At 36.8% G+C, this 72,089-nt stretch overlaps 1 protein-coding gene across 4 annotated transcripts; it reads right to left on the bottom strand.

The window, feature by feature from the left end:
• Nucleotides 1-26,590: 26,590 nt before the first annotated feature.
• On the bottom strand, nucleotides 26,591-71,865 carry gak (cyclin G associated kinase). 4 transcript variants are annotated; one of them, XM_089130575.1, is made up of 28 exons: nucleotides 71,508-71,865; nucleotides 66,708-66,769; nucleotides 65,913-65,972; nucleotides 65,003-65,117; nucleotides 63,487-63,629; nucleotides 62,629-62,754; nucleotides 61,314-61,403; nucleotides 59,477-59,612; nucleotides 59,259-59,371; nucleotides 57,284-57,359; nucleotides 52,254-52,374; nucleotides 48,518-48,567; nucleotides 48,281-48,429; nucleotides 47,144-47,266; nucleotides 46,120-46,253; nucleotides 44,492-44,686; nucleotides 44,295-44,412; nucleotides 43,079-43,158; nucleotides 42,798-42,991; nucleotides 40,839-41,003; nucleotides 37,976-38,389; nucleotides 37,115-37,249; nucleotides 36,358-36,498; nucleotides 33,513-33,599; nucleotides 33,152-33,382; nucleotides 31,888-32,036; nucleotides 31,078-31,254; nucleotides 26,591-28,458 (listed from the first exon to the last, which is right to left on the bottom strand). In XM_089130575.1, exons 1-28 carry the CDS (start codon nucleotides 71,650-71,652, stop codon nucleotides 28,357-28,359), a joined length of 3,831 nt encoding a protein of 1,276 aa, XP_088986701.1. In that variant the 5' UTR covers nucleotides 71,653-71,865; the 3' UTR covers nucleotides 26,591-28,356. The 4 variants fall into 4 exon arrangements, with proteins under 4 accessions (XP_088986701.1, XP_039515534.2, XP_088986702.1 ...); XM_039659600.2 differs by having other exon boundaries at nucleotides 33,152-33,412; nucleotides 71,508-71,864; XM_089130576.1 differs by lacking the exon at nucleotides 36,358-36,498 and having other exon boundaries at nucleotides 33,152-33,412.
• Between the last annotated feature and the right edge of the window lie 224 nt (nucleotides 71,866-72,089).

Here is a 72,089-nt window from a genome sequence, read left to right as displayed (position 1 = left end):
CTCAGCTCTGGGAGGGTCTAGAGCCTCCATTTTTGCGCTCAGGTCAAAGTCTCGTGGCCCTCTATCATAATCCAGAGTTTTGAGAAGATTGGAGAAACTTAATTTTTCGCCCAAAAACAAAAAAAAAACAAAAAGGGGTAACACTGTCGTTTTTTTTCGGGTCGAAAGTTTGAATTTCGATATCTCAGCTCTGGAAGGGTCTAGAGCCTCCATTTTTGCACTCAGGTCAAAGTCTCACAGCCCTCTATCATAATCCAGAGTTTTGAGAAGATTGGAGAAACTTAATTTTTCGCCCAAAAATGAAAAAAAAACGAAAGGGGTAACACTGTCGTTTTTTTTTCGGGTCGAAATTTTGAATTTCGATATCTCAGCTCTGGAAGGGTCTAGAGCCCCCATTTTTGCACTCAGGTCAAAGTCTCACAGCCCTCTATCATAATCCAGAGTTTTGAGAAGATTGGAGAAACTTAATTTTTCGCCCAAAAATGAAAAAAAAACGAAAGGGGTAACACTGTCGTTTTTTTTTCGGGTCGAAATTTTGAATTTCGATATCTCAGCTCTGGAAGGGTCTAGAGCCTCCATTTTTGCACTCAAGTCAAAGTCTCACAGCCCTCTATCATAATCCAGAGTTTTGAGAAGATTTGAGAAACTTAATTTTTCGCCCAAAAATGAAAAAAAACGAAAGGGGTAACACTGTCGTTTTTTTATCGGGTCGAAATTTTGAATTTCGATATCTCAGCTCTGGAAGGGTCTAGATCATCCATTTTTGCACTCAGGTCAAAGTCTCACAGCCCTCTATCATAATCCAGAGTTTTGAGAAGATTGGAGAAACTTAATTTTTCGCCCAAAAATGAAAAAAAAAACGAAAGGGGTAACACTGTCGTTTTTTTTTTCGGGTCGAAATTTAGAATTTCGATATCTCAGCTCTGGAAGGGTCTAGAGCCTCCATTTTTGCACTCAGGTCAAAGTCTCGCGGCCCTCTATCATAATCCAGAGTTTTGAGAAGATTGGAGAAATTTGATTTTTCGCCGGAAAAAAAAAACGTAAGGGGTAACACTGTCGTTTTTTTTTCGGGTCGAAATTTTGAGTTTCGATATCTCAGCTCTGGGAGGGTCTAGAGCCTCCATTTTTGCGCTCAGGTCAAAGTCTCGTGGCCCTCTATCATAATCCAGAGATTTGAGAAGTTTGGAGAAACTTGATTTTTCGCCCGAAAACGAAAAAAAAACGAAAGGGGTAACACTGTCGTTTTTTTTTCGGGTCGAAATTTTGAGTTTCGATACTTCAGCTCTGGGAGGGTCTAGAGCCTCCATTTTTGCGCTTAGGTCAAAGTCTCGCGGCCCTCTATCATAATCCAGAGTTTTGAGAATATTGGAGAAACTTGATTTTTCGCCCGAAAACGAAAAAAAACGTAAGGGGTAACACTGTCGTTTTTTTTTCGGGTCGAAATTTTGAGTTTCGATATCTCAGCTCTGGAAGGATCTAGAGCCTCCATTTTTGCGCTCAGGTCAAAGTCTCGCGGCCCTCTATCATAATCCAGAGTTTTGAGAAGATTGGAGAAACTTGATTTTTCGCCCGAAAACGAAAAAAAACGTAAGGGGTAACACTGTCGTTTTTTTTTTCGGGTCGAAATTTTGAGTTTCGATATCTCAGCTCTGGGAGGGTCTAGAGCCTCCATTTTTGCGCTCAGGTCAAAGTCTCGCTGCCCTCTATCATAATCCAGAGTTTTGAGAAGATTGGAGAAACTTGATTTTTCGCCCGAAAACGAAAAAAAAACGTAAGGGGTAACACTGTCGTTTTTTTTCGGGTCGAAATTTTGAGTTTCGATATCTCAGCTCTGGAAGGGTCTAGAGCCTCCATTTTTGCGCTCAGGTCAAAGTCTCGTGGCCCTCTTTCATAATCCAGAGTTTTGAGAAGATTGGAGAAACTTGATTTTTTGCCCGAAAACGAAAAAAAACGAAAGGGGTAACACTGTCGTTTTTTTTTCGGGTCGAAATTTTGAATTTTGATATCTCAGCTCTGGAAGGGTCTAGAGCCTCCATTTTTGCACTCAGGTCAAAGTCTCACAGCCCTCTATCATAATCCAGAGTTTTGAGAAGATTGGAGAAACTTAATTTTTCGCCCAAAAATGAAAAAAAAACGAAAGGGGTAACACTGTCGTTTTTTTTTGGGGTCGAAATTTTGAATTTCGATATCTCAGCTCTGGAAGGGTCTAGAGCCTCCATTTTTGCACTCAGGTCAAAGTCTCACAGCCCTCTATCATAATCCAGAGTTTTGAGAAGATTTGAGAAACTTAATTTTTCGCCCAAAAATGAAAAAAAAAACGAAAGGGGTAACACTGTCGTGTTTTTTTTTCGGGTCGAAATTTTGAATTTCGATATCTCAGCTCTGGAAGGGTCTAGAGCCTCCATTTTTGCACTCAGGTCAAAGTCTCACAGCCCTCTATCATAATCCAGAGTTTTGAGAAGATTGGAGAAACTTAATTTTTCGCCCAAAAATGAAAAAAAAACGAAAGGGGTAACACTGTCGTTTTTTTTTCGGGTCGAAATTTTGAATTTCGATATCTCAGCTCTGGAAGGGTCTAGAGCCTCCATTTTGCACTCAGGTCAAAGTCTCACAGCCCTCTATCATAATCCAGAGTTTTGAGAAGATTGGAGAAACTTGATTTTTCGCCCGAAAACGAAAAAAAACGTAAGGGGTAACACTATCGTTTTTTTTTTCGGGTCGAAATTTTGAATTTCGATATCTCAGCTCTGGGAGGGTCTAGAGCCTCCATTTTTGCGCTCAGGTCAAAGTCTCGTGGCCCTCTATCATAATCCAGAGTTTTGAGAAGATTGGAGAAACTTAATTTTTCGCCCAAAAACAAAAAAAAAAACAAAAAGGGGTAACACTGTCGTTTTTTTTCGGGTCGAAAGTTTGAATTTCGATATCTCAGCTCTGGAAGGGTCTAGAGCCTCCATTTTTGCACTCAGATCAAAGTCTCACAGCCCTCTATCATAATCCAGAGTTTTGAGAAGATTGGAGAAACTTAATTTTTCGCCCAAAAATGAAAAAAAAACGAAAGGGGTAACACTGTCATTTTTTTTCGGGTCGAAATTTTGAATTTCGATATCTCAGCTCTGGAAGGGTCTAGAGCCTCCATTTTTGCACTCAGGTCAAAGTCTCACAGCCCTCTATCATAATCCAGAGTTTTGAGAAGATTGGAGAAACTTAATTTTTCGCCCAAAAATGAAAAAAAAACAAAAAGGGGTAACACTGTCGTTTTTTTTTGGGTCGAAAGTTTGAATTTCGATATCTCAGCTCTGGAAGGGTCTAGAGCCTCCATTTTTGCACTCAGGTCAAAGTCTCGTGGCCCTCTATCATAATCCAGAGTTTTGAGAAGATTGGAGAAACTTAATTTTTCGCCCAAAAACAAAAAAAAAACAAAAAGGGGTAACACTGTCGTTTTTTTTCGGGTCGAAAGTTTGAATTTCGATATCTCAGCTCTGGAAGGGTCTAGAGCCTCCATTTTTGCACTCAGGTCAAAGTCTCACAGCCCTCTATCATAATCCAGAGTTTTGAGAAGATTGGAGAAACTTAATTTTTCGCCCAAAAATGAAAAAAAAACGAAAGGGGTAACACTGTCGTTTTTTTTTCGGGTCGAAATTTTGAATTTCGATATCTCAGCTCTGGAAGGGTCTAGAGCCTCCATTTTTGCACTCAAGTCAAAGTCTCACAGCCCTCTATCATAATCCAGAGTTTTGAGAAGATTGGAGAAACTTAATTTTTCGCCCAAAAATGAAAAAAAACGAAAGGGGTAACACTGTCGTTTTTTTATCGGGTCGAAATTTTGAATTTCGATATCTCAGCTCTGGAAGGGTCTAGATCATCCATTTTTGCACTCAGGTCAAAGTCTCACAGCCCTCTATCATAATCCAGAGTTTTGAGAAGATTGGAGAAACTTAATTTTTCGCCCAAAAATGAAAAAAAAAACGAAAGGGGTAACACTGTCTTTTTTTTTTTCGGGTCGAAATTTAGAATTTCGATATCTCAGCTCTGGAAGGGTCTAGAGCCTCCATTTTTGCACTCAGGTCAAAGTCTCGCGGCCCTCTATCATAATCCAGAGTTTTGAGAAGATTGGAGAAATTTGATTTTTCGCCGGAAAAAAAAAACGTAAGGGGTAACACTGTCGTTTTTTTTTCGGGTCGAAATTTTGAGTTTCGATATCTCAGCTCTGGGAGGGTCTAGAGCCTCCATTTTTGCGCTCAGGTCAAAGTCTCGTGGCCCTCTATCATAATCCAGAGATTTGAGAAGTTTGGAGAAACTTGATTTTTCGCCCGAAAACGAAAAAAAAACGAAAGGGGTAACACTGTCGTTTTTTTTTCGGGTCGAAATTTTGAGTTTCGATACCTCAGCTCTGGGAGGGTCTAGAGCCTCCATTTTTGCGCTTAGGTCAAAGTCTCGCGGCCCTCTATCATAATCCAGAGTTTTGAGAATATTGGAGAAACTTGATTTTTCGCCCGAAAACGAAAAAAAACGTAAGGGGTAACACTGTCGTTTTTTTTTCGGGTCGAAAGTTTGAATTTCGATATCTCAGCTCTGGAAGGGTCTAGAGCCTCCATTTTTGCACTCAGGTCAAAGTCTCACAGCCCTCTATCATAATCCAGAGTTTTGAGAAGATTGGAGAAACTTAATTTTTCGCCCAAAAATGAAAAAAAAAACGAAAGGGGTAACACTGTCGTTTTTTTTTCGGGTCGAAATTTTGAATTTCGATATCTCAGCTCTGGAAGGGTCTAGAGCCTCCATTTTGCACTCAGGTCAAAGTCTCACAGCCCTCTATCATAATCCAGAGTTTTGAGAAGATTGGAGAAACTTGATTTTTCGCCCGAAAACGAAAAAAAACGTAAGGGGTAACACTGTCGTTTTTTTTTTCGGGTCGAAATTTTGAATTTCGATATCTCAGCTCTGGGAGGGTCTAGAGCCTCCATTTTTGCGCTCAGGTCAAAGTCTCGTGGCCCTCTATCATAATCCAGAGTTTTGAGAAGATTGGAGAAACTTAATTTTTCGCCCAAGACAAAAAAAAAACAAAAAGGGGTAACACTGTCGTTTTTTTTCGGTTCGAAAGTTTGAATTTCGATATCTCAGCTCTGGAAGGGTCTAGAGCCTCCATTTTTGCACTCAGGTCAAAGTCTCACAGCCCTCTATCATAATCCAGAGTTTTGAGAAGATTGGAGAAACTTAATTTTTCGCCCAAAAATGAAAAAAAACGAAAGGGGTAACACTGTCGTTTTTTTTTCGGGTCGAAATTTTGAATTTCGATATCTCAGCTCTGGAAGGGTCTAGAGCCCCCATTTTTGCACTCAGGTCAAAGTCTCACAGCCCTCTATCATAATCCAGAGTTTTGAGAAGATTGGAGAAACTTAATTTTTCGCCCAAAAATGAAAAAAAAACGAAAGGGGTAACACTGTCGTTTTTTTTTCGGGTCGAAATTTTGAATTTCGATATCTCAGCTCTGGAAGGGTCTAGAGCCTCCATTTTTGCACTCAAGTCAAAGTCTCACAGCCCTCTATCATAATCCAGAGTTTTGAGAAGATTTGAGAAACTTAATTTTTCGCCCAAAAATGAAAAAAAACGAAAGGGGTAACACTGTCGTTTTTTTATCGGGTCGAAATTTTGAATTTCGATATCTCAGCTCTGGAAGGGTCTAGATCATCCATTTTTGCACTCAGGTCAAAGTCTCACAGCCCTCTATCATAATCCAGAGTTTTGAGAAGATTGGAGAAACTTAATTTTTCGCCCAAAAATGAAAAAAAAAACGAAAGGGGTAACACTGTCGTTTTTTTTTTCGGGTCGAAATTTAGAATTTCGATATCTCAGCTCTGGAAGGGTCTAGAGCCTCCATTTTTGCACTCAGGTCAAAGTCTCGCGGCCCTCTATCATAATCCAGAGTTTTGAGAAGATTGGAGAAATTTGATTTTTCGCCGGAAAAAAAAAACGTAAGGGGTAACACTGTCGTTTTTTTTTCGGGTCGAAATTTTGAGTTTCGATATCTCAGCTCTGGGAGGGTCTAGAGCCTCCATTTTTGCGCTCAGGTCAAAGTCTCGTGGCCCTCTATCATAATCCAGAGATTTGAGAAGTTTGGAGAAACTTGATTTTTCGCCCGAAAACGAAAAAAAAACGAAAGGGGTAACACTGTCGTTTTTTTTTCGGGTCGAAATTTTGAGTTTCGATACCTCAGCTCTGGGAGGGTCTAGAGCCTCCATTTTTGCGCTTAGGTCAAAGTCTCGCGGCCCTCTATCATAATCCAGAGTTTTGAGAATATTGGAGAAACTTGATTTTTCGCCCGAAAACGAAAAAAAACGTAAGGGGTAACACTGTCGTTTTTTTTTCGGGTCGAAATTTTGAGTTTCGATATCTCAGCTCTGGAAGGATCTAGAGCCTCCATTTTTGCGCTCAGGTCAAAGTCTCGCGGCCCTCTATCATAATCCAGAGTTTTGAGAAGATTGGAGAAACTTGATTTTTCGCCCGAAAACGAAAAAAAACGTAAGGGGTAACACTGTCGTTTTTTTTTTCGGGTCGAAATTTTGAGTTTCGATATCTCAGCTCTGGGAGGGTCTAGAGCCTCCATTTTTGCGCTCAGGTCAAAGTCTCACTGCCCTCTATCATAATCCAGAGTTTTGAGAAGATTGGAGAAACTTGATTTTTCGCCCGAAAACGAAAAAAAAACGTAAGGGGTAACACTGTCGTTTTTTTTCGGGTCGAAATTTTGAGTTTCGATATCTCAGCTCTGGAAGGGTCTAGAGCCTCCATTTTTGCGCTCAGGTCAAAGTCTCGTGGCCCTCTTTCATAATCCAGAGTTTTGAGAAGATTGGAGAAACTTGATTTTTTGCCCGAAAACGAAAAAAAACGAAAGGGGTAACACTGTCGTTTTTTTTTCGGGTCGAAATTTTGAATTTTGATATCTCAGCTCTGGAAGGGTCTAGAGCCTCCATTTTTGCACTCAGGTCAAAGTCTCACAGCCCTCTATCATAATCCAGAGTTTTGAGAAGATTGGAGAAACTTAATTTTTCGCCCAAAAATGAAAAAAAAACGAAAGGGGTAACACTGTCGTTTTTTTTTGGGGTCGAAATTTTGAATTTCGATATCTCAGCTCTGGAAGGGTCTAGAGCCTCCATTTTTGCACTCAGGTCAAAGTCTCACAGCCCTCTATCATAATCCAGAGTTTTGAGAAGATTTGAGAAACTTAATTTTTCGCCCAAAAATGAAAAAAAAAACGAAAGGGGTAACACTGTCGTGTTTTTTTTTCGGGTCGAAATTTTGAATTTCGATATCTCAGCTCTGGAAGGGTCTAGAGCCTCCATTTTTGCACTCAGGTCAAAGTCTCACAGCCCTCTATCATAATCCAGAGTTTTGAGAAGATTGGAGAAACTTAATTTTTCGCCCAAAAATGAAAAAAAAACGAAAGGGGTAACACTGTCGTTTTTTTTTCGGGTCGAAATTTTGAATTTCGATATCTCAGCTCTGGAAGGGTCTAGAGCCTCCATTTTGCACTCAGGTCAAAGTCTCACAGCCCTCTATCATAATCCAGAGTTTTGAGAAGATTGGAGAAACTTGATTTTTCGCCCGAAAACGAAAAAAAACGTAAGGGGTAACACTATCGTTTTTTTTTTCGGGTCGAAATTTTGAATTTCGATATCTCAGCTCTGGGAGGGTCTAGAGCCTCCATTTTTGCGCTCAGGTCAAAGTCTCGTGGCCCTCTATCATAATCCAGAGTTTTGAGAAGATTGGAGAAACTTAATTTTTCGCCCAAAAACAAAAAAAAAAACAAAAAGGGGTAACACTGTCGTTTTTTTTCGGGTCGAAAGTTTGAATTTCGATATCTCAGCTCTGGAAGGGTCTAGAGCCTCCATTTTTGCACTCAGATCAAAGTCTCACAGCCCTCTATCATAATCCAGAGTTTTGAGAAGATTGGAGAAACTTAATTTTTCGCCCAAAAATGAAAAAAAAAACGAAAGGGGTAACACTGTCATTTTTTTTCGGGTCGAAATTTTGAATTTCGATATCTCAGCTCTGGAAGGGTCTAGAGCCTCCATTTTTGCACTCAGGTCAAAGTCTCACAGCCCTCTATCATAATCCAGAGTTTTGAGAAGATTGGAGAAACTTAATTTTTCGCCCAAAAATGAAAAAAAAACAAAAAGGGGTAACACTGTCGTTTTTTTTTGGGTCGAAAGTTTGAATTTCGATATCTCAGCTCTGGAAGGGTCTAGAGCCTCCATTTTTGCACTCAGGTCAAAGTCTCACAGCCCTCTATCATAATCCAGAGTTTTGAGAAGATTGGAGAAACTTAATTTTTCGCCCAAAAATGAAAAAAAAACGAAAGGGGTAACACTGTCGTTTTTTTTTCGGGTCGAAATTTTGAATTTCGATATCTCAGCTCTGGAAGGGTCTAGAGCCTCCATTTTGCACTCAGGTCAAAGTCTCACAGCCCTCTATCATAATCCAGAGTTTTGAGAAGATTGGAGAAACTTGATTTTTCGCCCGAAAACGAAAAAAAACGTAAGGGGTAACACTGTCGTTTTTTTTTTCGGGTCGAAATTTTGAATTTCGATATCTCAGCTCTGGGAGGGTCTAGAGCCTCCATTTTTGCGCTCAGGTCAAAGTCTCGTGGCCCTCTATCATAATCCAGAGTTTTGAGAAGATTGGAGAAACTTAATTTTTCGCCCAAAAACAAAAAAAAAACAAAAAGGGGTAACACTGTCGTTTTTTTTCGGGTCGAAAGTTTGAATTTCGATATCTCAGCTCTGGAAGGGTCTAGAGCCTCCATTTTTGCACTCAGGTCAAAGTCTCACAGCCCTCTATCATAATCCAGAGTTTTGAGAAGATTGGAGAAACTTAATTTTTCGCCCAAAAATGAAAAAAAACGAAAGGGGTAACACTGTCGTTTTTTTTTCGGGTCGAAATTTAGAATTTCGATATCTCAGCTCTGGAAGGGTCTAGAGCCTCCATTTTTGCACTCAGGTCAAAGTCTCGCGGCCCTCTATCATAATCCAGAGTTTTGAGAAGATTGGAGAAATTTGATTTTTCGCCGGAAAAAAAAAACGTAAGGGGTAACACTGTCGTTTTTTTTTCGGGTCGAAATTTTGAGTTTCGATATCTCAGCTCTGGGAGGGTCTAGAGCCTCCATTTTTGCGCTCAGGTCAAAGTCTCGTGGCCCTCTATCATAATCCAGAGATTTGAGAAGTTTGGAGAAACTTGATTTTTCGCCCGAAAACGAAAAAAAAAACGAAAGGGGTAACACTGTCGTTTTTTTTTCGGGTCGAAATTTTGAGTTTCGATACCTCAGCTCTGGGAGGGTCTAGAGCCTCCATTTTTGCGCTTAGGTCAAAGTCTCGCGGCCCTCTATCATAATCCAGAGTTTTGAGAATATTGGAGAAACTTGATTTTTCGCCCGAAAACGAAAAAAAACGTAAGGGGTAACACTGTCGTTTTTTTTTCGGGTCGAAAGTTTGAATTTCGATATCTCAGCTCTGGAAGGGTCTAGAGCCTCCATTTTTGCACTCAGGTCAAAGTCTCACAGCCCTCTATCATAATCCAGAGTTTTGAGAAGATTGGAGAAACTTAATTTTTCGCCCAAAAATGAAAAAAAAAACGAAAGGGGTAACACTGTCGTTTTTTTTTCGGGTCGAAATTTTGAATTTCGATATCTCAGCTCTGGAAGGGTCTAGAGCCTCCATTTTGCACTCAGGTCAAAGTCTCACAGCCCTCTATCATAATCCAGAGTTTTGAGAAGATTGGAGAAACTTGATTTTTCGCCCGAAAACGAAAATAAACGTAAGGGGTAACACTGTCGTTTTTTTTTTCGGGTCGAAATTTTGAATTTCGATATCTCAGCTCTGGGAGGGTCTAGAGCCTCCATTTTTGCGCTCAGGTCAAAGTCTCGTGGCCCTCTATCATAATCCAGAGTTTTGAGAAGATTGGAGAAACTTAATTTTTCGCCCAAAAACAAAAAAAAAACAAAAAGGGGTAACACTGTCGTTTTTTTTCGGGTCGAAAGTTTGAATTTCGATATCTCAGCTCTGGAAGGGTCTAGAGCCTCCATTTTTGCACTCAGGTCAAAGTCTCACAGCCCTCTATCATAATCCAGAGTTTTGAGAAGATTGGAGAAACTTAATTTTTCGCCCAAAAATGAAAAAAAACGAAAGGGGTAACACTGTCGTTTTTTTTTCGGGTCGAAATTTTGAATTTCGATATCTCAGCTCTGGAAGGGTCTAGAGCCCCCATTTTTGCACTCAGGTCAAAGTCTCACAGCCCTCTATCATAATCCAGAGTTTTGAGAAGATTGGAGAAACTTAATTTTTCGCCCAAAAATGAAAAAAAAACGAAAGGGGTAACACTGTCGTTTTTTTTTCGGGTCGAAATTTTGAATTTCGATATCTCAGCTCTGGAAGGGTCTAGAGCCTCCATTTTTGCACTCAAGTCAAAGTCTCACAGCCCTCTATCATAATCCAGAGTTTTGAGAAGATTTGAGAAACTTAATTTTTCGCCCAAAAATGAAAAAAAACGAAAGGGGTAACACTGTCGTTTTTTTATCGGGTCGAAATTTTGAATTTCGATATCTCAGCTCTGGAAGGGTCTAGATCATCCATTTTTGCACTCAGGTCAAAGTCTCACAGCCCTCTATCATAATCCAGAGTTTTGAGAAGATTGGAGAAACTTAATTTTTCGCCCAAAAATGAAAAAAAAAAAACGAAAGGGGTAACACTGTCGTTTTTTTTTTCGGGTCGAAATTTAGAATTTCGATATCTCAGCTCTGGAAGGGTCTAGAGCCTCCATTTTTGCACTCAGGTCAAAGTCTCGCGGCCCTCTATCATAATCCAGAGTTTTGAGAAGATTGGAGAAATTTGATTTTTCGCCGGAAAAAAAAAACGTAAGGGGTAACACTGTCGTTTTTTTTTCGGGTCGAAATTTTGAGTTTCGATATCTCAGCTCTGGGAGGGTCTAGAGCCTCCATTTTTGCGCTCAGGTCAAAGTCTCGTGGCCCTCTATCATAATCCAGAGATTTGAGAAGTTTGGAGAAACTTGATTTTTCGCCCGAAAACGAAAAAAAAACGAAAGGGGTAACACTGTCGTTTTTTTTTCGGGTCGAAATTTTGAGTTTCGATACCTCAGCTCTGGGAGGGTCTAGAGCCTCCATTTTTGCGCTTAGGTCAAAGTCTCGCGGCCCTCTATCATAATCCAGAGTTTTGAGAATATTGGAGAAACTTGATTTTTCGCCCGAAAACGAAAAAAAACGTAAGGGGTAACACTGTCGTTTTTTTTCCGGGTCGAAATTTTGAGTTTCGATATCTCAGCTCTGGAAGGATCTAGAGCCTCCATTTTTGCGCTCAGGTCAAAGTCTCGCGGCCCTCTATCATAATCCAGAGTTTTGAGAAGATTGGAGAAACTTGATTTTTCGCCCGAAAACGAAAAAAAACGTAAGGGGTAACACTGTCGTTTTTTTTTTCGGGTCGAAATTTTGAGTTTCGATATCTCAGCTCTGGGAGGGTCTAGAGCCTCCATTTTTGCGCTCAGGTCAAAGTCTCGCTGCCCTCTATCATAATCCAGAGTTTTGAGAAGATTGGAGAAACTTGATTTTTCGCCCGAAAACGAAAAAAAAAACGTAAGGGGTAACACTGTCGTTTTTTTTCGGGTCGAAATTTTGAGTTTCGATATCTCAGCTCTGGAAGGGTCTAGAGCCTCCATTTTTGCGCTCAGGTCAAAGTCTCGTGGCCCTCTTTCATAATCCAGAGTTTTGAGAAGATTGGAGAAACTTGATTTTTTGCCCGAAAACGAAAAAAAACGAAAGGGGTAACACTGTCGTTTTTTTTTCGGGTCGAAATTTTGAATTTTGATATCTCAGCTCTGGAAGGGTCTAGAGCCTCCATTTTTGCACTCAGGTCAAAGTCTCACAGCCCTCTATCATAATCCAGAGTTTTGAGAAGATTGGAGAAACTTAATTTTTCGCCCAAAAATGAAAAAAAAAAACGAAAGGGGTAACACTGTCGTTTTTTTTTGGGGTCGAAATTTTGAATTTCGATATCTCAGCTCTGGAAGGGTCTAGAGCCTCCATTTTTGCACTCAGGTCAAAGTCTCACAGCCCTCTATCATAATCCAGAGTTTTGAGAAGATTTGAGAAACTTAATTTTTCGCCCAAAAATGAAAAAAAAAACGAAAGGGGTAACACTGTCGTGTTTTTTTTTCGGGTCGAAATTTTGAATTTCGATATCTCAGCTCTGGAAGGGTCTAGAGCCTCCATTTTTGCACTCAGGTCAAAGTCTCACAGCCCTCTATCATAATCCAGAGTTTTGAGAAGATTGGAGAAACTTAATTTTTCGCCCAAAAATGAAAAAAAAACGAAAGGGGTAACACTGTCGTTTTTTTTTCGGGTCGAAATTTTGAATTTCGATATCTCAGCTCTGGAAGGGTCTAGAGCCTCCATTTTGCACTCAGGTCAAAGTCTCACAGCCCTCTATCATAATCCAGAGTTTTGAGAAGATTGGAGAAACTTGATTTTTCGCCCGAAAACGAAAAAAAACGTAAGGGGTAACACTATCGTTTTTTTTTTCGGGTCGAAATTTTGAATTTCGATATCTCAGCTCTGGGAGGGTCTAGAGCCTCCATTTTTGCGCTCAGGTCAAAGTCTCGTGGCCCTCTATCATAATCCAGAGTTTTGAGAAGATTGGAGAAACTTAATTTTTCGCCCAAAAACAAAAAAAAAAACAAAAAGGGGTAACACTGTCGTTTTTTTTCGGGTCGAAAGTTTGAATTTCGATATCTCAGCTCTGGAAGGGTCTAGAGCCTCCATTTTTGCACTCAGATCAAAGTCTCACAGCCCTCTATCATAATCCAGAGTTTTGAGAAGATTGGAGAAACTTAATTTTTCGCCCAAAAATGAAAAAAAAAACGAAAGGGGTAACACTGTCATTTTTTTTCGGGTCGAAATTTTGAATTTCGATATCTCAGCTCTGGAAGGGTCTAGAGCCTCCATTTTTGCACTCAGGTCAAAGTCTCACAGCCCTCTATCATAATCCAGAGTTTTGAGAAGATTGGAGAAACTTAATTTTTCGCCCAAAAATGAAAAAAAAAACAAAAAGGGGTAACACTGTCGTTTTTTTTTGGGTCGAAAGTTTGAATTTCGATATCTCAGCTCTGGAAGGGTCTAGAGCCTCCATTTTTGCACTCAGGTCAAAGTCTCACAGCCCTCTATCATAATCCAGAGTTTTGAGAAGATTGGAGAAACTTAATTTTTCGCCCAAAAATGAAAAAAAAACGAAAGGGGTAACACTGTCGTTTTTTTTTCGGGTCGAAATTTTGAATTTCGATATCTCAGCTCTGGAAGGGTCTAGAGCCTCCATTTTGCACTCAGGTCAAAGTCTCACAGCCCTCTATCATAATCCAGAGTTTTGAGAAGATTGGAGAAACTTGATTTTTCGCCCGAAAACGAAAAAAAACGTAAGGGGTAACACTGTCGTTTTTTTTTTCGGGTCGAAATTTTGAATTTCGATATCTCAGCTCTGGGAGGGTCTAGAGCCTCCATTTTTGCGCTCAGGTCAAAGTCTCGTGGCCCTCTATCATAATCCAGAGTTTTGAGAAGATTGGAGAAACTTAATTTTTCGCCCAAAAACAAAAAAAAAACAAAAAGGGGTAACACTGTCGTTTTTTTTCGGGTCGAAAGTTTGAATTTCGATATCTCAGCTCTGGAAGGGTCTAGAGCCCCCATTTTTGCACTCAGGTCAAAGTCTCACAGCCCTCTATCATAATCCAGAGTTTTGAGAAGATTGGAGAAACTTAATTTTTCGCCCAAAAATGAAAAAAAAACGAAAGGGGTAACACTGTCGTTTTTTTTTCGGGTCGAAATTTTGAATTTCGATATCTCAGCTCTGGAAGGGTCTAGAGCCTCCATTTTTGCACTCAAGTCAAAGTCTCACAGCCCTCTATCATAATCCAGAGTTTTGAGAAGATTGGAGAAACTTAATTTTTCGCCCAAAAATGAAAAAAAAACGAAAGGGGTAACACTGTCGTTTTTTTATCGGGTCGAAATTTTGAATTTCGATATCTCAGCTCTGGAAGGGTCTAGATCATCCATTTTTGCACTCAGGTCAAAGTCTCACAGCCCTCTATCATAATCCAGAGTTTTGAGAAGATTGGAGAAACTTAATTTTTCGCCCAAAAATGAAAAAAAAAACGAAAGGGGTAACACTGTCGTTTTTTTTTTCGGGTCGAAATTTAGAATTTCGATATCTCAGCTCTGGAAGGGTCTAGAGCCTCCATTTTTGCACTCAGGTCAAAGTCTCGCGGCCCTCTATCATAATCCAGAGTTTTGAGAAGATTGGAGAAATTTGATTTTTCGCCGGAAAAAAAAAAACGTAAGGGGTAACACTGTCGTTTTTTTTTCGGGTCGAAATTTTGAGTTTCGATATCTCAGCTCTGGGAGGGTCTAGAGCCTCCATTTTTGCGCTCAGGTCAAAGTCTCGTGGCCCTCTATCATAATCCAGAGATTTGAGAAGTTTGGAGAAACTTGATTTTTCGCCCGAAAACGAAAAAAAAACGAAAGGGGTAACACTGTCGTTTTTTTTTCGGGTCGAAATTTTGAGTTTCGATACCTCAGCTCTGGGAGGGTCTAGAGCCTCCATTTTTGCGCTTAGGTCAAAGTCTCGCGGCCCTCTATCATAATCCAGAGTTTTGAGAATATTGGAGAAACTTGATTTTTCGCCCGAAAACGAAAAAAAACGTAAGGGGTAACACTGTCGTTTTTTTTTCGGGTCGAAATTTTGAGTTTCGATATCTCAGCTCTGGAAGGATCTAGAGCCTCCATTTTTGCGCTCAGGTCAAAGTCTCGCGGCCCTCTATCATAATCCAGAGTTTTGAGAAGATTGGAGAAACTTGATTTTTCGCCCGAAAACGAAAAAAAAACGTAAGGGGTAACACTGTCGTTTTTTTTTTCGGGTCGAAATTTTGAGTTTCGATATCTCAGCTCTGGGAGGGTCTAGAGCCTCCATTTTTGCGCTCAGGTCAAAGTCTCGCTGCCCTCTATCATAATCCAGAGTTTTGAGAAGATTGGAGAAACTTGATTTTTCGCCCGAAAACGAAAAAAAAACGTAAGGGGTAACACTGTCGTTTTTTTTCGGGTCGAAATTTTGAGTTTCGATATCTCAGCTCTGGAAGGGTCTAGAGCCTCCATTTTTGCGCTCAGGTCAAAGTCTCGTGGCCCTCTTTCATAATCCAGAGTTTTGAGAAGATTGGAGAAACTTGATTTTTCGCCCGAAAACGAAAAAAACGTAAGGGGTAACACTGTCGTTTTTTTTTCGGGTCGAAATTTTGAGTTTCGATATCTCAGCTCTGGAAGGGTCTAGAGCCTCCATTTTTGCGCTCAGGTCAAAGTCTCGCGGCCCTCTATCATAATCCATAGTTTTGAGAAGATTGGAGAAATTTGATTTTTCACCCGAAAACGAAAAAAAACGTAAGGGGTAACACTGTTTTTTTTTTTCGGGTAGAAATTTTGAGTTTCGATTTATCTCAGCTCAGGGAGGGTCTAGAGCCTCCATTTTTGCGCTCAGGTCAAAGTCTCGCGGGCCTCTATCATAATCCAGAGTTTTGAAAAGATTGGAGAAACTTGATTTTTCGCCCGAAAACGAAAAAAAACGTAAGGGGTAACACTGTTGTTTTTTTTTCGGGTCGAAATTTTGAGTTTCGATATCTCAGCTCTGGAAGGGTCTAGAGCCTCCATTTTTGCGCTCAGGTCAAAGTCTCGCGGCCCTCTATCATAATCCAGAGTTTTGAGAAGATTGGAGAAACTTGATTTTTCGCCCGAAAACGAAAAAAAAACGTAAGGGGTAACACTGTCGTTTTTTTTCGGGTCGAAATTTTGAGTTTCGATATCTCAGCTCTGGGAGGGTCTAGAGCCTCCATTTTTGCGCTCAGGTCAAAGTCTTGCGGGCTTCTATCATAATCCAGAGTTTTGAGAAGATTGGAGAAACTTGATTTTTCGCCCGAAAACGAAAAAAACGTAAGGGGTAACACTGTTGTTTTTTATTTTCGAGTCGAAATTTTGAGTTTCGATATCTCAGCTCTGGGAGGGTCTAGAGCCTCCATTTTTGCGCTCAGGTCAAAGTCTCGTGGCCCTCTATCATAATCCAGAGTTTTGAGAAGATTGGAGAAACTTAATTTTTCGCCCAAAAACAAAAAAAAAACAAAAAGGGGTAACACTGTCGTTTTTTTTCGGGTCGAAAGTTTGAATTTCGATATCTCAGCTCTGGAAGGGTCTAGAGCCTCCATTTTTGCACTCAGGTCAAAGTCTCACAGCCCTCTATCATAATCCAGAGTTTTGAGAAGATTGGAGAAACTTAATTTTTCGCCCAAAAATGAAAAAAAACGAAAGGGGTAACACTGTCGTTTTTTTTTCGGGTCGAAATTTTGAATTTCGATATCTCAGCTCTGGAAGGGTCTAGAGCCCCCATTTTTGCACTCAGGTCAAAGTCTCACAGCCCTCTATCATAATCCAGAGTTTTGAGAAGATTGGAGAAACTTAATTTTTCGCCCAAAAATGAAAAAAAAACGAAAGGGGTAACACTGTCGTTTTTTTTTCGGGTCGAAATTTTGAATTTCGATATCTCAGCTCTGGAAGGGTCTAGAGCCTCCATTTTTGCACTCAAGTCAAAGTCTCACAGCCCTCTATCATAATCCAGAGTTTTGAGAAGATTGGAGAAACTTAATTTTTCGCCCAAAAATGAAAAAAAAACGAAAGGGGTAACACTGTAGTTTTTTTATCGGGTCGAAATTTTGAATTTCGATATCTCAGCTCTGGAAGGGTCTAGATCATCCATTTTTGCACTCAGGTCAAAGTCTCACAGCCCTCTATCATAATCCAGAGTTTTGAGAAGATTGGAGAAACTTAATTTTTCGCCCAAAAATGAAAAAAAAAACGAAAGGGGTAACACTGTCGTTTTTTTTTTCGGGTCGAAATTTAGAATTTCGATATCTCAGCTCTGGAAGGGTCTAGAGCCTCCATTTTTGCACTCAGGTCAAAGTCTCGCGGCCCTCTATCATAATCCAGAGTTTTGAGAAGATTGGAGAAATTTGATTTTTCGCCGGAAAAAAAAAACGTAAGGGGTAACACTGTCGTTTTTTTTTCGGGTCGAAATTTTGAGTTTCGATATCTCAGCTCTGGGAGGGTCTAGAGCCTCCATTTTTGCGCTCAGGTCAAAGTCTCGTGGCCCTCTATCATAATCCAGAGATTTGAGAAGTTTGGAGAAACTTGATTTTTCGCCCGAAAACGAAAAAAAAACGAAAGGGGTAACACTGTCGTTTTTTTTTCGGGTCGAAATTTTGAGTTTCGATACCTCAGCTCTGGGAGGGTCTAGAGCCTCCATTTTTGCGCTTAGGTCAAAGTCTCGCGGCCCTCTATCATAATCCAGAGTTTTGAGAATATTGGAGAAACTTGATTTTTCGCCCGAAAACGAAAAAAAACGTAAGGGGTAACACTGTCGTTTTTTTTTCGGGTCGAAATTTTGAGTTTCGATATCTCAGCTCTGGAAGGATCTAGAGCCTCCATTTTTGCGCTCAGGTCAAAGTCTCGCGGCCCTCTATCATAATCCAGAGTTTTGAGAAGATTGGAGAAACTTGATTTTTCGCCCGAAAACGAAAAAAAAACGTAAGGGGTAACACTGTCGTTTTTTTTTTCGGGTCGAAATTTTGAGTTTCGATATCTCAGCTCTGGGAGGGTCTAGAGCCTCCATTTTTGCGCTCAGGTCAAAGTCTCGCTGCCCTCTATCATAATCCAGAGTTTTGAGAAGATTGGAGAAACTTGATTTTTCGCCCGAAAACGAAAAAAAAACGTAAGGGGTAACACTGTCGTTTTTTTTCGGGTCGAAATTTTGAGTTTCGATATCTCAGCTCTGGAAGGGTCTAGAGCCTCCATTTTTGCGCTCAGGTCAAAGTCTCGTGGCCCTCTTTCATAATCCAGAGTTTTGAGAAGATTGGAGAAACTTGATTTTTCGCCCGAAAACGAAAAAAACGTAAGGGGTAACACTGTCGTTTTTTTTTCGGGTCGAAATTTTGAGTTTCGATATCTCAGCTCTGGAAGGGTCTAGAGCCTCCATTTTTGCGCTCAGGTCAAAGTCTCGCGGCCCTCTATCATAATCCATAGTTTTGAGAAGATTGGAGAAATTTGATTTTTCACCCGAAAACGAAAAAAAACGTAAGGGGTAACACTGTTTTTTTTTTTTCGGGTAGAAATTTTGAGTTTCGATTTATCTCAGCTCAGGGAGGGTCTAGAGCCTCCATTTTTGCGCTCAGGTCAAAGTCTCGCGGGCCTCTATCATAATCCAGAGTTTTGAAAAGATTGGAGAAACTTGATTTTTCGCCCGAAAACGAAAAAAAACGTAAGGGGTAACACTGTTGTTTTTTTTCGGGTCGAAATTTTGAGTTTCGATATCTCAGCTCTGGAAGGGTCTAGAGCCTCCATTTTTGCGCTCAGGTCAAAGTCTCGCGGCCCTCTATCATAATCCAGAGTTTTGAGAAGATTGGAGAAACTTGATTTTTCGCCCGAAAACGAAAAAAAAACGTAAGGGGTAACACTGTCGTTTTTTTTCGGGTCGAAATTTTGAGTTTCGATATCTCAGCTCTGGGAGGGTCTAGAGCCTCCATTTTTGCGCTCAGGTCAAAGTCTTGCGGGCTTCTATCATAATCCAGAGTTTTGAGAAGATTGGAGAAACTTGATTTTTCGCCCGAAAACGAAAAAAAACGTAAGGGGTAACACTGTTGTTTTTTATTTTCGAGTCGAAATTTTGAGTTTCGATATCTCAGCTCTGGGAGGGTCTAGAGCCTCCATTTTTGCGCTCAGGTCAAAGTCTCGTGGCCCTCTATCATAATCCAGAGTTTTGAGAAGATTGGAGAAACTTGATTTTTCGCCCGAAAACGAAAAAAAACGTAAGGGGTAACACTGTCGTTTTTTTTTTCGGGTCGAAATTTTGAGTTTCGATATCTCAGCTCTGGGAGGGTCTAGAGCCTCCATTTTTGCGCTCAGGTCAAAGTCTCGTGGCCCTCTATCATAATCCAGAGTTTTGAGAAGATTGGAGAAACTTGATTTTTCTCCTGAAAATGAAAAAAAACGTAAGGGGTAACACCGTCGTTTTTTTTTCGGGTCGAAATTTTGAGTTTCGATATCTCAGCTCTGGGAGGGTCTAGAGCCTCCATTTTTGCGCTCAGGTCAAAGTCTCGCGGCCCTCTATCATAATCCAGAGTTTTGAGAAGATTGGAGAAACTTGATTTTTCGCCCGAAAACAAAAAAAAAAAAAACGTAAAGGGTAACACTGTCGTTTTTTTTTCGGGTCGAAATTTTGAATTTCGATATCTCAGCTCTGGAAGGGTCTAGAGCCTCCATTTTTGCGCTCAGGTCAAAGTCTCACAGCCCTCTATCATAATCCAGAGTTTTGAGAAGATTGAAGAAACTTGATTTTTCTCCTGAAAACGAAAAAAAAACGTAAGGGGTAACACTGTCGTTTTTTTTTCGGGTCGAAATTTTGAGTTTCGATATCTCAGCTCTGGGAGGGTCTAGAGCCTCCATTTTTGCGCTCAGGTCAAAGTCTCTTGGCCCTCTATCATAATCCAGAGTTTTGAGAAGATTGGAGAAACTTGATTTTTCATCCGAAAACGAAAAAAAACGTAAGGGGTAACACTGTCGTTTTTTTTTTCGGGTCGAAATTTTGAGTTTCGATATCTCAGCTCTGGGAGGGTCTAGAGCCTCCATTTTTGCGCTCAGGTCAAAGTCTCGCGGCCCTCTATCATAATCCAGAGTTTTGAGAAGATTGGAGAAACTTGATTTTTCGCCCGAAAACGAAAAAAAACGTAAGGGGTAACACTGTCGTTTTTTTTTTCGGGTCGAAATTTTGAGTTTCGATATCTCAGCTCTGGGAGGGTCTAGAGCCTCCATTTTTGCGCTCAGGTCAAAGTCTCGCTGCCCTCTATCATAATCCAGAGTTTTGAGAAGATTGGAGAAACTTGATTTTTCGCCCGAAAACGAAAAAAAACGTAAGGGGTAACACTGTCGTTTTTTTTTCGGGTCGAAATTTTGAGTTTCGATATCTCAGCTCTGGAAGGGTCTAGAGCCTCCATTTTTGCGCTCAGGTCAAAGTCTCGCGGCCCTCTATCATAATCCAGAGTTTTGAGAAGATTGGAGAAACTTGATTTTTCGCCCGAAAACGAAAAAAAACGTAAGGGGTAACACTGTCGTTTTTTTTTCGGGTCGAAATTTTGAGTTTCGATATCTCAGCTCTGGGAGGGTCTAGAGCCTCCATTTTTCAATCAGGTCAAAGTCTCGCGGGCTTCTATCATAATCCAGAGTTTTGAGAAGATTGGAGAAACTTGATTTTTCGCCCGAAAACGAAAAAAAACGTAAGGGGTAACACTGTTGTTTTTTATTATCGGGTCGAAATTTTGAGTTTCGATATCTCAGCTCTGGGAGGGTCTAGAGCCTCCATTTTTGCGCTCAGGTCAAAGTCTCGCGGCCCTCTATCATAATCTAGAGTTTTGAGAAGATTGGAGAAACTTGATTTTTCGCCCGAAAACGAAAAGAAACGTAAGGGGTAACACTGTCGTTTTTTTTTCGGGTCGAAATTTTGAGTTTCGATATCTCAGCTCTGGGAGGGTCTAGAGCCTCCATTTTTGCGCTCAGGTCAAAGTCTCGCGGCCCTCTATCATAATCCAGAGTTTTGAGAAGATTGGAGAAACTTGATTTTTCGCCCGAAAACGAAAAAAAACGTAAAGGGGTAACACTGTCGTTTTTTTTTCGGGTCGAAATTTTGAGTTTCGATATCTCAGCTCTGGAAGGGTCTAGAGCCTCCATTTTTGCGCTCAGGTCAAAGTCTTGCGGCCCTCTATCATAATCCGGAGTTTTGAGAAGATTGGAGAAACTGGATTTTTCACCCGAAAACGGAAAAAAAACGTAAGGGGTAACACTGTCGTTTTTTTTTTCGGGTCGAAATTTTGAGTTTCGATATCTCAGCTCTGGAAGGGTCTAGAGCCTCCATTTTTGCACTCAGGTCTAAGTCTCATGGCCCTCTATCAGAATCCAGAGTTTCAATAGAATCACAGAAACTCAAAATTTTAACCCGAAAAAAAAAAACAACGACAGTGGTACCCCTTTCGTTTTTTTTTTCGGGTCGAAATTTTGAGTTTTGATATCTCAGCTCTCGAAACGGTCTAGAGCCTCAATTTTTGCACTCAGGTCTAAGTCTCAGGGCCCTCTATCAGAATCCAGAGTTTCAAGAAGATCAGAGAAACTAAAAATTTTGACCCGAAAAAAACGACAGTGGTACCCCTTTCGTTTTTTTTTTTGGGTCGAAATTTTGAGTTTCAATATCTCAGCTCTGAAAGGGTCTAGAGCAACCATTTTTGCACTCAGGTCTAAGTCTCAGGGCCCTCTATCATAATCCAGAGTTTCAAGAGGATCAGAGAAACTCAAAATTTTGACCCGAAAAAAAAAACGACAGTGGTACCCCTTTCGTTTTTTTTTTGGGTCGAAATTTTGAGTTTCGATATCTCAACTCTGGAAGGGTCTAGAGCCTCCATTTTTGCACTCAGGTCTAAGTCTCATGGCCCTCTATCAGAATCCAGAGTTTCAAGAGGATCAGAGAAACTCAAAATTTTGACCCGAAAAAAAAACGACAGTGGTACCCCTTTCGTTTTTTTTTTCGGGTCGAAATTTTGAGTTTCGATATCTCAGCTCTGGAAGGGTCTAGAACCTCCATTTTTGCACTCAGGTCTAAGTCTCATGGCCCTCTATCAGAATCCAGAGTTTCAAGAGGATCAGAGAAACTCAAAATTTTGACCCGAAAAAAAAAACGACAGTGGTACCCCTTTCGTTTTTTTTTGGGTCGAAATTTTGAGTTTCGATATCTCAGCTCTGGTAGGGTCTAGAACATCAATTTTTGCACTCAGGTCTAAGTCTCATGGCCCTCTATCAGAATCCAGAGTTTCAAGAGGATCAGAGAAACTCAAAATTTTGACCCGAAAAAAACCCCGACAGTGGTACCCCTTTCGTTTTTTTTCGGGTCGAAATTTTGAGTTTCGATATCTCAGCTCTGGAAGGGTCTAGAACCTCCATTTTTGCACTCAGGTCTAAGTCTCAAGGCCCTCTTTCAGAATCCAGAGTTTCAAGAAGATCAGAGAAACTCAAAATTTCGACCCAAAAAAAAAAACGACAGTGGTACCCCTTTCGTTTTTTTTTGGGGTCGAAATTTTGAGTTTCGATATCTGAACTCTGGAAGGGTCTAGAGCCTCCATTTTTGCACTCAGGTCTAAGTCTCATGGCCCTCTATCAGAATCCAGAGTTTCAAGAGGATCAGAGAAACTCAAAATTTTGACCCGAAAAAAAAACGACAGTGGTACCCCTTTCGTTTTTTTTTCGGGTCGAAATTTTGAGTTTCGATATCTCAGCTCTGGAAGGGTCTAGAACCTCCATTTTTGCACTCAGGTCTAAGTCTCATGGCCCTCTATCAGAATCCAGAGTTTTTTCGGTGAGAAAAAATAAGTTTCTCCAATCTTCTCAAAACTCTGGATTATGATAGAGGGCCCTGAGACTTAGACCTGAGTGCAAAAATGGAGGCTCTAGACCCTTCCAGAGCTGAGATATTGAGATCCCACGTAACATTTATGCCATTAGAAAAATCTCAATTTTACATAACAAGCACAAACTTCCAACCTTTCTGCCTTCTTCACTTGGTCCTCCGTTGTGCAACAAGAGGTGAGACGACAACCATCCGGCTTTAGATTCTGTATATTCAGCAGTTTCTTTTCCAAAAACGGACCGAATAGCTTTTCTCACGTCTTTCTCCGCTGCCATTACTGAACTCAAACTGACGCGCTACATCAACGTCATCGTTCTCAGCCACTCCCTGTATTCGCTGATTGGTCCTACAAAAAATTGATTTCTAGAAAGGTAACCTATATACAGCAGTCCCAAACGTAGTACTTAAGGAAAATGAAATTGAGCGGAAGTACGTATGAGGGAGCAGCCAGGCTAACGTGGGATGTCCATATCTCAGCTCTGGAAGGATCTAGAACCTCCATTTTTGCACTCAGGTCTAAGTCTCATGGCCCTCTATCAGAATCCAGAGTTTCAAGAAGATCAGAGAAACTCAAAATTGCGACCCGAAAAAAACGACAGGGGTACCCCTGTCGACTTTTTCGGTTAAAAAAAAAAAAGTTTCTCTGATTTCTCTTCTTGAAACTCTGGATTCTGATAGAGGGCCATGACACTTAAACCTGAGTGCAAAAATGGAGACTCTAGACACTTCCAGAGCTGAGATATGGACATCCCACATTAGCCTGGCTGCCACTATTTATATAGTGGGATTAGCCTGGTTCAACCAGACTCTAGTACATTTCATTTGTACTTAGAGTCTGGCCTCTCTCCACTGAGAAACGTTTACTTCCTTGTAGGCGGGTTCACTGTTAAAGTTTAAAACTACTGGATCTGCCCAGAGTCACTCACGATCTGCCATAGCCAATTTAGCCAAACCATAGCCAAACCACAATTGCCATAGCCAAACCACGACTTGCGACTTTGTAGCATTCCAGGTCATTCACGCCAAACTACCTGAGCGCAAACAAACCATGGAGGACCTTACGGGGCACGCGCATTTGTAATAATTTCTACTCCTTGTTTATTTGTGGGAAACTGAGGAGGAAAAATAGCTCATGAGGCCTGACAAGCTGTTATACCTTTTATTTTACTTTATTGTATTTTGGAAATGTATTTGGTATTGATTTATCCTTGCACTCAATGGACTGAAAACTAGTTAATGTTAGATTGTCCTAAAGTGTATTCTCACCGTGTACCGCCTGCAGAAACACTGCATCCGTAGGGGCTGGTTCGCTGACTATGGGTGCTTCTCATTTCTTATTTGTGCATCCTCGTTTCCTTCCCTTGCTTCCTTTCCTTGCGTCTCAGCTCCACCCCCTGTAGGACGAGAGGGAAGGAAGCGAGGAAAGGAAAGGAGGACAGAGGAATCGAATAAAAGCTTTTTTATATACATTGGAGTACTTGATCACTCGAGCGTCACTCCACAGTGTCATCAGCAGCGCTAAAAGGATCTGCCCTTATGATGTTGAAGTTTGGTTATTTAATAAATTCATAATAAATAATAATAAAGATAGGCTATACTGTTGAAATATCTGAGATGTGTGGCTTATATAAACTGCAAAGGTAAAGTATAAATTAAAATGATTGTGACCGATGTGAAGGGGGAGGAGAATTGACACGTGCGTCACGTTTAGTCAATAGGCTTGTTTGAGATGAGCAAATTCTGCGCAGAATCGATCACCGGTGATCAGCGCGAGATGCATGCCGGTTAGAAATGTGTCCGAGAACGGTCCGCCTGGCTCTGATGTCATGCCGACGTATGTCAAAAAACTCTCGCGAGCGCAAGGCGGAAGGGTCGGATTCTGCAGTCGCGCGCAGTTGCTCTCCACCGACTGCGCTGATCAAAAGCATGATGGGAAACGACTTGCTGACGACACAGCTTAATGCTCATTGGTTTAAACAACAGTGATGAAGGTAAATTCCATATTCATTAAGCTAAATTCTCCAAATCAAGGCCATGTTTTATTTATTTATTGTTTTCAAATTGAAACTGATCTATATTGTGAATCTCTTAAACGGGTTAAAAATAAGAAAGCTATAGTCAGTAACTCAAATATACTAGGCCTACTCTAAAATGTTCAAGTGAAAAATAGCTCTCATTTTATTGATGATGAAGTTTGTAAGTCTGTCTATTTAAGCTAAGCTTATTTTGATTGATTTATTTATTTTATTATTAATTTTATTCTGATGTTTATGTATTTGTCGCTGTATAATAGGCCTATTTGTTTCACGAATTGTGGTGCTTGTAGGTAGGCTATGTTTGTAACTTGCATTCTAATAAAAAAGTAAAATAAATAAAAATAAAAATAAAAGAACACCAGATGAATTGTTCTCTTTTAAAATGTTTGATTTTAAAACTGATATCATGTTTTATGTGTATACGCTATGGGTGAATAAACTATCTGACAGTGCCATATGGGTTATATTTCAATTTTGTTAAAACAATAGGCTATATAAAAAAAAAGATTGATAAACCATAGGCTATTTGGAATGTAATTAAATAACAAGTACTTTGGGTTTTATTTACATTTTATTTATTTTTATATAAAAGCAACAGAACTTAAATCACATCCAGTTTATTAGCAACACGTGCACGAGCGTGAATCCCGTTAATCCCGCGATATCCGCCTTTGATCTCACAGGTGTCTGATTCACTGCGAGAACCGAGATCTGTCCGGCTTGATTGCGCTTTTTTCACTCCTCCCCTCACTGCAGCCGCCTACTCTCGACTACATTGCAGGCGAGGCGAGGCGCATCTCAAACAAGCCTAATATAACAGTTCCGCGTAGGATGCACCTGTGTATCCTCGCTTATGACTCCTCAGGAAGCCTCCTATCTCCTCGATCCTCGACTCCTCACGGTGCAATTAGAGAATTGAGATGTCCTTCAAGATTGCTGAGCTCGATCGGTTTCCGGGTCATAGGAGGGAGGACGGAGGAGCGAGGAGACGAGGAGGGATATTGAGAAGCACCCAAAGTGACGTCAGAACTCGTAACTGGGAGTAAATCGAACTAGTACGAGTTAACGGGTGGGAAGTCACGGGTTTGACTGCCGTTCCAGTGCACTTTCACGGGTGTAAGGTTGGAAAAACACGGGTTAGATTGCCTGGAACGCGTGGCTCGGTGTTAATCATTGGAACGGGACTTTTATTTTAAAGGGCTGATTGTCTGCTTTAGCAGTTTTACTTCACACACATCGCGACCATCAACAAGCAAGCGAACTCTTAATGTGATCCTGTCAGTTTTCCTTATATGATCGGTTAAACCCGAGATGATTAGAGCAGGTTTGGTGATCAAGAGATTTGCTGCATGGATGATGGTCTTACATTTAACGGTAGTTTATTTTAGAAGGGTAACGTTAAGTTAGTATCGATAAACTTATAGTGCAACTGCTAGGATGGGTAATTCGTTCACCCTTGAAGCTTGATTCAAAAATTATTCGGTATGTAGTGGGTTATACATTTGAGATAGAATTATAATTTTGCAATAGTTATAGATTAAAGTTAAATTATGTTGGTTGTTGCTTAAGTGGATTAAATCGATTTGATGTTAGTTGTAAGTTTCGAGTAAAGTTAAGAGCACTGTGGTCAATGATGATGTCACAGATCTGCGCATTCTGACGCATATGACGTGTGATGCTGCGTGAGCCTGAGACCAAATTGTGCACTAGAAAATTAATGGCAAATGTTTAAACTGATCAACTGAGGTAAATATATATTGAAATATAATTCATGCATTTAGACAATGTGCATGATGTGCACAATTATGCATACATTACATTCAACTGTATTAATAAAATACATATGATATTGCCATACCTGAAGATGTAAATTCTCTTACAGGAATTTTCCTAGTGTAAATACTTACATTTGTATCATTAGGTGACATACAGACTAATGCAAATGCTAATTAAAATAATAGACAATCTAAACCCAAACCATGATTATGGTTTATTGGTCAAAAGAAAATAAAGACAAAAATCTTTAAGACCGTGGTGTTATGATTTTCATCTGGTGAGAAACAGTAGTTTTACATCCAAAGGAAAGCTGAGTGGGCATGGGAAAGAAAACTGTGACATTATTAAAAAAAATATTCACTCTCCACCAAAATACAGCAGCATTTTTTTATTTTCTTACATATTCTTATTTTGTGAATCTTATCTTACCCCTAAGGACATTTATGTCATTCATTTAAATCCGACCCTATTAAATACAACCAGTAAAGATTTTGAACAGAAAAGCCACACCCCAGTTCGAAACATTTATGACTTTGGTGGAGGGTGAATAAGTTGAAACGTTTCCAAAATTCACACAAAACCGTGAACTGCCAATCTGAACCAGTAACAGATGGAAGGATGTGGTTTTGACTGGATCACCTCCTGTGTTGCAAGTCTCGTACAGTGAGAATCTCAGATTAAGTCCCAGTCTAAATGATAAAGCATTTTCTTCCAATCCTCGATTTTTCTATAACAAAAATATTGGGAGCTATATTTATAAAAACAACTGTAATTAATTTCCACCCTAACATCATTGTCTAATAAATGGTATCATTTATATATATATATATATTTTTACAATTGGATATGGGCTCATCTGAATTTGGCCTGATGACCCGAGGGATTGGTGGGAACTTTCTAGTGTCATTATTAATTTTGGAAACATCATCAAATAAAATATTGTGAAGACTTGCTAACACATTGAAAATAGGATAATAGTACAAGGAATACAAAAAAAAAAAAAAATTACATTCCAAAATGCCAGCAATAATCTTAAAAAGCACATTCATATTAGTAGATGCTTTGGAATGATTTTAGTTTTGCAAAACGCTCAGCTTGTTTCATCGTTTACAATAAATTTGATATTTTAGTCCTTTTTATATCCATCCATTAGCCATGTACAGCTTTCAAAACAATAAATAAGACAGACATTTCTGATTGGTCCTTGTTGAGATCAAAACTATATGGAGAGCACAGAGGTTTTGTTGAAGTTCGGTCACTGGAATACCCTTTGGACTGCAGAAAATGAGCCCTGAACTTACAAATACACACGCACGACACCTCCCAACGAGGTGCCTGGAGAGAATTAACACTGGAGATCAGTGAAAACATGATGAGAAAGTGATGAAAAGTCCAACAGAAACTTCACATCATGGAGAGCAGATGTCAAAACCTCTGCTTTCGCTTCACATGAACACGATCCACCCTCTCTCTCTCACACACACACACACACACACACACGGGTCGAGTGAATATTTACATCAGTCATTGACAAACCACACTGATTGAAAAACAAAAAGGTGAAAACAAAAGTGTGATGCATAGAATGGCATAAAATAGATGACATGTCTGTCATCATCCCAGAAACCATCAGTTTTCAAGCTCTTGAAGTGCAAGACTGTAGTCTCAGGTGTGTGTGTGTTAGTGTGTTTGCCAAAAGGATGCTAGCATGGTCCCCTTTTGAAGGAGGAGAAATCCAACGCTACAGGTTTCACTCAGGAGAGCGTGTGGTAGTTCAGGAAGAGATCTGTCCGTTCCTCAAACATAGAGGTCTGTTTTCTTCCTGTGATTGATCTGTTCCACTGCCAGCCTCTCTCTCGCTCTGTGTGTGTGTGTGTGTGGAGAGAGAGAGAGAGAGAGAGAGAGAGAGAGCGAGCGCTGTGCCTGTAGGGGGCTCGCTGCACCTGGCAGACGCTCACTGAGCGTGTTCAGAACAGGGCTTTGGACCCGTGGTTCTCAAACTCGGACCAGGCGTCGCTCAGCTCCATGAAGATCATTTTAGCGTACTGCTCGTACGGCTGACCGGTGGCCTGGAGGACCAGAGAGAGAGAGAGATCTCCATTTTTACTCACAGAGATGAGAGTTACACTAACACATGTCGGAGTTCTTTAGGAGTCAATTGAAGTAAGAATCAAATCAAAATTGATCCTATTTATTTTCTTAATGCAGATAACTGGATTTATAGTGAACGATTAATCCATTAAAACATTTATTTTTAAACTTCATAATTGTCAATCCAAATAAGCAACTTTAAAGGAGTAGTTCACTTTAAAAAAACTTTTGCTGATAATTTACTCACCCCCATGTCATCCAAGATGTCCATGTCTTTCTTTCTTCAGTCGAAAAGAAATTAAGGTTTTTGATGAAAACATTCCAGGATTTTTCTCCATATAATGGACTTCAATGGGAACCAAACGGTTCAAGGTCCAAATGAGAGTTTCAGTGCAAACTGTTCAAAGGTCTTATGAAGCGAAACGACAGCTCATTTAAAAAAAAAAAATAACAGCTTATAAAACTTAAACTTTGTTATATATTTTTTTTTAAATGAGCCATCATTTCGCTAGATAAGATCCTTATTCATCGTCTGGTGTTGTTTAAAGCCCTTTGAAGCTGCACTGAAACTGTCTTTTGGACCTTGAACCGTTTGGTTCCCATTGAAGTCCATTATATGGAGAAAATCCTGGAATGTTTTCATCAAAAACCTTAATTTCTTTTCGACTGAAGAAAGAAACACATGGACCTCTTGGATGACATGGGGGTGAGTAAATTATCAGCAAAACTTATTTTTTTAAAAGTGAACTACTCCTTTAATATTAATTCAGATTTGTAATACTAATAGTTAAAAATATATTGTTTGGTATCTGAATTTAGAATGAACATATAGCTGTATTATTTTCTTGACAAAAAACATAAAACACTTGACAAATGGTCATGTCTGAAATGAAAACAATACTTTTATTATTATAAATTAATAATAACATGACCGTAACACATTAACCACTTAACTGTCACCGTCCCACAGGTGGGACGTTTGCCACTATATTTTTAAAACAATAATATCTTAGTAAATACCTTAAATAATATTGACAAACTATATATCATTTGAAAGCTTACAATCTCTAGTTTCCATATTTGGTGACTGATTTTCAAAATATATTACAGAGGAGCCATAATTTATCAATATAAAACAAGAATATTTTCATACTCATAAGGCGTGTTCAGACCTTTATTTTAAAATAGCAGTAAACATGAAAAATCATGAAAAAATGGTAGATACCTCAGTTTGTTTTCATGCCAAAAGTTCAAAAGACAGAATCCATTCAATTATTTTGGAAAAAAAAGGTATGAAAAGTTTGAAATATCAAGAAAAAAATAATAAATTCACCATTTGTGACGTGTCAGCTAGCTATGACTTACATGTGTGTTCTTTGTATGTGTTTCTTGGAGGTTCAATTCATATCAAAATCTGCCAAACTTCCCATGCTACTTCTAATTAGGATCTCTACTTCAGAAATTGTATGAAAATTGTGAAAATAATGGTTCATATCACTCAAAACACGAATTGAAATGCAGGCGCCCTTATATGGGCAGTAATGGAGTCTGATTGTGCCCTAGTGTAAATGTTTGGTACTGCGCTCAAACAAAATCTTACTGAAAGCTCATTTTTTGAGATATCAACCTAAAATTTGAAACACAACTTGTTCAGATTTTTGGCTTTGATATTTCTGCCATTTTAGAGTAGCCCAGGTTTTGAAAGTATATATTTTATGTAAAATATGAATAATTAATATTTTTACATTGTACATTTCCATAAACTCAAACTTCTATAACTTTTTTTCTGTTTCACTTTCTTAATTTATTTCACTTCTACAAAAATCTGCCAAATGTCTTCTTTAAAACAAGACCAATCATATGTCTATATTCCAAAGCATTCTTGAATTACAACCATTTAAGTTCGAAATGTGCATTTTCATGTCTATTCAAAAAAGGGGGGGTGACAGTTAACAGGTTAACTATAAATAACGTATTTTTTAAATTATTCTTTTCTTGACAAACCCAGGCCCCAAATCATCATGTCTAAAATGAAATGAAAATAATACTTGTATTCATGTACATTTATATTACTGTTAAAAAATGTTTATCCATACAAATTACTTATTCATATATTAATAATAATCAAAATATTGCTTAAAAAAACGAATTATTTAAATCTAGATAAACAATAAGACTAAGATTAAAATGCATCCATACATGCAATAATTAAAAAATTAAATTGATGAGGACACTCAATATTCAGAAATATTATTGATATTACTGCACTGACACAATTGGATGAGAACTGAACTGAACTGGACTCCAAAACTGCTTTATAGATGAACTGAACTCATTCCATAATTGACATAGTTAATGAATCAACACTGAACTGATTTCAAGTGAATAATGACTGTTTACTAGTGTCTTTTAGAGGCGATTTACTGTAGAGTTTAATTCTGTTGGCATCATTGAATCATTACTTTCCTGTTTATCAGTGTAAAGCTGCTTCGACACAATCTGTATCGTATAAAGCGCTATATATCGTAAATAAAGGAGACTTGACTGTGGTGATTGCTTAAAAATGCTGTTCTTGCTGTAATGTAAACATCTCATACCTTGTCTGGGTGCACAACAAGCACAGCCTTCCTGTAGACCCGCTTCACCTGGTCAGGTGTGACCAGATCCGCCATGTTGACGGGCTTCCAGCGGGTTTCTCCTTCCCACAGGACAGTGTGCAGTGTGGAGAGCAGAGCCCTGATGTTACGCTCCTTCCCCTCGATCCAATCTAAGATCTACCATACAAACATCCTCATCATCAGGCCCAAAGCAAACATTGAGAAACTGCCAGTGTTGTAGTACTCGAGACTCGGACTCGTCTCGGACTCGGTCTCGAGACCATATTTTAATGGTCTTGGTCTTGTCATGGACTCGTGTCCATTTGGACTCGGAATTGACTCGTACTCGAACATTTGTTTTTTTAGGACTCGGACTTATTCCCGAGTCCACTCGAGTTCAATTCAAAAATATTTTTCATGATTATTAATGTATGTTAATAAAATATTTCTTTAAATTGATTGACACGCCCAGTGATTGGTGATTTTCTAGTGTGCATCTGCGCATGACAAATTGTAATAAAATTACTTTTAACACCACCTACTATGTGGCCGTTTTACCCTAAACTGATCATATTTTTTAAACTCCAAGTAAATTCAGAAAAAAAAAAAAGGATTTCTCTAAGTAAATAAAAGTAAATTAGGTAATCAACCCTCACTGGTCTCGGACTCGACCGTCTCTGGTCTCGGACTCGACTCTCTATGGACTCGGTCTTGACTCGGACTCGACTCTCTCTGGTCATGGTGTCGACTCGGACTCGAGTGAGGTGGTCTCGACTACAACACTGGAAACTGCTAAACGCTCATCTGTACCTGGAGTTTGAGAGGGTCCATGTCTTTAGACAGCTCCTGCTTCCTCATCTCAGCTATAGTTCTGGGCGTCTTCCTGTCAGGTTTGGAGCCGAAACCTTGTGTGGACAGAAGATCCTCAAAGTCGTCTTCTTTCACTTTGGGCTTCCGACCTAAAGGACAGAAACAGTCTGTACAACAAAAGCAGGCAATAACAACCACAACACATTTATGAAATGTATTAAAGGGGTGATGAACTGAGAAATCAAATTTTCCTTGATCTTTTGACATCATATTAAGGGGTATTATAATATAGATAAAACAGCCTCGACCAGTCGAACCAAGGACGCCGTGCTAAGTGAGCTGAACTGTATGAATGGTTTGACTGGTCGACACTGTTTTCCAAAGATGGTGAAGTGAACGGTCTTTATAAAGTATCTTCTTATTAAACGGTCTGTACACTTATAAAGTTCTCAATGCTTCGTTTTGCATGTAGGGACCCTCATTATGTTACTGTGCTAGTGTGGGGCTTTTTTGAACCTTGTTAGTGGTATAAACTAGCGATTTTTAGTTTTCATTACTCTGTGCCCCCTATATACTAGCGTTTCGCTAAACAGTTTTTAGAGATTAAACTCTTTGCTAGAGCCAGACCGATATTATCGGCCGATATTAAGCATTTTCCAAACTATCGGTATCGGCAGTTATAATGGCCGATAAATGAATATTCAAAAATAAAATAAAAACAGATGAAACACGTTTGAACCATGTCATGAGTGTTGGAGTTGTATAGTTTGTCCAGTAGAGGGCACTCTACACCGTCCCTTTTTGCAACACTCGTTGAGTTGGTCACGATACATGCATTTCTTGAATAACAATTAAAAGAACATCCCCATCAGTTCTCTTAACTCAAATAAGCATGACAAAATTTGTGACTATCATGTCCAGTTTCAAATAAATAAATAAAATATCGGCCGATATATCGGAATATCGGATTTTAAAACCCAAAAATATTTGTATCGGCATCGGCCTTCAAAATCCTTTATCGGTCGATTATCATGAAAACAAATCTCAGAGAACGGTCGACTAGGTACCAATGTGTTACTAGACCAAAGGTTCATGGTCATAGTCATGGAAATAATGGCGGGACTACAAATGAGGCGTTTCAGGCATTCTCTTCTTTTGCCATGGACTTTGTAAACTTTGCAAAAACAAGTAAATATTTTTTGCTCAAACAATTATTAGAAATGGCATCATTTTAAATTTGCAACTTTCAGGCATTTGTTCTTACCAAAGGCTGGTCCACGGATCCCCCTCTCTTCTCGTCCACCGATCACACTGAAGCTGGGGACGTAGTTTGGTTTAGCCGGTGGGGGAACAGGTTTGGAGGGCTGGGTTTGTTGCCTGGACGCTGAGTTTAGAGGCATCCAGGGTTTGTTCGGGCCAGATGAGGGCCGAGGGTTCTGCTGCCACTGCTGACTCGAGTTCTTTGGGCCACCCGTAGAGGGCGCCGCTTTATAACCTGAACCAGAGAAACCAGCACTGGATGAGCCTAAACACAAATCAGTGTTAGTTGATTCATGCTATGAGTGACATATGACAAAGTAGTCTGATAAAGGGTCAGCACTGACATGTAATACCGTAACACATACCAGGAAGTGTTGAGGGCAGGTTGCCCAGGTCTGCGAAGGGGTCAAAGCTCTGAGATTTGGCCTTGGAGAAAGAGGAGAGTCCTGAGGCTGCACAAAGAAAGATGGGTTCAAAAATAAAACACTTTATGGGCTGCTATGACTGGATTATGAGTATTCTAACAACTAACACGAAAATCGCATTAGCTGATTGACCGGTAAACATAGGAAGTGTTTGATTGTATGAACAGGGTTATTGTTAAATTTAAATGGTAACACTTTACAGTAAGGTTTCATTTGTTAAAATTATTTAATACATTAGTTAACATGAACTAACAATGAAATATATTTCTATTATCTAGCATTTATTAATCTTAATGTTATTATCAATTTTAACTCTTTCCTACCAGTGTTTTTGAAAAAAAGTTGCCAGCCACCGACAGCATTTTTGATCATTTTCACAAAAATGTCATGGCCCCCAGAATATTTTGTTGTATAACATGTCTAAACATGCAATATATCAAAAGAAAGAACTGCTTTAAAACAAATAAAAACATTTTTATTCTAGCTTCATGCATTCTTTTTTTGTAGCCCTCAAACCGTATTCACTTTATAGCCCTTAATCCAAATATGGGCACAGAGGACTCAGGTGTGATCCTAATTTTTATTTATTATAAATGTTATATCACGGTCTTCGATAAAGTTTTGTCTATCCATTTATGGTGTTTTTTTTTTATTTTAGGTGTATTTTTGAATTTATTTACTTCAAAAAGTACCATATTTTCTATGTAAATTATGCTTATTTTTATGTTTTTTTTTTTATATTTTTTTAACTTCATTAAAATATCATTCCAATAAGTTCTTAGAGCTAAAACCTAAAGATGAAGTGACTTTGCTGTCACCTGGTGTCTTATTTTGGCTTATTTTAGAACAGTTTTTCCCATTCATTTCTGCCCATTTTTGACCCAAATACAAGATTAAGGAGTTTTTTTTTCACCCACTTAAAATTGTAGAATTGAGTCAAAAAAAAATGTTGTGTGTTCAGGAGGCAAACTTAAGAAAAGTAGCCAAGTCTTGTACCGCTCAGATCAAGGGAAGTATTTTTTGAAAATAAATCAAAACTATTTTGCTCACATTTGTCCAGAATACAGTTTTAGGGTTAATCAACAATTGAATGTGGGAAAGTTTCATAAAAAAAAGCAACATTTTGAGCAAAACGTCTTTTTTTAAAACATTGCCAGTCACCGCCAGCATTTTCGCTAATATTCACAAAATGTTCATGGCCCCAGAATATCATGTTGAATGAATATCTGATCATGCAATATATAAAAAGAAAGAACAGATCCTCTGCTTTTTTGTTTGTTTTTTTATCAACACTTGCATGTGAGCAAGTTTCATAAAAAAAGCAACATTTTGAGCAAAAAGCAACAAAATAAAGCATGTGTTTTGTGTGATCAAAACACAGATGGAGCAGATCGAGTCCCCAAAGCTTCACAGTCCTATAGCTTATCCTGGGTCAACATTTCATCGGTAACATTATTTATATGCCGTTTAATGTTGATGATTGCATTATTTTACAAGCATCTGCTTACATGTGACATTGCTTGTTTCTGCTTCTTCACAAGTCTTTTGAGCAGGAGATTCTGTATTATTTCAGAAGATGCGAATTAGCGCCCCCTACCGTATAACCGTGACGACACGGAAAGCCGGAAATTTCTGTCAATGGCGGGGAAACGTTGCTTCAAACGACGGAAATTGGCAATGGCAGGGAAAGAGTTAAAGATCAAGTTATTCCTGTTACCAATAACAACATGTACATATAACAACAAGTACATTTTTATTAACTCACATTGACAAAGTTTAATAAATGCTGTAAAATATATTTGTTAAAGTCTCCATGAAATCAAACGAGAAAATTAATATTTTTCATGGAATATTGCATGGAATAAGTGTTTATTATAAATTATTTGTCAACATGTTTATATAAAAAATATTAATCTTTTATCAACATCTGCTCTCTTCTCTGATGACGTGTTCACTGGCGTGAGGGCGGGACAACCTGTCACTCACATGAGATCCACCAATAGCAAAGCACAACCATCCAATCAACCACCCCATGAGCAAACATGACCCTACATTATTTAATTGTTTTCCTCGGATATACATCAATAGGGAAGAATAAACAACTGAAGCTTCCTTTTCATGCTGATATTATTGCAAGTTATTGCATTAACTAAAGTTAACAAATTAGATTGCTGTAAAGCGTTACCAACTTAAACAAGTAACTGTTCTGACTGATTTTAAGAAATAGTTCACTTTGAAATTAATTTTTGGTATGTTTTAGCTTACCTCAAGGGCATCCAAGATGTAGTTGAAGCGAAACGAGCGGTTTGTGTGAGACAACGAGCAGTATTTATATCGTTTTTACCTTGTGACCATAGCCACAAAGCACCGCGCCCTCAGATCACTTGGACGTGGCTGTGGTTACAAGAGGTAAAAACGAGATAAATACTGCTCGTTTTCTCACACAAACCGCTCGTTTCGTGTCTTAGGCCATCAATGTGTACTTACATTTACAAGTCATTAAATCAGGTTTAATTTGGACTTCTCTGTGCATGCTCTTTGAAGTGGTGACCATAGACCTCCATTATATGACTGACAGACAAGAACGGTTTGACCTAAAAATATCAAAATTGAAACTACTGTGGAAACAAAGACACCTACATCTTGGATGCCCTTGAGGTAAGCTAAAACATATAAAAAATTATAATTTCAAAGTGAACTATCCCTTTTAGGTCTGGTTATCTGAATGAATGAATGAATGAATGAATGAATGAATGAATGAATGAATGAATGAATGTTTAACTACCACTCATAGTAGGTTTGCTGGCAGCGGTGGTCATGTTAATAGTCGTGCTGGTTCCACCTGTGGTCCAGTTGTCCCACCCACCTAACAGATCGGGCTGACTTGCGGATGATGTCATCTTCGGAGTCTCGCTTGCTAACTTATCTGGCAAAATATTTTATAAATATTCATTTTATGAAGTTTTTACACTTTCAGACACCCTGACATTTCCTTTGAAAACACCAAAGAACTTAAACCGATGTTGATTTATACCTTTTTTAAAAATAAAAAAAAAAAAGAAAAGAAAAAAAGATCAGCTTTAAAAGGGATAGTTTATCCAAAAAATTTAATTCTGAAAATGTTCATTTTTGGGTGAACTACCCCTTTTAACTCAAAACAAACATTGCTCTTAATAACCACAATTTTTTTTGTCCCTTTAAAAAATAATAACACTTGGTAATTTGGTAACACTTTACAATAAGGCCTCATTTGTTAACATTATTTAATGTATTAACTCGTGAGCAATACAAATGTTGCAGTATTTATTCATCTTTGTTAATGTTAATTAATACAAATCCAGCTGTTTGTTCATGTTAGTTTACAGTGCATTAACTGATGTTGAAATCAACATTACCTAAGATTAATAAATGCTGTATAAGTATTGTTCATTCTTAGTTCATGTTAACTAAAGTAATTAACTAATGAAACCTTATAGTAAAGCGTTACCAATGATTTATTAGTACACTACTTTGATTCATGTGTAAATCGGAGCAGAACTCACTGAGGTTAAAGAGGCTGGAGTTGGATGCAGGAGGCGGAGCTTTAAAGCCACTACTTCCACTGTCTGACCCCAAGAGGTCACCAAACAGATCTGACCCTGAAGATGCTGACCCCACACCAAAGGGGTCAAAGAAGTCTACGGAAAGAAAGTCCATGATTTAAAAAAAACTGAAAAACATTTTATACAAATATTTTTCAAAAATATTAATATATTCTAAAATATTAAAAGAACACGTCCGGGTGACATTTACCCGAACATCAAAAGAATTTTTATTTTTATTTTGCATTAATGAAAAGAGCTAATTTTGGTCAAATTATTTTATTTATATTTTAATTAAATTAGTGTTCAGTGGATCTGCTATTTTCATTTTATTTGTTGATTCTTAAATTAAATTAAATTAAATTAAATTAAATTAAATTAAATTAAATTAAATTAAATTAAATTAAATTAAATTAAATTAAATTAAATTAAATTAAATTAAATGCCGATGTTGTTGCTTTCCCCCACCCTCTACGTATAATAAGAAAACAAATAAATTACAAATAAAAAAAAATAAATCAGCATAATACATAAAAAAATATGTACAAATTTATAAAAAAATATATATAAATACAACATATACACTTTTTATCTTTACAGTAATGAGAATTTGAGAGAAAAATTCATCAATTAGCTGTCAGGAAAATTTTTCCTAATGCCAAAATTAATATTGTTCCTAAAATAGACTTTACCAAAATATAAATTTCTTCAGATTTTTGACTTTCATCTTTAATCTTTATTAACTATATTTATTATTATAGGTAAATCACACTCGCAACCTTTTGGTACTGAACACCAGGTCTTGTAGGAAATCTCTTCTACCTTTCTGAGCCGCTGGCGCCGGTTGGCTGGACGTGTTGGGGAAGAACAGATCTTCTCCTGTCCCTTCTCCGATCAGGTCTTCTGTGTTAGCTGGAGGCGCAGCGTTGGATGGAGGGGCGAACAGATCGTTTAGTAAATCACTGTTACTAGCAGAACTTTTCAAACCAGTCACCACAGAAATGTTCTCGGCCGAAAGACAGGGGTCAGAGTTCAGGCCGAGCAGGTCCTCTGTGTCGGGCTGGGGGTCAGGTGGTGTGGATGTGAAATCTGCCTCGAAGAGCGGTTCGCTGGTGTCACGTGACAGAGTCCCATCAATGGGGGCGGAGTAAGACACTGACTCCTCCTCCGAGCCGCCACTCAAGTCCTCCTGATCATCCAATTGGCTGTCAGAGCAATCGAACTGCCGACTTCCATCTGCAAATACACCATGACACAGTGCATAAATCAATTTCACAATAGCACTAGATTATGATTATGGTATAATGCTCTTTTCACAAGATGTACAATGTGTCTTTGATGTACCCCGAGTGTGTATGTGAAGTTTTAGCTCAAAATACCCCACAGATATTTATATACAGCATGTTAAAGTTGTGGGTTATTATGTCCAGGGTTGGTTGTAGTCCTTAAAAAGCAATTTGTTTAAAAGCAAATACTTTGAACTTTACAACATTACACACTAACTAAAGATAGAAAACTCAACCACCCCTTTAAAATATTGTGCAGCCTTGGATAACAATCAAATAATGCGGTTCATGGCCATGGAACAGGACACTTCCGGTATTTTGTTGGTTAACGGTCAAATTGCAATTGAGTAAATTTCAATAAAAGATTTTTTTAAATAGAGTATTTGAATTTAATCAAGGACTTATGCCATCTCTAATTTTACATTCTTCCCCTTTAATGTGCAGAGGCAGCAAACAGAGAAAATTTGCATAAATTTGTGTTCTTCAGTCTTTCTTCAGAAATTAAGGTTTTTGATGAAAACATTCCAGCATTTTTCTCCATATAATGGACTTCAATGGGAACCAAACGGTTCAAGGTCCAAAAGAGAGTTTCAGTGCAATATGCAAACTGTTGAAAGGGCTTTAAATGATTCCAGACGATGAATAAGGGTCTTATCAAGCGAAATGATCGCTCATTTAATAAATAAATAACAAAGTTTAAGTTTTATAAGCTCAATTGCTCGCCTTGCTCTGTTCTGTGATGCACATTTGTGACTCTCCTGTTCGAACTCGTTAATCAAAATTAACAAATCTTTTTCCGAGTCATTTGGTTCATTCAACGAACGAAACAAACAAATTGGCTCGGAAAAAGATTCGTTCATTTTGATGAACAACTTAGAACAGGAGAGTCACACAGAACAGAGCAAGGCGAGCATTTGAGCTTATAAAACGTAAACTTTGTTTTTTTGTTGTTTTTTTAATGAGCGATCGTTTCATTTAATAAGACTAGGGCTGTGAATCTTTGGGTAGACAGCGAATCGATTCGATTCACGATTCATAGGTTTTCGTTTCGATTCAAGAACGATTTGTGCAAATTCAGATCGATTCAATTCGATGCGATTCACATCCAAATTCGATGCGATTCGATTAATTCGATTCTTAATTTTTTATATGCATTATAGTATTATTTCAATGCTTCACCCAATGGGTCTTTGTCTGGGTTTGAATTAGCCTACACAGCGGCCTTCGGGGTCAGATAGTGGGGATTTTGTCCGTTGTTAATGTTAGTTCATGTTTGTTTTTAATTTTAATGAATATAATATTATAAAAAAAAATCAATGGCCTACAAATTAGCATTTGTAGAAACCTACCTAAGTAGCCAATATTTTGAAAAAGACTTTTAAAGTATCGCATTAAATGACTACATGCACAAATGAATGCACTCGTTAACATCATTTCACTGGATTTTGCTCGCGCTCAGTCCCATAGCTCTCATGTAACGTTAACTACAGATTTTTGAACAGTCCATGTTTGAGCTCTCTGTCGAGAAAGCAATAGTTTTGAGGCAAACCGCTCAAGCCATTGATAAAGCTGCCATGCCATTGCGTGGGCACTATGAAATAAAACGCTTTCATTCATTTATTACATGGAAAGACTCACCGTACACGCAAGGTGGTCTCTCGCTCGCTTTCCCTCTCTGCCGAGTGCGTGCAGCCGTGTGTGTGAACGCGCGATACGCGGTTTGGAGCACAACCTCTGTCTCGTATGCACGCTCGCTCTAGATTCCGGGAGATTTTAACTAATTTGCGGTAATACAAGCTGATCACGACACGAGTAGCTCAACAGGTAGAAAGATAAACTCATCTTCCAGGCATTTGACCGACCGGGCTTCAGCGTGAGAAATCAGGGGTGTGTGAGCGCGCGTGAAACCAATCAAATGCGGATGTCTTTTGACGGCCAATGCGTGAGGCAGCTTGTACCAGGAACACTTTAAGGTTGTGTTTATATATTTTAAACCACTGAATCGCTATAAAATCGCGATTAATTCACGATTCAAAATACATGTTTCAGGATCGATGCATATGCATCGTCAGGATTTATAATCGATGCATCGAGAAAACGAGTGAATCGTTACACCCCTAGATAAGACCCTTATTCATCGTCTGGAATCGTTTAAATCCCTTTGAATAGTTTGCACTGAAACTGTCTTTTGGACCTTGAACCGTTTGGTTCCCATTGAAGTCCATTATATGGAGAAAAATGCTTGAATGTTTTTATCATAAACCTTTAATTTATTTTCGACTGAAGAAAGAAAGACATGGACATCTTGGATGAAATTGGGGGTGAGTAAATTATCAGCAAAAGTTTTTTGAAAAGTGAACTACTCCTTTAACTGAAGGTGTTATAAATGTGCCGTATACCTTCCCAGTCAAGCATCTGGAAGAAGTTGTTGGCGTTGGTGTCAGTGCTTTGAGGAGAAGGGGAATCTGATTCGGTCTGTGGCCCTTCAGGAGAAAGCTCCGGCTGAGACGGTTCAGAGGCGTAGCAGGCTGTTGAACCAGGCTGACGTGGAAGCTCTGGTTTACCTGATCAACCGGATAGATTAAGAAGAACAAAAAAAACTCTAGGTTAAAACCAATATGAAAAGTATAACATCAAAATGTAGATGAAAAAACAAGAATGTAGGGTATCTGAAAGCTTTGAGTCCCACAGAAGTTCCTTAAAGCGAGGCGTGTTATTCAGTGTTGATGAAATTTGTGAAAAAATTAAACTGTTACTACAGCCAAACAGTGGTCTTCATCACACTGAGGATGTGCAGTCTGAAAAGAAGCGAGTAATTTATGGTGCTGAATGGCACTGGTGTCTCTTTCACAAACGGTTTCTCCTCCATATCGCTGCGAAATACAGCATTCTTGGTAGAATTCACATGTTTTGTGTGGTTTGCGCCGACTCACGCATATGATCCGTTCTTTGCTATCGTCTCACTGGAGCAGAGCTTACTGTGTGCGCGCTACAGCGGTTCACGTGACACTGATGCGAAGCGTTCCCTATCCCCCTGTATAAAGTGCTCTATGTCCCTTTCACCATATAGAAAATAGCAAATGTGTAAAAAAGTGAAAAATTTTAGCTGCAGCGTCTCTTTATAATGTAGTGGAACAACGCTTTAGATTCTAGAGAGCATTTGATTGGACAGAAGATGTCTCTTTTGATATCACTGTTTAATATCACACAGGTCCCGCAGTTTAGCAACAGTAGACTCCATTTTACAACACTCGCTTATTCAGCTGATCTAGATGTTAAGCTTGAGCTTTTAGGGAGGACCGAAAGCTCACCGCTGTGAAGGAAAGGAAGGTGCGCCGGACAGAACGCAGCAGCGGAAAAATAATCGGTTTACCTCGATAATCATTGGAAGCCAAAATCGAAAATCAATAACGATTAATCGCACAAGCCTAGTTTATTGTGTAACCAAAATTATCCAGAGAGAGAAAAAAAAGATTTTATGCATAATACGGTACTTTTAATTATAACAATAAGGACTCTTATTTTGAAAATATCTATGGTTTTACTAGTACTCCCAGCTGTAATAGGCGAGGGGGAAAAATGATGCACTCTTACACGTTACAACCATCTGCAACAAATTACAATATAATCCTCACCATAAAGTAAACATTGCCATAATTCATCAACAGTAGATGGCTCACAATCATTTTAATTAAATCAAAGCCTTTTGAAGTTATATAATCACATTAAGACGTCCAAACATTAATATAGATATTAAAGCTATAGATATTAGCTTTTGCTATAGACGTTAAAGACTGTTTATGACGTTAAATTTGAACAAAATTAATTTATTACATTAAAAGACTTATTAAAGCTACACTGTGTGATTTTTAGCCCCATCTAGCGGTGAAAATGTATATGACCATCCAGTGAATATTAGTTTCTGTTCCTCTCAATTTCGATTTCATTTTAACTCCTACGGTGGCCAATGTAGTCCAAGATTAACATGGCTTCCAGTTCGACCTCGTCCATGAGTGTTAACTCAAATGTAAACGTGAAAGGCGAAGCTTGAATTAACGGGTATTTCCCTCTTTGGCTAATGTACTTTCAAGATGGAGGGGCAACATGGCGACCGACATTAGAACCCCTTACCCGTATGTATTTTCAATGGCATATTATACACTCACGAGAATACTTTATTACTTGAACGAATTAAATATACATTAATGAGCACATATATTTTTGAAAGAATTAAGTGTTTTTAGCTAAGAATAAACTAAAAGAATTACACAGTGTAGCTTTAAGGACCGTTTATAAGCTCTTATAAAGACAGAACCAAATAAACCTTACAAAAACTAACCAAATAAAGAGAAACTCACCAAATTTTGTCAGGATCTCTTGCTGTTCATCTCGGCTGGAGAAAAGGATCTTGGGATTAAGTCCTTTTGTGGCAAAGTTTTCCCAGGGCGTAGTCTTGTTGCTAGGGCGATCCTGAGGCTCCACCTCCACATTTACTTGTACCTGGAAGAGGTCAGGGTATTTCTCTTGGATGTCACACGCATCGAGATCATATCTGCAAATACATACAGTATCGTCATTTTGACATCCAATCAAAAGCGAAACTGATATGAGATCATTGTAAGAGTAATCTGAAACTCACTTTGCAAATTTGACAGTGGAGGCGTTTCTGGGCACAAAGCCTGTATGGAACTGAATCTGAAACACCTTCATGGAAGCCATCTGCAAAAAAAAAAACATTATGATGTCTTAAAATGGGTGGAATTACAACAAATGAGGAACCGTTTGATAAAGATGCAGAATGGTTATTTATTTATTATAATTAGGGCTGGGCAAAAAAAAAAAAAGATTTTTCGATTAATCGTTTTTTAAAATGTTGTCGATTCAAAATCGATTCAACAAAATGTCAAAACAACATAATATAGCATTAATTGAAAGGAATTACGAATTTATAGCCTATGTATTTAATTCAGTCAGGACTAAAAGACTGTTGAGTTTTATTTGACATTGGATTACTTTATTCAGTTACTGTAGAATTTCAGACCTATACCAAAAACGTTTCTTTTTATGTCTCTTTATTTGTGTCTTTATTCTATTGTATTTATTTATTTTTAATTCAAAGATTGAAATCAAGCTTCCATGTGTAGCATGAAATCAATCAAAAATGTCTAAAAAAAGATAACTGATATTTATTTATCCATCTTAAACTTAAAATAACCAAATCCTGTTTGATCAAGGTGTGTCAATTTAGCATCAAAATCCTGTCTATTCATTATATGAATTTAGTGTATAGTGTACCTAAAATAAAAAGAGTTTTATATACAGGTTTGTGGCTCTTAATGACTTTGGACATAAGTTTAGAAGTGGTTAATTAATAAACTGTTCTTTTTATAAATATGGATTTGTATTACATCTATATTCATTATAGTCGAATCGAGAATCGAATTCAAATCGAGTTTGAACATCTGAATCGATACCCAGCCCTAATTTTATTTATAACTTTTTACTTAATTTCTTTCAAGGCAGTTTGCTGTGGGTTAGTCAGGGAGAGATTAAAAATGTAAAGAGTAGTGTGTCTGTACAAAAAGTTAAATTCTTTCTTGTAAATATATATATTTTTTTTAAATGTGCAATTTGTAAATTAAAAAAAAAAAATGCAATGGTGTGTTTGTCTTTGATTTCCTCAAATCGTCAGTGAGGGTCAAACTATTGTTCTTACGTTGCCGTTTATATCATAATCATGCCGTTCATAATAAAGTTACAGTCCGACTGATCAGCAACTGATTTGTTAATATTTCAGATCTAGTTAATAAACATGTAATGGGAGAAACCACACAAATATTGGTCACTTGTCTTACTTTGGCTTGCAGGCGTCCACCCAACGTGGAGCGGGCGTGATAAATCACGATCACGACGTCACCCTGCACGGTTATATTCAGAGGAATCTCCGCCCGCATGTCCTCCATCTTAAAATCCCTGCAGAAACGGCAAACTTAGTTACAGATGGAGGCGCACATGATAATCATCTCTATCAGCACCGGATCATGTGACTTACTTCATTCTGTCATACTCCTGTGAGGTGGTTGCGATGCGCTCGTCACCGACATAAACCTCACAGAATGGCCGGCAGCCGTTTCGCTGCTTATTAAAGAGTGGCACGGGTGTCATGGCGACAGAGCGGATGGTTATGGGCTTGCTGTGCGGGATTATGGGCTCCTCTGCCATCATATCACACATGTATTCAATATACCTACACACAACCACAGTCACTGGTTAATGCAATTCGTTAACACACAGTTATGACATACAGTACAATACCGGTGTGTTTAAAAGAAGTCTCTTATGCTCACCGAGAATGTATTTATTTGATCAAAAATACTTTATTGCACTGAAATATTTGGTGCTCAATTATTAATAGTGGAAATAATTTATTTTTCTGTTGCTTAATATTTGCAAAAACCTTGATCATATCAGTATATTAGAATGATTTTTGAAGGATCATGTAACACTGACAACTGCAGTAATGATGCTGAAAATTCGGCTTTGCATCACAGGAATGAATTATTTTTTTAAATATATGGTTGCACTTTATTTTAAGGTGACTGTTACAGTAATTCTACATTTAAGTACTGAGCAATATTAAGTAACTTCATTAGGTCAGGATTAGAGTTAAGTTTAGGGTTAGTTGCATGTAATTATGAATGATGTACTGTTATTACTATTGCAACTTCATGTAACATATGCAACAAGGACACTAAAAATAAAATATTACCAAATATATGAACATAGGAAAATGCTTATTTTAAACACTTTTGTAACTTTTGTTAATTTTTAGAATTTTATTTGAATTAGATTTAATTATTTTGATTTTAATATTAAAGTTTTGTTAATTTTGTTGTGCGTTTTTTATATTGTATCGATTTTAATAAATGTGTCTATAAAGTTTTAGTTATTTTAGTACTTAAACTAGGCAAATAGATGTTTTTGCTTTTATATTTATTTTATTTCAAGTTATGAAAATGTTTTCATTATGGTATTAGTTTTATTTAATGATAATAACCCTGGTTTTTGTTAACTGAAATATTAGACACCATTAGAAATCATATGAAATCAGATATCAGTTAAAATATAGAAATCCGATAAAAAAAAATTAAAAAGTTGCCTTGGCAACTAAAACAAGTTTTTTTTTTTAATTAAAGTTAAATAGAAAATAAATTAATTAAATGACAAAAGCACATCAAATTATTAAACCTAAACTAAAACTGAAAATATAAAAATTAATTATTATTTAATTTTTTTTTTTTTTTTTTACAAATACTACAATATTATAAAATAATACAAAATTATTAGTACTCTTTTAATGGCAGCTCAATGCTCTGGTTCAAGTGAACAACAGAATTGTTCGAGGTTATGTCACTTCCTTTACATCTAGTACATTCACACTTGGTTAGAGTCAAAAGAGTCTCATGAGCTTGCGAAGTTCGGCAGAAGCTAGGGCGAGCCGAAGAACAATTGTGGAAGGAAGTGACCTCAGCACCATAGCGCGGTCACACTTGCGGCTCACTGCTCATGTTCATGTGTGTGAGCTGCTGAATTAATTCATTTCGGTCCTAGAATAATCCGTCCTGACATTTTGGTCTTACTTCAAAAGAACAAAGTGAGAAAAAGAGAAGAGGTTGTTACCGCTTGTGTGAGGGCGAGATGCCCGGTGGACATCGCTTCATGCTGAACATGTACACCGCAGCCTCGGCTGTAGAGAACAGACGACAGAAACAGAGGAACGCACAAACCACCACAGCCGACGCTGCCCGTCCATCCTGCATACAAAAACACAACGCCACAATATGAAGATGACAGTAGTACAACTAGTGCTTTTATTCGGACTATTAGCATAATCAGAATATAAAAAGTCACCACGTCAATCACAATGCATAGGCCAAATCCCCCAAATTTCATTTAGATTGTAAGGAGTGGTTTAACCTTTTTGAATCCCATCAAGGTTGAAAACTGAAATTGGAAAGCACTGCACAGAAATGCAGTAAGACACACTGAACTTATGTTGTTGTTGAATGAGGAGTTATAAATGACTGTTGTGTCATTCTAAAATTCTCCTTCCACTCATCGTCTGTGTCCCAGCAGTCCTTGTTTCGGCCGTTTTTGCTGCTTGATAAAAATTAGCAGCACTTCATGTGACCCGAAATAGATAAATATTAAGTCTGCTCTTTTCAAAACAAAGAAAAACATCAGATTTGAAGCTTGTGAGACATAAACGCACACATCAACCCGATCACTTTATTTAGCGTTCATGTAAACGTAGCTAGTAATTAGGGATGGGCAACGATTAATCGCGACTAATCGCATCCAAAATAAAAGTTTATGTTTACATAATATATGTGTGTGTATAATTAATTTGTATATATAAATACACACACATGCATGTATATATTTAAGAAATACTTGCATGTATATACTTTATATATATTTATATATAATTAATATTATATAAAAATATAAATATTTGATATATTAATAACACATTTTTCTTAAATATACACATACATGTGTGGGTATTTATATATACAAATTAATTATACACACTACACACACATATATTATGTAAACACAAACTTTTATTTTGGATGCGATTAATCGTTGCCCATCCCTAGTAATATCGGTGGAAAAGCACCGTGTGAGTTTGTGTGCTCACCAGACAATGTACGATGCAGATGTTCCTCTGGTCCTGTTTGAGCCATTGATGCATGTTCTTACATATACTGTACAAGTTCTTCAGAGTAGGAGCTCGTCGAGGTTGCCAGCCGCACTCCGATACCTGCACAAACAACACAATTATGAGTTTCATCAAGTACAGTACGGCACAGAAAAACAATTACAATGTGTGTAGACGATAGAAAGACTAGACACCATATTTAAAAGTGAGGGGTTTCATTACCTTGCCAATAATATCACCAAAAGAATTTATCAAACAGCCAAGCCACAAACTTATGCTATTGGTTCAATCTAGCCTTGTTTTCATATTTATCAAATTAAGTATGGCATCTACTCTGGATTTATTTATTTATTTATTTTTTAATTATATTTATTTACTATTACAGTATTTATTGATTTTTTTTTTTTTAAATCATATTTTTATTCCTGTTTTAGTTTTCATTTTAGTATTTTGGGCTTTTGTCATTTTCATTAGTATTTTTATTTAGCTTATTCCAGTTTTAGTTATAGTAAAACTTCAACTTAAAAGGTAAGGTAGGCAATTTCGAAGCGGCTAGCAATAGCAAGCTAGCTTTGAAAGCATGAGATCCCACCCTCCCTTTTAGAGCGTCTCCAAAGCCACATCTCCTCCAAAACACATGAACACACACAGGAGAGTCTGCCACCAAAATGAGATACTGTGTTGAACTACCTGATGTCTAAAAGCTCATCGTGTGATGTGTGGAAATGCATACGCTGACAGGTAGGACATCGCTGAGGTCCTGAGACTTCCACAGAAGATATATGTACACGTTTACATTTTTAGACCACTATTGCTATCAGGATGTGAAGAAAGTTTTTCAACTAGTATAACAAAAAGCGTTTATAAAATAAATGGCCTACCCTACCTTTAAACTTATTTCAGTTAGTTGCAAAGGCAACAGTTAAAGTTTTCATTTACGTTTTTTAAATGTTAGTTTTCATCAATTTTCATTTTACCTCACCTAATTTAAAAAACTAAAGGATTTTTAATAGCTTTAGTTATATGTACAACACTGGTTTCATGATATTTGGAAAGACATTAATTTAGGTCATTGTAATCTGTTGATCATTTGCATTTGAGAAAAAGCTAACTCACCCTGTTGTGAAACCGAGCCGGTCTATAGGAGCGTTTGGAGAGGTTGTATACTGCATAATGACCCGCGTGTCGAGAATCCAGGAACAGACGCACGTCCTCAATGTTATTCTTAATGGCGGATTCAACTCCTTCAGCTGGGAAAGACATGACTGCAAAAAACACAAAGTAATTAACTTCCACCATTAGGGTTAAGACATCCAAAATGAATCTAAAGTCCTATTGCACGGGTGAGCGTACCTGCTATTCTGGAGGTGATGTAGGACAGGTCCAGGTCTCCCTTAGCATAACTGAGACAGGATAGGACACATGTGTGAGGACAACAGCAAAGCAAGAACATGTAGATTACAGGCAGAAAAACTGTGAATATGAGTAACAGCTTGCATCAAAACTCAAGAGTCATCAAACTTTACCACACTTTGGTAGAAATCAAAGACAACAGTTAAAGGGATAGTTCACCCAACTTAAATTCAGCTACACTACCGTTCCAAATTTGCAAAGAAATTAATTAATTAATTATATATATTTAATATATAATATATTAGAATTTATATTATATAATGTATATTATATATATATATATATATATATATATATATATATATAATTTATATTATATATATATATATATATATATATATATAATTTATATTATATATATATATATATTTTTTTTTTTAAATATATAATATATTACTTTTATATATACTTTATATATATATATACTTTTATTAAGCAAGGATGCAAAGACATTTATAATGTTACAAAAAATTTCTATTTAAAATGAATGCTGTTCTTTCTAACGTTCTATCCATCAAATAAATCATGAAAGAAAACATGACAGAAATATTAAGCAGCACAACTGTTTTCAACGTTGATAATAAAATTTCTTGAGCAGCAAATCAGTATATGATGTATCATCATGTGATGGTGAGTGAAGACTGGAGTAATGATGCTGAAAATTCAAAATTTCAAATATATCAAGAAAAGTGTTTTAAAAATTGTAATAATGTTTAATAATCCTACTGTTTTTACGATCAAGTACTAGTACACTTTGTGAGAATAAAACACTTTCACAAACATTAAAAAAAAATATTACCAACCCCACACTTTTTAAAGGTACTGTATAGATCTTATGCACCAAAGAAACAAGCACGCAGCCATCTTTAAAATGTTGTGTTTGAACAGTAGCTCTATTGCATCGCTGTTGAAGAGTAATTCGCTGGATAAGAGGATTTACTTATTGTAGAGTTAACGCAAGTTATCATAATGTCATATCAAATCTGAAATCTCAGTAGACCAGGAAGATATTAAAATGAGCGGTTCATTCATAAATACATAAGATCTTACTGTTATGCTGTGGAAATACAAACCGGAAGACAGGGGCTACATAATGTCTATGTTTATATATAAATATAGGAGAATTTGTGTAAATTTGTGCAAAATATACCATGATATAGTATGGAATGAAGTGAACTATTCCTTTAATGTCATTTCAACGTAGCATTCATACATATGTATTTAGTAAGCAAGCTGTTCAAACTTTTAAGAAACTATTGCTGATGGGAGCACACTGGGGTTATGAACAAACAGCACACAAAGCCATGAGATGAAGGTGGAGTGAAGTTCACACAACATCTCTACACATACACACACGTGTTACGCTAAACACAAACACACAGGTGCTATCCCATAGTTACCTGGAGCTGAAAGGGGTTGGTGATTTGAGACCGAGGAACAAAAATGAACAAAACAAGACAATGAACAAAACCAAAAAATTAAAGCAATTTGGGCCAACTGAGGAGAAAATAAACACGACAGACTTGTGGGGATGATAGGGGGATAATTATTAAACACGATTAATAAATGCAAACGGATTATGGATGATCTGGTAGATCAGTGTGTGGCATAAACATAAAAACCCTGATTGAGTTTACCGAGAGATTAACATACAGTCAACTACGATTAGACAGATCAAATTTACCTTCCGATGATCAAATCAACATGAACTCAGAAATGACCTATTTACTGTTATGAATGTCCTTAAGCATTTAAAGCATTTGTTATTCTACTGAAAAACACACAAAAGCAGCGCCCCGGAAAAAATCGTACGAATCAATTATTTATAAAATCTGATATCACATGTTCATTGTAGAGGAATAATTCTGCAGCACACACTCGAATGAGGTAATATCTCGTTTTAACTACATTAATGTTTTCATTAACTGAATTAAAATAAAAATATTACATGAAAAACGAAAGTTAGAAATGTTGCCTGCCAAAGCAACTAAAGGCTGAACACACTTAATCTTATCAGATTAAGATCCCAAAAATGGGATTTCAGAGTAAACAAACATGCCAGATGACGGACAAGACAAAATGCCGATAACATTGTTTGGACTGCTTTTTTACCAAAAAATTAGCAGAAAAAAGAAATAGGTTTGGATAAAAGCGTGGATATTGTTAATAGAGCCAGACCGATATTAGGCATTTTCCAAAATATCGGTATCGGCAGTTATAATGGCCGATAAATGAATATTTCAAAAATAATATAAAAACGGACGAAACACGCTTCAATCATCTCTCCTTGGCCTGTTATATTGAAAATGTATGTTTTACAATTTGCAGTATGACGATATCTATTGCCAAATCATGGCTCATCATAGACTAGCTAACCTGACATTGTAATTATAAGGTAGCTTATAAGGCAATGTAGGGACTAATTATTATTTATCAGAACTTTAATATATTTTGATGTTCCTCTGTTCAGTTGTGACAATAAAAGAAACAAGTTTTTTTTTAAATGCTTTATCATATTATTTTAGTTCAAACTCATAAATAACTACAAATAACTTTGTTAGGGAAATCTGTTAATGTTTTGTTGCGCGTTTCTGAAAAAAAAAATATATAAAAAAATATCGGCCGATATATCGGATTTTAAAACCCAAAAATATTTGTATCGGTATCGGACTTTAAAATCCTTTATCGGTCGGGCTCTAATTGTTAAGCTTCCGTCCACTCGCTTTCTGAATAGTTATCGTTTTGGCGTAACTTCTACAGAGTGTGTGTGCGTTTGCAGATGTTAGACTTTTACGATTTGCGATTGATCCGAAGTTGTTCCGAGCAGATTCAGTCACTCTTAACACACACACACACACAACACAGGAAAATCCGATAAGATGATCTGCAGAACCATCAAGATAAGCATGACTTTTCCTGGGATGGTCAGAGGGAGAGAAGTGTGCCCAAAATCGGCCCGATTATCTCTTGTAGTGTGTGTGCAGTTGCAGTATTACAATTACTAAAACAAAAACTGAAATAAAAACCAATTAAAGCTAAAAACTAAAATAATAAAAAAAGGACAAAAGATTGCAAACAAAATTGCTGAAAATATAAAAAGTGGAAAAATATTAATAACTACTATAGTACGCAGTAAAGCTAAAGTAACACTGATATGAGAAATACAAATGCATATAATGCAATGTTTGGGTAAAATACTTTTAATTTGATACTTTTTCTTTGGGAAATTAAGCAAAATCTATTCATAAATAACATTAACTTTCTTAATTATAACATTACTCTTGCATCATCCTTCATCACAATGCATTCGGTAGTGCAGTATTTGTCAAAATTAATTATTCTGCCTAGCTTTTTAAATAGCCAGGATGTCAGGACCGCATGTTTTTGAAGCCTTAAAAATGCTACAGCTTTTGAAAAACAGCCTCTGAATTAATACCAAGAAGAGAGTACAGATTTCAGAAAGCATGCTCAAAGTCAGCAGCGCGTGGCATTGCTCGAGAGCTAGATTAGGTGATATGAGATTAACCACCAGCCGATTACCAGAGTGCACCACTACGACCTCTTCCTTCATTCGGCTGAATCTGTCAATGGCTCAGCGTAAAGCGATGCATCATAGCGAAACCAAAGCAAGCACACTTGTTAATGTGTTGTACTGCAGTGTGAATGAATCGCTCACCTGGCCACCGACTGGATGACTTTGGATGATGTGTCTTTGATGTTGGTGAGGAATCTTTCGGTTCCTCCTTTCAGAATATCCAGGAAGCCTCCACCCATGGCCGGGTCTGTGTCATACACACCTGGAGATTCAAACACGCACATATAATTGCAGGCCAACGTTTGTCAAAAGTGATTTTACAGAAGAATGGTTTTGCTTAATTTAATCGACATACGCACACGAGAAACGCCTCAATGCAATGACTCGCATCACGTCTCAAAGAACAGTTCTTTAAAACTCAAATGATCAGACCTTAAACAGTTAGTTCAGCCAAGAATGAAAATTGTCATTAATTTGACATCCTCATGTCGTTACAAACCCGTGAGACTTTCGTTCATCCATAAAGGAATTTTTTTTTTTTTTGAATTTTGAATTCTTTATTTCAAACATAATAAGAAAAAATATAAAATAAAACAATGTTTAAAAAACTTAGGAAAAATCAAAACAAACGAGCTGCAAAAATATATATGTATAATTCTTTGCTGTTGACATACTTCTATAATATGTGCAAAAAGGAGTAGGAAGAAGTAAAACTTATATACTCCTACCCCTTAAATTCTTACAGTCTTACATTTACAATTTTATATTATTATTATCATGTTGTTCTATACATCCATACACCTATACAGATATATACATACATACAACAGCACACACACACACACACACACACATATATATATGAAGAGTTCAGATGCAAAAGCCTCTAAATGCCATTTGAAATTTTCTTCTAAAATTACCATTTTTATCAAGCTTGTAAATTTAAGTTCAGTAATTTCACTTACATGACAAATAATAGGTAATCTTCATTGCCATTTAAGTGAAATTACTGAACTTAAATATACAAGCTTGATAAAAATGATCATTTTAGAAGAAAATTTCAAATGGCACTTAGAGGCTTTTGCATCTGAACTCTTCATATACACACATACATTTGTCGAACCTCAATTATGTACTTATTCAAGCAGCAAAACATTAAAAAAAGAATAAAAATAAAAAGTACAACTAAAAATGACAGCGCAAACAAACAAAGAAAAACAACATAAACAATGGAGTACTCCTACTTTCACTACAGTGCTTCTTAAAACCTCTTGAAAATAATTTCTTTGTACATTTTTTAAAATAGGAATATGTTTGAGCACTGCTTTAGTTTATCATTTAGTTTATTCCATAATTTAACTTCTACAAATTGATAAACATAATCTTTTCCTTGGACACTGTAAAAAATTTGGAGTAGGATTTACTTGAAAAAACCTTGCTAAACGATCTCACTCAGAAAATGCTAGTAAATTTACAAGGATTTGCCAAGTAAAAACCTAAACATATTTATCAGTAGCTTTAATTAGAAATCTTTAAGTTAAATTTACTTGGAATGTGGAATTAAGTAAACTTTACAAAAAATAAGTAATTTCAACTCGGCTTGTAAAAGGTTGATTAATACCGATTTCCTTTGCCTTTGTATTACACTTCACTAAAACAATTATCTTGAATTTTTTAGTCATTTATAGTATGTTCTTTACTTAGATCATCTAAGTAATTTATATATACATCATGTCAGACTTTAAGCCTTATGTGAATGCAAACACCTCAATACTTGGTAGACAATACACAATGGTGGCAACATTTGATGGATCGTTTTTGTGTTTGAATGTGTCGTTTTAAGCAAAAAATTTACTCGAAATGTCACAAAATGGCAATTTACTAATACTGAAAACAAAAATCAATGATAAAACAGTGTAAATACAGCTGGAAACCAGTGAAAAATGAACCTCATTAATTATTCAAGGTCCAGTGCATGATGGGAACCCCAATATCAGAAAAGTTGAGTAATTTTTACTTAATTTTATTGAGTTGATATTACACTTTCATTTATACTCGCTTGAAATAAGTACTGATGTGGAATTTACTTAGTTTTTTAAATTCTTGCCTGAACTAACTTTTTCAAGTAAATTACATTGGGTTTTTTCACTAGTATTTACTTAACCAAAAAATCATTTTTTACAGTGATAAATCTATTATTCTTAAAATTTCCCATTCCTCTTAAATTGTACTCCCTCTCAGTAAACATCTTTTGTTTATTCCCAGGCAATAGGCCTGGGAAGATCTTTTAAAGGACTGAAGTCGAGACAGGATCGCGTGTGCGGTTGGTTGCATGAGTAGTATTATCACTTTCTGACTGTGTTTGTTTTAGAAAATCAGAGTAAACACAGCAGATGGTGACTAGAGGTCAATCCTCTTACAGCATGGAGAGAGAAACCATCCCTTGGGGTAAATATGGGGGCAGGGGTGTGTACAGGGCATTATCTGTTTGTGTACAGTATTATGGCAGCATGGAGGGTTACACTCGTGAAACATGTTGGCTGAAATACAACGTCTAGCTAAACTTTCAAAATTTAGTTTGTACTGATGCATCCGTCCACTGCTGTTCAAGTTACTTGTTAAACTAGCAGCATTCTGAAGGATGAAACAAGTCTCAGATCCCTAGTGAGTCTAGTGGTGTGTGTAGGCATGAACGAAGGTCTTTTTGTACAAGCACTGGTGAAAATTTACACTGATGAACTGAAAGCATTCTTAAAAGAGCTCATTCAAACTGTGTGAGGTTTTAATGACATGACTGATGCCGCTGTATCCTGTAGAAGCTTCAATACCCTTTGATATGAATCTCTCACAAACAAAGTGCTTCTTATTACCACAAAAGATGGTGGATCTAAAGCCAGAAATGATTGTTTACACAACTCAGCCAGTTCCTGAATACATTAATGTGCGGCATTAAGAGCTTTTCTGCAGTTTGACGAAGTGTACAATTTAAAATACAGCTGAGCCGGGTATTACTTGTCTATATTATTATACACTGCATGTTATAATTAGTAGAGGTTAATAGTTTTACTCTACACAAGGACTCACAAAGAGCAAGGTATACAAATAATGAAATATTGCACACAAGAGTTTATGTACTAACTAAATCAAACCAAGACACAATAAAACACAAAATAACTAATCAAACAACCAACAAGATTAACTAAAGAAACAACCAAAAGCAACTAACCTAACTACCATTAACAAACCAAAAATTAACTAAAAAGTCATATAAAAGAACAAAAAACCAAAAGAAAAAAACCTAACCAACCAACAATTAATTCACAAGAATAACAATGAACAAAAAATAAATAAACTATATACTAATATATGAAGAGTTCAGATGCAAAAGCCTCTAAATGCCATTTGAAATTTTCTTCTTTAATGATGATTTTTATCAAACTTGCATATTTAAGTTCAGTAATTTCACTTAAATAACAATTAATAGGTAATTATCATTACCATTTAAGTGAAATCACTGAACTTAAATATACAAGCTTGATAAAAATGATCATTCTAGAAGAAAATTTCAAATGGCACTTAGAGGCTTTTGCATCTGAACTCTTCATATATATAAAATAACAAACTAACCAACATGACTAACAAAACAATCAAAAATAACTAAATAACTAACAAAAATGAATAACCAAAGTAACTAAAGTAAAAAAGAACAACAAACAAACAATCAATTTAGTTTATATTTGTTCAGGGTTCATACAGATACTGTATAATCAAATTCCAGGACTTTTCAAGCACTACATTTTTGGTTTTCAAGGACTTCAATCAGAGATCTAACTTATCAAACAATATCTTTATTAGCTTTCAAATTCTAAAAAAAAATTTAAATAGACCAAGCTAAATAAACTAATTAAACAAAATACGAATAAAGTGCCATTAAATGGATATTATAACAAAGATGTCGCTTCCCTTATTCAAACTGATCTCCCCCGGCCCCCCAAGAAATACATGAATGAAAGCTGTATAATATACTTGGATAACGGCTCTATATCTATATCAGACGGGCTGCAAAAGATAAACACTTCAATAATTCAAGCACTTTTCAAGTACTTTTCCATAAATATGGCTATTTTCAAGGGTTTTCCAGGACTTGAATTTCAGAAAGTTAAATTAAGCACCTTGTACGAACCCTGTTTGTTAGATAAATTAGTTATTGTCATTAGTTTCCATTGTTTAATTGGTTAGTTATTCTTTAGTTTATTAATGTTTGTTTGTTAAACATTAATAACCTAAATAATAACAAACTAATTAAACAATAACTAATATATATATACACAAAAAACTAGGGATGGGCAACAATTAATCGCGATTGCGCATCCAAAATAAAAGTTTGTGTTTACATAATATATGTGTATAATTAATTTGTATATACAAATACCCACACATGCATGTATATATTTAAGAAATATGTGCATGTATATATTTTATATATATTTATTCACAATTAATATTATATATAAATCTAAATATTTGATATATTAATAACACATTTTTCTTAAATATATACATGCATGTGTGGGTATTTATATATACAAATTAATTATACACATATATTACGTAAACACAAACTTTTATTTTGGATGCGATTAATCGTTGCCCATCCCTACAAAAAACAACAATAAATGCCAAAAATAAAAAATTAAACTAAACTAAAAACAACAAACACGAATAAAAAATAAATGACCAACCAACAAGACTAAAGAATCAACAAACCGAACAATAACTAAAGTTATTTAAAAAAAATTAACACTCAAACATTAATAATTAACCCCAATCAAAAAATAATAACTAACAAATATAAAAAAAAAACAAACATTGATAACATTGCTAAAAATAAATAATAACAGCAAATAAACATTAAGAAAAAGAACCAACCAAAATAAATTAACGAAATGAAAACGAAACTTGCTAAATGTCATGCATGTAAACACAGGATGTCAGCGCATCTACAGATCCAGCAACAGGATAAGATTGAACGGTACAGTCTTCAAATCACTCCAGACGACAGATGACATCGATTACAAAAGGAAGAATGGCATCCGAATAAGACGGAGAGGCCACCAGTCAAATCTACATTAACCTAAAAAGAAAAAAAATGAGCCGAGTACAGAACTCACCAGCGTTGTTTATGTTGTTGATCTGAGAAGGAAGCTGGGCACTGTTGTTCCCGAAACCTCCGTTCTGCTCCAGGAGCTGTAGAGATTCATAGCCATCATACACAGACTTCAGACAGTAGTAAGAACCTAACAGACTCATCTGGACAACAGCAGAAAAGCAGGAAACCAGACTGCAGAATACTCATGGATCTGAACGACTGCAGAACGTCAAGACGACTCGATCGCTGCAGGCTCTGTGTGTGTCTCTGCTTCTGGCTGTTGGTCGTAATCACTTTAATCCAGAGAGAAACCCCTTCTTAACCCAGATCAGATGCATCTAAAGCCACCCTCTCCGCTATGTGTGCACACAGGACCATAACACTGACTCCTGTATGCAAACACTCAACCAGATCAAACGCATCACATGCATAATTATTAATCCACGATTTGCTAGTCCAAATCAGACGTCTTTCGAACAAACATGGCTGGATGTGGCTGAATGTCCTCCCACTTGTTTACCAGTCCTGTTTCTGTCTAGTGTAGTGAGATCAGCGGCCATTAGGTCAGAGATAAAAAGAGGGATGAGATGCTCCTTTGTCTCCAGGAAAGAAGGACAGAACTCGAAAGGAAGAGAGCGGCGGTGTCTCTAAATGGCCCTTCAGAGAGTTGCGATCAGTATGTGGGACTCTGCTCGTCTCTGCATGCGTGTGAGAGAGAGTGTGTAAGAATGAGGGGTCTGTTTTAAATGAAGCACCCAAAGAGCCTCATTCAACCAACCAAACCAGTCTGGTGATCAAACAGGAGTTTACTAAAATTAAGATGAAGTGACACGAGTGGCAGATCATTGTGGCTTTTTCAGTGGGATGTGCTGGTGTATAGTGAGCAAAGAGGGGGATTTTTGATTTCGCATATATACACATACTATTTGCAATAACTGAATGATTGCGAATTATTTTATGTTTTAATTTACATACACTCCAAAAAATTACTAAAAACAAATCATGGAAAGGTTTCTACATGATTAACTTGCTTTATTGCAGCATTATGCAATTCTGTTACTTACGTTGGGCCAACTTAATATATTAAGGTTTTTTCAACTTTAGGGCTGTCGCGGTTATGGAATTTCCATTGCGGTAATGTTGAGTGGCTCAATAGCGCGATATGCGGTATTACCGCAATTTATTTATTTATTTAATTTATACGTTTTTGTTGCTATATAAATAAAGTTTACGATGTGGACAAAAACGAGGACATTTTCAGTAACCAATGTAACCGAAACTTGACAATGTTACCGCGACAGCCCTATTCAAATTATTTACTATGTTTGGGCACAGTTTGATTTAATAGTGTCAGTGAATTTAAAAAGGCTCCCTGATATGATTCAGGTATTCAAATTCATAATATTCATTCATACAATAAATATTTGAATCTAAAAATCGTACATATTGTGCCTTTAAATCGCAGACGCTCGACACACACTGGTCGTCATTTAAAGTAGAGAGACTAAATGATCTTACCAGTGCTGATGCCGCGCTCTCTCCTATTGCGGATCTTGAAATTAGCTGATGATAAACAAAATACAGCTCATATCTGTTGCTTTCGTCGACGTGAACTCCGTTAAATTTGAATATAGCGCAAGTATTGAAGATCGTATTTATATTTGTTCGTCGGAGACACGTTTATTTGGGCCATGTGTAGATAGAATCGTTTTACGAAAATCAGTAAAAACGCATGAAGTGACCAAGTGTAAACCTGCCCTTGGTTAATCTACAAAGTGGATGCAGTTATCGGCTGATGTCATGATCTCAAAATGACAGATTAATTAACTATTCGGCCATTTTTAATTTATAATAACCTTGTCGGCTTGGATGATTAACAGACGAGGTCATTCCATTATAAGACCCATTTTGGTTTCCCGTTATAAACTCTTGCATCACATATTTAGCAACCTTTGAATGACTAGTGAAGACTCGATCTAAGAACACGCGGGTTGTACCTCAGTAATGGGAGATTTGGGGTTGACGTTCCTGGCTGCAGCGATCTCCTGCAGTTGGTTAACAAGCTCGCTGATCGACAGACGTTCCTCCGGGTTGATTTTCAACATAGATCCTGGAACAAACACACACGGCAACTGCATTCAGGAGCAAAATGACAGTATGAACCAGGAGAGATTTTGGCAAGAGGGAATATAGCTAAGCGCCGCGGGATACTTACGGATCAGTTGATGAAAGACTGTGTACTTGGTGTCATTTTGTGGAATGTTGTATTTGCCGTTTACTATCTGAAGTTTGGCTCCCTCTTCAAATGGGTGCTGCTTAAAACAAAGCAGGTACAGGATGCACCCCAGAGCCTATAGGGAACAAACCAAGACTCTTTAAAAAAACAACCAATACCAATTAGACTGCATGGTTCAAGAGACCCAAATCCGGACCCAAAAGCAGGAAAAAAACACATGGATTCCGATTTACTCAGATCGGAATCAGGCCTCACTCATTTGTGGTAATAAATCGGATATGAATCGGATACGTGCATTTAATTGTGCCATGTGAGCAGACAAATCGGATATTCCCCAGTAAATACGAGTCGTACGTCATTAAAAAAGTGACGTCAATTCAGATGGACACCACCAACTGAGATGACATGACTTTTTATAGGCGCGATGGAGGACGAAGGATACACACAGTGGGGCAATGTGGAGGTTTCATGTCTTTTGAGAGTTTGGGGCGAAGAGTGCAGGCAAAAATGCAGGAATGTTACCGAAATAAGACATTTCAAGAGATATGGGGAGGCACGGTTTCAAGCGTTCGTGGCTACAGTGCCAACAAGGGCTCTCCTCTTTTTCTCCACTGTACGAGACCAATGATTGCTGTCTTTTTGATGACTTTTCAAAATATTGTGGAAAGCACAATACCCCTTTTCCGGGTCAGAACGTCAACGTTTGGTAGTTTCAGCAGTGTATGGTGTAAATGCAAAAATCGGATACGGGTCACTTTTAAAAGATGTGAGCGGGGTGTCAAAAAAAGTCAGATATAGTCAGAAAATCGGATTTGGGCATCAAGACCTGCAGTATAAATGCAGCCTAACAACTGCAGAGAGTAAAAGTGTGTGTTATTGTTACACTGTGTCCTAACCAGGTGTTATGTGACAAGTAATGCACCAAAATACAATGTTGTAGTACTCGAGACTCGTACTCGTCTCGGACTCGGTCTCGAGACCATATTTTAATGGTCTTGGTCTTGTCATGGACTCGTGTCCATTTGGACTCGGAATTGACTCGTACTCGAACATTTTTTTTTTTAGGACTCGGAATTATTCCAGAGTCCACTCGAGTTCAATTAAAAATATTTTTCATGATTATTAATGTATGTTAATAAAATATTTCTTTAAATTGATTGACACGCCCAGTTATTGGTGATTTTCTAGTGCGCAACTGCGCATGACAAATTGTAATAAATTTACTTTTAACACCACCTACTATGTGGCCTTTTTACCCTAAACTGATCATATTTTTTAAACTCTAAGTAAATTCAGTAAAATAAAAAAGGATTTCTCTAAGTAAATAAAAGTAAATTAGGTAATCAACCCTCACTGGTCTCGGTCTCGACTCGGACTCGACCGTCTCTGGTCTCGGACTCGACTCGGACTCGACTCTCTATGGACTCGGTCTTGACTCGGACTCGACTCTCTCTGGTCTCGGTGTCGACTCGGACTCGAGTGAGGTGGTCTCGACTACAACACTGCCAAAATGCACCAAATCAAAAACTGCCAATCAGAACTTATTTAATGTTTAAAATACAGCTATGTGGAGAAACAAACTAAATGTACTTTTGCTGTACGCCACTTTTTGAAACAAAAAATAATTGATTATTTGATGCACCTGGTTTGGACCAAAAAAAAAAAAAAAGAGAAAAATGCATCAACTTTTCTTTTCAGCCTTCTTATTTTTCTAACCAATATTCTGCAGGATTTTCCCCAACAAATTAGCACTGAAGATGTGGGAAAAGTGTGCAGAATCTGCTCATAACTCTACTTACTCATAAACATAACTCACCCATATGTCTTGTTTCTCGTTTATTGGGTAGTTGGAATACAGGTCAATCATCTCTGGTGTTCTGTATGCTGGAGTCGTGTTTCTAGTGATCTGAGAGATAAACAGAGAAAAAAAAAGAGAAATGATTTATAATTTAGAGGGCCTTCATGTTCAAAGATGTGCTTGTGTGGATTCAGAGAAATAATTTATGAGGAATAAATGGGCCTTGCTCAACAGTTTACAGTATTGTGCAAACTTTTGGAAATAATTCTGTGAAATATTACAATTAAAACAATTTAAAATGTAATTTATTCCTGTGATGATAAAGCATCATTACTCCAGTCTTCAGTGTCACATGATCCTTCAGAAATTATTCTAATATGCTGATTTACTGCTTATGAAACATTTATAATTATCAATGTTAAAAACAGTCAATTCATATTTTTGTGGAAACCACATTCAATATTTTCTGGATTCTTTGATGAATAAAAAGTACAGCATTTATTTAAAAGCATCTTTTGTATAATTATAAATATATAATTAGCAGTTTATTGCAAACATCTTGCAAACAAATTAATGCATCCTTGTGGGATAAAAGTATTAAAGGGCATCTATTATGCAAAATTCGCTTTTGCATGGTTTTTGGACACAAATGTGTGTTGGCAGTGTGTGTACACAACCACCTACGGTGCATTTTTGCACAAGCCCAAATTTTAAGGTATTTTGAGCAAAAACTTCAAACATACACACTCTGGGGACATCAAATATTTATTTTAAATCTTGTGAAAAGGTTACAAAGGTCCTCTTTAAATTATTATCTTCACTACATAACAGAAGGTCTATGTGCATCTACAAAACTAAACATGACAACACAACACTACAAGAAAAAAATGTAAAATTTGCTAGGTTGTAAAATGCTAATTTTGGTTCTTACAAAAATGCACTTTCACTGAAGAAGCACAAACAGACATTAATGTAAAGAGGAATGGTGGTCTTTGTGCGTTGCGTGGGTTTCAATTTACAACCAATTACTGATTTAAGAGGAGCAGAAACCAAACAAACTAATTTAATCAACAAAACAATTAAATCAGTGAAGGCTTCCACGGGAAATAGCCAGAGATTTTAATATAATCACTGCAAAATATTTCTCTCTGGCCACATAACAAAGTAATAATTTCCACAATTATTGTGACAATCCATGAATCACAATCAAAACTGTGGTAAAACGAACCAACCAGAGGACAACGATGTCATGATGATGTTAACCTGGTACTAATATTTATGTAGCATAAAGCTGGATGGGTGCTTGGAGAAGATTTATTTATGCATTTCTTACCTCATCTTCCACCATAGATCTCTTGTGAGCAGACCAACTGTAGTCTGGGTAATGTGCCACAATAGTGGCGCTGCCGAAGTCACACAGCTTCATGGTGCCCTGGTGACTGATCAACAAATTCTCAATCTACAGAGAAGAAGAAATGTTATCAAACAATGTACTTGATCATTTAGGAAACGTCAAATGAGAATATACACATTGTTGTGCATATTTATTAAAGCAATAACTCACCTAATGCCAAGTATTACCACAATAAACTCATATATACATATATTATATACACACAAACAACACTAAACTAGTATTAATTCTAATACTAATTCTTTTATTAATTCTAATCATCTAATGTGTATATAGATGAATATATGAATATATAAAAAAATGTTTTACATATAAATTAAAAATGTATCAAATTACTAATAAATAAACAAAAAATACAGTAAAAAAATTTATCTACTGAGAATATATAAATGACCAAAAAATATAATAATTATATATATATATATATATATATATATATATGTTTTACATAAAAAATTCAACTTTATTTTCATGAGTTAATTTCAGTTAATAAGCATATTTTCTTTTTTAATTTCCTTTCTATATATATATATATATATATATATATATATATATATATATAATAAAAAAATAAAATAAAAAAGAAAATATGCTTATTAACTGAAATTAACTCGTGAAAATAAAGTTGGAATTTTTTACGTAAAACATTTACAAGTCTTATTGCAAATAATCAAATAAACAAACAAACACATCTTTGATAATATCTTATGTTTAAGTTCTGTAAATAAATCATAATCAAGGATTTCGCCTACAGCCTGAAAGAGGGAGGAGCCTCACCTTCAAGTCCCTGTGTATGATTGGTGGAGACTGTTTGTGCATGTGCTGCACAGCACGGCATGACTGGTAAAAGATCTTCAGCACTGTGTCACATGACATGGGCCCTTTCTGCTCCACCTTCTTCACAAAATCAACCAGCTGGCCTGCAGGAAACAGAGGGCGGAGGTCAACGTGAACACAGGAAACCGACGCCAGTGCCAGAAAGTCAGAAGGACAGAGTGGAATGTGTTAAGTCAGACAAGAGTTTCCCTTTCTTTTATAAAAAACAGAGATATAAGTTTGAATGCACATCAGAGATCCGTAACAGAGACCAAACTGTGTTACAGGGGTGTCAAGTTAAATCGTGATTAATGCCATGATCTTCTTATATTAACATTTAGGTATTTAACAGGCGCTTTGCAAAAGAGGAACAAAAGCAATGCGTCAAAGAGCCAACAATATTCGTTATATACAATGCCAGGCTTATTAGACAACTAGAGAACAGGAGAAATGCAGAAAATACTTTCAGTTTTCAATTTCTTTAAAAAGTTATATATATATATATATATATATATATATATTGCAATTTTTATTTATATTATAAATATTTTTATATTTAAAATAAATTATTACAATAATTTCTTTTTCCCCTTTTTTTAATTTATTTTCTTTTTATTTGATTTATAAATTAATTTTCCAGTAAAGGAGTAGTTTTTAAAACTTTTGCTGATAATTTACTCACCCCCATGTCATCCAAGATGTCCATGTCTTTCTTTCTTCAGTCGAAAAAAAATTTAAGGATTTTGATGAAAACATTCCAGGATTTTTCTCCATATAATGGACTTTATTGGGAACCAAACGGTTCAAGGTCCAAATGAGAGTTTCAGTGCAGCTTCAAAGGGCTTTAAACGTCACCAGACGATGAATAAGGGTCTTATCTAGCGAAACGATCATTCATTTAAAAAATAAATAAAAAAGTTTAAGTTTTATAAGCACAAATGCTTGCCTTGCTCTGTTCTATGATGTGCGTTCGTGACTCTCCTGTTCGAACTCGTTCATCAAAATGAACAAATCTTTTTTTGAGTCATTTCGTTTGTTAAATGAACCAAATGACTCGGAAAAAGATTAGTTCATTTTGATTCATTCACAACACAAACGCACATCACAGAACAGAGCAAGGGGAGCATTTGTCCTTATAAAACTCAAACTTTTTTGTTTATTTTTTAATTGAGAGATTGTTTCGCTAGATAAGAGCCTTATTCATCATCTGGTGTTGTTTAAAGTCCTTTGAAGCTGCACTGAAACTCTCATTTGGACCTTGAACCGTTTGGTTCCCATTGAAGTCCATTATATGGAGAAATCCTGGAATGTTTTCATCAAAAACCTTAATTTCTTTTCAACTGAAGAAAGCAAGACATGGACATCTTGGATGACATGGGGGTGAGTAAATTATCAGCACATTTTTTTTTTTTTAAAGTGAACTACTCCTTTAAGGTGTTTTTCTGAGCAGAGAGTGTTTGCGATGCTGTACTAGTACCTCTACAGAGCTCTGTGAGGATGAGGAACTCAGCCTGGCCCGTGTCCGACTCTTCTTTACAGATGGACGCAGCGGAGCAGAATTGCACGACGTTGGGGTGACCGGACAGCTTTTTCTACACAGAACACATGGACGTAGCTTTAGAAAGGTTTTAATTTACTGGGTAATGCTCTTTCTTCTTTTCTTTTCTTTTCTGCTTCAAAGAGATGCTTTGGCCAGCGACATAACTAGGCATGAAAAAACTGTGCCTAGTTAGGACATTGTGTAATATAACGTAGTTAACTTGTTAAATTAAAAGTCTTTATCGACCCGGGACGTTATTCACTCACTACCACCCTCCTCATTTGTTTTTTAAAAGTTAGACATCTTAGTATTCCTCAATCTATTCATCATATACAGTACAACAAGAAAAATCATAAAAGAATGTCCGTTTTCTAATTAAGTTTTTGTAAAAAGTGTAAAGGATCACTAGCAACCCAAGGAATGTAATAGTGTAGGTATATTTTATCTGTGCAACAATCATTCAAAGTCCAATTCACCTTTACAACTCAAGGTGGCAATTTCTGAAACACAATAATGACGTTACATTTCACTCATAATTACACTTGATGGTGGATCTGAGAAGAAGCTGTCAAAATATTGATTTTGACATAGAAAACAATAGTTTTAAGAATATGGTTGAGAGAGAATAAGAGCCGAATGCTGAACGTACTGGGGAAATGATGCATCAACATTTTACACAACAAAATGAACCCTTCAAAGTAACAAAAGGTATTGAAATATGTTTTATTTTAGTCTTTTGTAATTTAAAATATCAAAAGTCAGAGAGTTATCTGTGTTAGATATAGATCCGGGTCGCTAAAGACCAGGATATTTATGCATTTAAGGATTAAAAACGTTTAATTATTACCATGAAGCAGACTTCCTGAATGATGGCTTTGTTCTTTTCCTCTTCATTGGAGAGAAGTCTCTGCACACAAACACACAAATAAAAAAGTACTTTTAACAACATATTTTATAAACCTGTTGATAAAAAGGCAAAATTACAAAGAAAAAATTTCCAAAATGCTTAAAATATCAGGTCAAATAAATGAGTCTAAAGTGAATTTCCACATTTTGTGTGTATGTTATGTAAGCTTTGATTTATTCTAGGCCCGTCTCGCGCATTATGAGTTTAAGTACTTGAGATGAATGGATGTTTTAAGAGTTCTTATATGGACACATTATTTCACTATTATTTATACACCATTATAGTATTTATTCATATTTTGAATTGCATTTAAATTAAATATTTAAACATTTCAGTAACTTCGTTATTATTATTTGTAATGTTCTTTTTTTTCTTCTCCATTTTAATATAAATATTTAGCTTTAATTAATCTTATTTTAAATTAACCAAAATTATAAATGTTAAGTTGAAGTCTAATATTTATTATATTTTATTTCAGCTTTATTTCAATTACCAAAGATTTTATTTTTAATAGTTCAAGTTTACAAAACAACAGTGATATGATCGTATATGGATGAAAATGCACAAAGATTTTTAAAAAGGGGGTGAATATTGCTCTTTGAAGACGTTCATTCATTCAGTTATGTAGAGCACATTTCACTTCATTAGCACAGATAATGGCGGTCAGTATTGATTGTACTGAGAGTATCTGAAACACTCTGAGCGTTAACATTTTGTGTGAAGAGGTCATCATACCTTGAGAGCGTAGTCCTTACTGCTGCCCAAATCCTGGGCTTCATACACAAACGCAAAGCCACCTATAAAGAGAGGGAACAGTTTATTTTAGGTTCACCAATCTGAAGGACATTTATTATGGTCGCAATACAAAAAAATGCAACAACACGTATCGTGGATACTAACAATATGTATCATGGATATTTACCCCAAAAAATAAAAATTACTGTGTGAGAAGAAAAATTCTAGTTTTCAGAGTTTTAGTGTCAGTACTACATTGAACTACTATATATAATGTTGATTGTCTTATGTTTCCAGTAAAAAGTAGCCAACATTATTTTATCTAGTCAGTGACTAGTCAGAGCTTCAGAATCATGAATATTGTTATTCTGGTGTCCCCATTGTCCTTGGGTTACAAGCCTATTAATTTAAACCCACAATGTAATATCAAAGTTAGCATTTTAATCAACAGTACATTTTTTGTTAACCTTTTATCATATGTCTTGGAGTATTGCAATATCATATCGTGAGTTCAGTATCGTGATATGCATCAAATCATAACATGAGGGTATCGTTACACCCCTAAGATTTATGGAGATTCAGTTTCGTGCTGACTTGGCATGAACCAGACGTGAGACAGCTGATTTCAGAAAACACACTCTGCTCTAGAAGCAGTCTATTAAAAAGAAACTTTGTTTTGTGTAGTACATGAGTCAGTAATTGACACGTTATAAAATCCTCTGGAACACTGACTCATTCCTTTACGTCTATAGAGTACATGTAACACACAGAAAGAAAGTCTGCCTTCAGCAGTCATTATTCAACAGACAGAAAGAATGAACTCATTACGACTGCAGCTATGACACAACATTAATGAAACACGGATAGGATCGTTATCTCTGCATAGCGCAAGCAACCATTTTACACATTTCACCAAGAGTCAGTGCTGTGGAGAAAATACTATAAATGAATTTAAAAACACCTAATTGACATTATATGGCTAAAGTGTAAAAATATAACTAGTTAGAACGGATAAAACAAGAAATAATGTTAGCAAACAATAAAAATTATGACAAAGTGGTGTGTTTCAATTTCAAATGGAAATTTGCGACACTTTTGCCATTTATCCTTAGACACAACATTTAATCACAATATATGTATGAATTACTGAAAAGTGTAAATAAGTAAAAGCAGGAAAGTGTGAATCAAACTATATTTATTATAGGGTTATCATCTTCCTAATACATTAACCAATAGCTTACACGGGTTGATGAAAAGCAACATTTATTTAAAAGTAAAATTAGAATAAATAACTTTAGTAACACTTTAGTTTGGGGACTAATTTTCACTATTAACTAGTTGCTTATTTATTAGCATGCAAATTACAAGGATATCTGTGCAGTTTATTAGTAATTTATAAAGCACATATTAATAATGCCTTTTTCTGCATGATCATATTTTATATATTCCTATAATACCTAAACTTAACAACTACCATATTATTATTAATAAGCAGTAAATTAGGAGTTTATTGAGGGAAAATGCGTAGTTAATAGTGAATGTGTTCCCAAAATAAAGAGTGACCACAAAAAAAATTCAAACGAAACTTACTGAAAAAAAAAATAGAGTATCGTATTTATTTCCCTGCATAATAATTAGGGATGCACGATATATCGGCCAGCATATCGGTATCGGCCGATATATGTTCATTTTTTATGTTATCGTTATCGGCCTGGTAAGAAAATTTGGCCGATATATTAAAGCCGATAAATAATGTATTATTCCCTTCAGCTGAGACACTTGTTGAGAGCTGTTTATGTTTTTGAATTTCTTGAAATATGATTGAAATCTCTTAAAAAAAATGAAAATCTGGTTCGGGACAACATGTGGAACGCAAATCTGCCATATCAGCTATACAACACTATAATGAGAACATCACTATAATTGTGCGCTTGGGACATGGATTTAATTTTGAGACTTTTGTTTTTGTAATCAGGCTCTCAAAATTAGATACAAATTTGGATTTAAGTTTATCGGCCGATATATCGGTTATCGGCTTTCAAATATAAAGAATTACCGGTATCGGCCAAAATTTTCATATCGGTGCATCCCTAATAATAATGCAAACATTAACTGACATCAGAGAACCAAGAATAAAGACACATCGAAATGTGTCTATAAATTAATTAAATATTAGATAAAAAAATTCAGAGGGTACTTCAAGTAAATATTTTAGGTAAATATGTTTAGCTGACTAAAAAGGGTGCGAGTCCCTGATGAGGATATAAAGATGCATGCATTAATGACCAGGAACATGTATTAAAGTAAAAAGGGCTTTCAATTAATTTATGCATGAAGACATAAAAATAAAAAAAAAATGTTTAACAAGATTTCTTGCAAGATTTCTGGAACGTAAAGAAATATGAGAATATACCCGACTGATTATTAAACTGAACAATAATAAAACATTAAAAATATGTCTCCGTGAACAGATGTTGACTGACTGTATCAGGCCAACAACACACACAGGTGTGTGTGTGTGTGTGTGTGTGTGTGTGTGTCTTTACATGAACAAAAGTGACAATGACAGGTATTTATGAACACTTGTGAAACAACCCTCGAGTGACCAAAACGACCCGTAACCATGGCAACGGGTAAATGAATACCCCAGTCAGGCTGCACGAATCAAAAGAAGCTTTCGAGTTTCATCTTACAGTGGACTGACATTCACACGCACCACGCATTTGCAAAGGAACGGTGCAAAACACACTAACAGATGTAGAGCAAATACACCTCAGGTAAACAAGAAGTAGCTTATAGTGAGCCCAAACATTTAGTTTTTAAAAGAAAGCCATTTCTGGAAACAAATTCCCGCCAACATTACGGTCCAGAAATGTCATATGATACAAAGAACATTGTGGTGCAATGAATATAGAACAATACTGAGTCATTAAAAATGATGCTTTCATCCAAAGCAACAGGCAGTGGAGTCATTACACACACACACACACAGTCCAACTTTCAGTTTACCAGCTTGGACCTCGAACCACTACGCCTCACCACCACCATGTAAATCATTCCTGTTTACCCAGAATGCCCTCTGTTTCCACTCAAGGCCTGTAGATGTCAACACACCTGAGCCAGTTATACGAGTCTTTATGGACATACAATCCAACAGATTTCAAATGGTCTGAGCAAAATACCCAGCAATCAATAAAAAATATGAACATATATCAAATAATGTAGTGCAATTTGCACTTTTACAAAGATACACTTTTACTTGTCCTCTTACAATGATTTCCTTGTCAAAACAGACCTTCTATTATTCATCAAAAAAGCATAACGATTTCTATTTATAATGATTTCTAAAGGATTATGTGACACTGAAGACTGGAGAGATGATGCTGAAAATGTATTTTGATCACAGGAATTCAAATATAATATAAAATACTGTAATAATATTTTACAAAATTGCTGCTTTACTGTATTTTATCAAATAAATGCAGCCTTGGAGAGCAACCAGTCCCAAACCATTGAACGATATTGTATACTTTTATACAGTTCTTACACAATAAAGACTTACATTATGAAAAGCTTATATACGTTAGGGCCGCACGATATTGAAAACAACGGACATTGCAATATCTTGTTTTCCTGCAATATGAAAACAATTTCACCAGATGACTTGAACAGCTCTATTTGGAAAGAATTCATCATTATGCAATAATTGGGGTGATTTTGTAGGGGAGTGGATCTGCAGAGCAAGTAATAAATAAGCATAGATGAAAGAGAAGTGCTTTATGTTTTCAGGTAACTCTAACAGTATTCAGGTACAGAAATTGTATAATCAAATGTAAACTATAAATTCACTGCGTAAATATAATGAATCTTTGTTAAAGCTATAAAAGTGATGTTCTCTTTATAGTGTTTGAATGATTAACATTAATGGAATAGCAGCAGGAATATTGAGCTGCTGCCACTTTAAGACCAAATATAATGATATGCACTCATTTTTTCGCTCGACATTAGTTTAATGTTTACGACAATAGAAACACACTTGAAAAGGTGGGCTTTTTGACATCATTTTGCATGTAGGTGTCTTTCACGCACAAACAGATGCGGAAGAGAACAGCATTCTTCTAAAATGTGTCATCTTACACACATGATTGGAAAAGGTACCATAGTACTTTGAATATGATGTAAATTTGTGAAATTCACTACCATTGTAAATTTCAATGCGTCACAGTACTAAATAGAGATATCATGGTACTATCATAGACAACTAACAAAACAAATGACACTCAGGTCATGCAATTATGAACATATATCAAAGGACTCTTTGAATCACCACAGAGTAGCATGTATATACCATGGTGCAGTCTACACAAAGAGACACACACACATAAATATATATGAGCAGTTAAAATATAACATTACAGAACAACATATAGCACATAAATATGATCTATTGTTGGCATGGCAATTAATATAGATGTGTTATTGAAAGTGTGTATGCATAACGTTATGTCTGAATGGCTCAAGAACATACAGACTAGCATATGAAATATATGGGTTCATGTCAGGTGCATCACAAGTGACTTGCTAACAACTTAGCCAGCGAGTTTAAGTCATTTGTCATTACGCTAAATTCCCAAATAAACACATATACACTCAAGGTCAATGTTTATAAGTGTGAATAACAATACATTATGCACATTATACAGTCAAATTCACAGCTGTTTTAAATAAAAAAATACATGTTAGTAACATAAACCCAGGTTAGCATGACTAGCCTGATGCTATTTTGAATGATTCTTTTACCTTCCGCAATGACTCGTTTGATCCGGAGCTTCAGCTCTCCGAGCTCAACCACCTGCCCGACGAAGTCGTTCTGATCCCGGCTTGCGGCACCGACGGATCCGCCGGGCCCGGCCAGGAAATCGAGCGCTGACTGGAACAGGGACATTTTGTCCCTCTTTTTCCCGTTGCGCCTATTAACCGGAACCGGCACCGGATGGGAGATCAAGTGCACTAGCTCAACTAGTGGCGTGACTAGATAATGATGCGAAAATTTAGATTTGAAACTCTCTATTGGAGTATGAAAACATCTCTAGTACTGGTTCCGATCATCGACCCGTCATCTCGCAGCGGTATTTCCGCAAGGTGCTGACGTGGGCGGTGACGTCACGCGCACGAGATGCTTTCAAACTCTCCACTAGTTTGGGAGGTCTGTCCGTCATTCATATCTGAAATTTGCGTGACTAAGATGGTTGGAAGGCAGTGAATTGTAGGTTTTGAAGTGCAATGTATTCTATTCATCCATCAAAGTTAATTGACGTGTAAACATAAGATGTTTAGAATAAGTCTACAATCCTGTGGTGGCAAAACAATGGCACACTCGGT

This window comes from Pimephales promelas, chromosome 4 (genome assembly GCF_988280905.1).
Source record: "Pimephales promelas chromosome 4, fPimPro1.hap1.1, whole genome shotgun sequence".
Classification (NCBI taxonomy): Eukaryota; Metazoa; Chordata; class Actinopteri; order Cypriniformes; family Leuciscidae; genus Pimephales; species Pimephales promelas.
Note: the sequence above shows the minus strand (reverse complement) of the source record. Positions and strands in the feature narration are given on the sequence as shown.

Coding starts and splice junctions, on each gene's coding strand:
- gak (XM_039659600.2), bottom strand. CDS start 71,652: ATGTCCCTGTTCCAGTCAGCGCTCGATTTCCTGGCCGGGCCCGGCGGA. Junction 65,118..65,912: donor TTCAGGAAGTCTGCTTCATG/GTAATAATTAAA, acceptor TGTTCTGTGTAG/AAAAAGCTGTCCGGTCACCC. Junction 44,687..46,119: donor ATCTCGCCCTCACACAAGCG/GTAACAACCTCT, acceptor GGTTGTGTGTAG/GTATATTGAATACATGTGTG.